Source organism: Phoenix dactylifera, chromosome 1 (genome assembly GCF_051530095.1).
Source record: "Phoenix dactylifera cultivar Ajwa chromosome 1, Ajwa_hap1_PhDact_Kaust_v1.1, whole genome shotgun sequence".
Classification (NCBI taxonomy): Eukaryota; Viridiplantae; Streptophyta; class Magnoliopsida; order Arecales; family Arecaceae; genus Phoenix; species Phoenix dactylifera.
The window spans coordinates 14,478,282-14,531,811 of record NC_143190.1 but is presented as its reverse complement, the minus strand read 5'-3'; the positions used below and the strand labels follow the sequence as shown (position 1 = coordinate 14,531,811).

General features: G+C 40.2%; 1 protein-coding gene and 1 long non-coding RNA gene across 3 annotated transcripts; one reads left to right on the top strand and one right to left on the bottom strand.

The window, feature by feature from the left end:
* Positions 1–10,763: 10,763 nt before the first annotated feature.
* LOC103717630 (protochlorophyllide-dependent translocon component 52, chloroplastic-like) lies at positions 10,764–19,807 on the bottom strand. The gene is made up of 7 exons (XM_039116213.3): positions 19,183–19,807; positions 18,348–18,535; positions 13,863–13,957; positions 13,485–13,657; positions 13,185–13,388; positions 11,666–11,853; positions 10,764–11,127 (listed from the first exon to the last, which is right to left on the bottom strand). Exons 1-7 carry the CDS (start codon positions 19,702–19,704, stop codon positions 10,872–10,874), a joined length of 1,626 nt encoding a protein of 541 aa, XP_038972141.3. The 5' UTR covers positions 19,705–19,807; the 3' UTR covers positions 10,764–10,871.
* Positions 19,808–23,131: 3,324 nt separating this feature from the next.
* Positions 23,132–25,774, top strand: LOC149768504 (uncharacterized). 2 transcript variants are annotated; one of them, XR_016404409.1, is made up of 2 exons: positions 23,132–23,829; positions 24,384–25,774. It is a non-coding gene; the product is annotated as an uncharacterized LOC149768504 (long non-coding RNA). The 2 variants fall into 2 exon arrangements; XR_016404403.1 differs by having other exon boundaries at positions 24,355–25,774.
* The last annotated feature ends 27,756 nt before the right edge of the window (positions 25,775–53,530 follow it).

The following is a 53,530-nucleotide window of genomic DNA, read 5'->3' as shown; positions in this document are numbered from 1 at the left end:
TTGGAGTTACCTTCGGGAGAGCTCCTACAATTAGAAGATTGTTATTATATGCCCAAAATTATTAGAAATGTAATTTCCATTCCTTTGTTGTTAAAGAAAGGATTTGAAATTAATGGAAAGGGCAATGGTTGCTCTATTTATTTTTCTAATAAGCATCTTTGCAATGGCATTATGGAAAATGGTCTTCTTGTTTTATTACTTAATGACAATGTCTTTCATATTAATAAAAGCAATAAAAGAAAGAGAGAGGAAGTAAATAACACCCTTCTTTGGCATTGCCGACTTGGTCACATAAGTGAATCAAGAATCAACAAGTTATACAAAGAAGAGTTCTTTGATCCTTATGATTATAAATCATTAGGAACTTGTGAATCTTGTCTTATGGGTAAAATGACTAAGTCTCCATTCACTGGACATGGAGAAAGGGCAAGTGAGTTATTAGGACTTATACACACAGATGTATGTGGTCCTATGACAACTCCAGCTAGAGGTGGATACTCTTACTTCATCACATTCACTGATGATTTATCAAGGTTCGGATATGTGTATCTTATGAAACATAAATCCGAAGCTTTTGATAAGTTTAAAGAGTATCAAAGTATGGTTGAAAAACAAACCAGAAAGTGTATTAAAATTCTTCGATCTGATCGAGGAGGTGAATACCTTTCTAGTGAGTTTTTAAATCATCTTAAAGAAAAGGGCATTCTCTCTGAATGGACACCTCCGTATACGCCACAATTAAATGGTGTAGCTGAACGGAGGAATCGTACTTTATTAGATATGGTACGGTCCATGATGTGCTTTACTGATCTTCCTATTTCCTTCTGGGGTTTTGCCCTAGAGACTGCTGCACTAATATTAAACAGGGTACCTTCTAAGTCTGTACCTAGCACTCCATATGAGATATGGAGAGAAAAGAAGCCTAATCTTAAGTATCTTAAGATATGGGGTTGTCAAGCTTATGTCAAAAGAAATTTTGGACACAAGCTAAGTGCTAGATCAGATAAATATATTTTTGTAGGTTATCCTAAAGATAGTATAGGATACATCTTCTATCATCCTACCGAACAAAAAGTTTTTGTAGGTAGGCATGCCATTTTCTTAGAAAAGGAGTTTATCTTAGAAAAGGGCAAGGATAGGAAAATAGAACTTGAAGAAGTTCAAGACCTACAAATAGAAACACAAGAAATTCTTCAACCAGATGTACCCATTGATGAGGTACAACCACAACACACATCTCCTCTCCGAAGGTCAGATAGAGTGCGAAGAGCACCTGAGAGGTATGGGTTCATCATTGAGAATGATGAAGCCCACATTGTTCAGAATAATGATCCTCTGACCTATTCGGAAGCTGTCATGAGTAGTGACTCTGACAAATGGCTAGAAGCCATGAAATCCGAAATAGATTCTATGTATACCAACCAAGTATGGACTTTGGTTGATGCACCAGAGGGTGTAAACCCTATAGGTTGCAAATGGGTCTATAAGAAAAAGATTGGAGCAGATGGCCAAGTAGAAACCTACAAAGCTAGATTAGTGGCAAAAGGTTTCAGGCAAAAGCAAGGAATTGACTATGATGAAACTTTTTCGCCAGTAGCTATGCTCAAATCTATTCGGATTTTGCTTGCAATAGCTGCATACTATGATTATAAAATCTGGCAGATGGATGTCAAAACCGCCTTCCTTAATGGTTATCTTGAGGAAGAGGTTTACATGACACAGCCAGAAGGATTTGTCTCAAGTAAGAGAGCAAATCAAGTATGCAAGCTTAAGAGATCCATTTATGGATTAAAGCAAGCATCGAGGAGTTGGAACATCCGTTTTGATACAACAGTCAAAGAGTTTGGTTTTATCAAAAATGTGGATGAACCATGTGTGTACAAGAAGACTAGTGGGAGTGCCATTGTCTTCTTAATATTGTATGTAGATGACATACTGATCATTGGAAATGATATTCTAATGTTACAATCGGTCAAGACTTGGCTGTCAAAAAGCTTTTCCATGAAAGACTTGGGAGAAACATCCTATATACTTGGTATAAAGATCTATAGGGATAGATCTAAAAGGATGCTAGGCTTGTCCCAGTCTAGGTACATAGATAATGTGCTGAAAAGATTCAGCATGGAAGGAAGTAAAAGAGGTTACTTGCCTATGAGTCATGGCATACGTCTCTCTAAGAAGATGTCTCCTAAGACATCTGAAGAGAGGAATAGACTGAATTCTATTCCCTATGCTTCGGCAGTAGGATCGATTATGTATGCTATGCTATGTACTAGGCCTGATGTTGCTTATGCCTTAGGCATAACAAGTAGATTCCAGGCTGATCCATGAGAGGATCATTGGATAGCTGTGAAAAATATTCTTAAGTACTTGAGAAGGACTAAAGATATTTTTCTAATTTATGGAGGATCTGAGTTGAAACTAGAAGGATTTTCTGATTCTAGTTTTCAATCAGACCCAGATGATAGCAAGTCCACTTCAGGGTATGTCTTTACCCTAAATGGTGGTGCAGTGAGCTGGAAGAGTTCCAAAGAGCAAACTGTAGCTGACTCAACTACTGAGGCAGAATACATTGCTGTATGTGAAGCCGCTAAGGAAGCTGTCTGGATGAAGAAGTTCATCTCTGAGTTAGGAGTAGTTTCCGAGATTGCTGGACCAGTCCCAGTTTATTGTGATAACACTGGAGCTGTTGCTCAAGCGAAGGAACCAAGGTCTCATCACAAATCCAAGCACATTCTAAGACGCTTCCATCTTGTTCGAGAGATTGTCGAAAGACAAGACATAGTCATTGAACGAGTAGACACAAAGAACAACTTAGCAGACCCGTTCACTAAAGCTCTACCACAACAGCAGTTCGATCGCCACCTCGATTGTATGGGGATAAAATATAAGAGCGATTGGCTTTAGTGCAAGTGGGAGATTGAAAGAGTAGATGCCCTACAAGCCAATCACAATATGTATTGCGAAGGGTTTTTCTTTTGATTTGTCCAAATCATGTACATGACATTTAAATATGAATAAAGGCGTTATGTTTTATCATATGCTGTTGATTATATTTATGATAAACTCCTTAGATTAGGGCAATGGTTTTAAGACTATGATGAGATCATACTAGTGAGACTTAAAATCCTAAAATCCTAATCTTAAATATTTCCAGTCATTGGTACATTGAGTCGGGGATCAATGATTACCGGAAAGACTGGCATGTCTTATGTATGCTCGATGCAGAGGATGATTGATCTCACAATCATTTGTGTGGAGACACTAATACAAAGATATGGGTGCTCATTAGAAGAATGAGTTCACTGAATTGACCTACAAAGAGAAATCTTATGAAGTCTTACTTACATGTCAAAAGATGATTCTCTTAGTGGGAGTTGTGCAACTGATCCTTTGACCTGAGATCACCATGGTATCTTGTGCACATGAACCTATGTTTTGGTTTACACTCATTCATGACAATAAGTTATGTACGAGGTCTTCTGGATATGGTGGATTGTGTACAAAGATTATGAGTAGATCAACAAGGAATTAATCACTTCTAGTAAGAGAAGATAGCATCCTATTTATTCTAATCATATGATAATTCAGGAAGCCTTTGATCAAAGCAGAATGAAAATTAGAAAGAGTTTCTAATGTTTCATTATTTGAATTATCATTAAAAGATTGAAAAAAATATGAATATGAAATTGAGTTTGACATATATTCATACTCATATACATATTTGGGATGCAGTTTGATTAAAGGATTGAATTGCATGGTAACTTGCCACTGAAGGGTATTTTTGGTATTTCCACCAAATTCTATATTTTCCGGGTAGACATGACACGTTGCTAGACGTCAATCTTGTCTTATAGGTTTGATCGAATTAAAGAGTTTAATTCGATCACCAATTAGAAAGGATTCTAATTGTTAAGTTCGGGTTCGCGCAGTTTGGACTTAAATCGATTAGAAGAGTTCTAATCAAGTTGGGTCAACTCGCACTCACACCTATTGCTGGCTAAGTATGGAACCCAATGGGTCACACACAAGAAAACTTATCAAGGGTCTAATTGGATTAGATCATGTTTGCAAGATAAACATCCTAGCAGGTGTTGCAAACCTTAGCTCCTGATTCGAACTGGATTCGAATCTGATTCGAATTGGATTCGAATCTGATTCTTAATTGATCTAATTTGATTAGATCATATTCTAATATGGGTTAGCCAAGAGTTGGCTCCTAATTGGCTTGGTTTGAGTCTAATTGGATTAGATTTGATAAATCATTCATTTTTGACCGTTGGATCAACATTTGGATGAAGAGATGGATCAAATGGATGGCACCATGAATTGGAGCCATTGGATTTTCATCATAGGATGATGGGAGATCATGATGACGTGATGGATATCATTGGGAGGCGTGGAGATGAAAAATAGGTGAAGGAAAGAGAGAGAATACGTGAAGATTAAATGGATAAGGATGAACCATTTATTTGATCTTATCCATTCTCTCTCTTCTCTCTTCATCACGCCTAAGGGATATATGGCGCCTTCTTTCATGGCCTTTGGATCATCATCAACCCTTGATGAATGGATAAGGTTGGTTCCTATTTTTCTTGCGTGAGAAGAAGTGAAAAAAGGGAAGAGCACGGCGCATTTTCATGAAGAGGTGCTTAGGGAATCAAGCGCCACATCATAAGCGCTTGATCTTATCATAACCACTTTTGATACGCCTCTCCCTATTTTTGTGGCGCCTTCTCTCCTCTTATCACGCCCCATCTGAAGGATGTGTGGATGGGATGCATCCTTTGGTGATGCATCCCCACGCCATCTATAAATAGGAATGCTCCCGGTGTTTTCTAATCATCGGAAATCAATCCAACTCTCTCTCTCTCATATCCCTTCTTTCTTACATTAGTTTCTTTCTTTCTAACATTGCTTCTAGTGTGTCCTAAGCCAAGACAAGGTGGTCTTCCTTAGGACAAAAGGATTAGAAGTGATTTTAGAAGGCTAAAGAAAAATAGAAAGGAAGGAAAGCAAGCCATTAGAGTTCTTTAAAAGAATTCTGCATTAAAGGATCAAAAGTCTTTGGAGCTAAAGTCTTGATCAAGTTTTCGTGTGGATCACCATTGGAGGGCGGACACTTGGACGCCTCGTGGAGATTGTACACTTTGGATTAGCGTTTGAGGTATTCTACTAATTCTGCATTTATTTTATATTATTTGATTGTAATCATTAAGGTGATCTAGGCTTAAAAGGGTTTCATGCAAAGGGACTTTATTAAGAAAATTTTTAAAATTCCTAGCTTCCGCTGCCCATTATAACATGCTAGAACCCTTCAGGGGGCACCCAAGAAGCAAACACAAACTTGGGCGCTAAAACAGCACAATGAGTACCCCAGATGTCCCTGGCCATCCCAAGAGAACACAAGTCGAGACCGGAAGAAACCTCCCCAGCCTAAAGCACAGCTCTGTCCACCACCATCCTCGTCGGGAACCTCCTGCCCTCAAACAAACGTGCATTCCGATCCAACCAAATGTGGTAGGCCAGATATGCTCTAAGTATCCCCACCTGGGCAAACCTAGGGCTCCGCATGGAAGCTCTCAGCAAATGTAACAAATCCTGTGCCGACTCCACTGAACAAGGAAGAGGAACAGGTGACCTCCTCCATATCTCCCTAGCCCTGGGACACTGCAATAGGACATGCTCGATGGTCTCCACGGCGTCTGTGCACATCTCGCAAAACTGAGGGATCCGCACTCCCCGCCTGACTAGCACTCTTCTGGTAGGTAGGCATCCCCAGGCCACCTTCCAGATGAAAAGTGCCACCCGCGGATGGATACGCATCCTCCAAATCCATCCTCCCTCAATCTGCCTGACTGGCTCCCCACTGAAGAGAGCCATAAGATCCCTAGCCCGCACCTACGACCGTCCCGATGGCACCCAGATCAGCCTGTCAGACTCCCCTTTGGTGGGCACCGGAATAGCCAGGATCATCTCTGCCAGCTGCTCCCCGAACACCTCTCGGACCAGCCCCACCCTCCACCTGCCCTCATCTGGGATCATCAGATCGCTAACCCTACATCCAGCTAAGCGTCCCGAGTCCACCATGGTGGGCAAGCGGCTGATCGGCTGCGTGGTCACCCAACAGTCCTGCAACACATCGATCGAGCATCCATCGCCAACAGCCCATCTGATCTCCGGCAATACCGCCCCCGCTCTGGCACACATCTCCCTCCACACTGGAGAGTGGTGACGGGCTGCTCTCCCTCCGGGAATCAAAACTCCATACTTAGCCCTCAACAACGAGGACCACATGCAATCGGGCTCCATAACAAATCTAGCAACATGTCGCACCGCTAAAGCCTCCCGTTTTACCAATAAGGACTGTACCCCTAAACCTCCCCATCTGGTCGGCTGACACACCACCTCCCATGCCAACAAATGAATGCCATCTCTACCACCCTGCCTCCCCTAGATAAAACTTCTGAGAAGCTGCTCAATGGTCCTCAGAACCGCCACCGGGATGAAGGAGGTGGCTGCAAGTGTGGCTGCAAGCAAACCCAGGTGTTTGGGCGTCCAGGGCCGGGTCTCGGGTCAAGTTGTTTGCGTGGACGATACAGGAAGTGATGTGAAATAATTACCAGAGATCAATAAGGCCATTTCATTTGTGTAACTGCGTGGGATGCGAAATAATTGAGGGAGGAGCGGAAGGATTCTGTAACCCAATACATTGTATAAATTGAACCCTCCACTCATTGTACCCTCCTATGTTACTAATATCTGGTTCCAAGAATGGGATGGTTGAGAACATTCTCGCTAAAAAGTCAATCAAATGAACAAAAAGTAGTGTTTTAATCCTCAAAAATAATCACTATTGATATCTATCTCCATGTTGCTCACAAGAATTGGAAGGCAAGGGCTTTCAAGTCCACCGTCACTGATCCCTTGGGAAATAGAGAAACCGTATATGTCGAGGATGATGCCACAGTGAAAATTTTTAATTTGTCCTCCGGTTAAAGAATTTTCTCAGCTGCCACCGGCAAATGGAGGAAGCACATCTTTACCCACTATATGATTTCATATTAGATGCAGTGCCTTTTCATACTATTTGGGTGGAAGAATAGAGAAAAAATAGTTTTTAATTTCTAAAAATCTTGCTATTAACCCCCCTCCTCCCCCACTGTTGAGATTCGCTGCCAAGTTCAATCTTGCTAGGATTTTTTTTTAGTTGGTTATTAGTTGCAATAACATTAGGATTTAGGTCCATATTAAGTTGGGTTGAGTATCAAACTCCATATATATGGTAGTGATGTTTTCGTCTTCTAGTTGGAGATGGTGACATTTTTTTTTTTAGTGGGGAAGATAGTGTGTGATTTTACCTGAATTGAGATGGGGAGAGATTTGGGGAGACGTCCTTGTAGTATGGTGAGTTTTTGTTATACCTTTTTATGAGAGAAGCTGGACTCATTGTTTCAGGCTCTATTTTCTTTTGAATGAAATATTTTTCTCTCCCAACTTTTTACCACCATTGCATGATTTAATTAGTGTTTGTTTTGAATCCTTAGCCGGCATGTTTGATCTATACAGAATAGTGTCTCATTCCATATAGCATCGAGCAAGGTTAAGATATGATCAAGTGTAATTTCAATTAGATTTTTTGGAGCACAGTTTTGGAGAAGTGATTTGATTATTGATGTTTTCGAAGATAATTGTTTGATATGGCATCATGGCCATATATTTTGAGATTAGTAGTACATGTGTTTGTGACTCTATATGGTATTAGAGCCATAGGCTTTAATGTTGGTCATTCATGTATTCTTAGCTTAGTATAGTTGAGGAACTTCTAATAACTTGTTTTAGTGGTACAAGCGTGTGGACTCTTATTTTAATGATTCAAAAAGTGAATCATTATGGTTCATACTACTACCATCTCTCTCATTAGGATCAACAAGCCCGACTCACCAATATCAACATAGCTACATTTGCTACTACCACTTGTCTCCTAAATTGAATAATACTTATTATCCAATTTAAAAGTCTATTGCCAAATAATATTTAATAGAACAAGATTTGTGGAATATCTTAGAATAATCAGAGATGATGGTAATAGATACTCTTAACGATGAGGTTGTAAGAAGAAAATGAAATCTAAAATCTAGAAAGATGATATGGATTATCTTTACTTCAGTCAATCAAGAGAGTTATCTCTATATCTAGGATATAGAAAAGGCAAAAAAAGTATGGTATATTTTTGCAACCAACAACTCAATATCCAGAAAGATGAAACATCTCAAACAAAGTTATCTGAAGAGTGGGTTTTAGTTCTAAGCTTCCCCAAAAATCTAAAAGAAGAGCATAATTGGTTTAAATATGAAGATTTAAAATAGGAGAAGCTTAATTAATTAGAGAATGGATCAAGTTCAGAAGCATGGCAAGATTAATCATCTCAACAATCAATCACGTTGGAAAAAAATCTAGAGCAAGAGGAGCCCTATCAGATGGATGCTCTATCGCGTTCAAAAAAATCATGATTGAAGAATTGGTTGATTTTGAAGTCGCTTATTAAGAGTTAAATGATGCTATAGTTGATCTAGTCATATCGATCTTATTGAAAAGTCAAATCATACGGAAGAGTTTTGTATTGAATCTATCCAAGATATAGATGCTCTGTGTGGAGATTTAGTCAGCTATAACAATGAAGAACGGGCTAATTTTGAAGTAGCTTCAGAGATCAAGCAACAAGAAAATTTGCTTAGTGTGGATGACCCATGTTGTGTCTTAGTTTGAGACAAGACTTTTGATGCAACAGTTAATTTTGAAGCTACTCTAGAGTTTGAACACTTAGAAAACTCTATGCATAAAGATTTGATTTTATGTGTAGGTGTCGGTGGTATGTAGATATATAGAACTACTCAACTAGAAATATGTGAATGTGGTCAAAGTTCTTTTGTTGATTTTTCTTATTTGCAGTCGATCGATATTCACAGTGATTGTAATTGGCAACTTGATATTCAATAGTGTTAGCTAGATGCTCGATGAATCTCAGCATCGTGATCGTAAAGTCAATGCTAAGAAAAAGTGTTTGTGGACATCGTCAATTTCGACACATGCATCGAAATGGATGAGCCGATAAAGATGTTATTGTTTGTGCTAATAAAGGAGCTCCACTGTTTAATTATTTATTCATCAAGTCATACCGTAGTAATAGTGACAATGGCTATTATAACGTTTCACGACATTGACAAATTCAACATTGTCGGCATGAACTTTGCAATGAAGGGAGAATTGAGATTCATTGTCAAGTCCTAATCTTGTTAGAATTTCTTTTTAGTTGATTATTAATTCTAATAACTTTTAGAATTTGGGTCCATGTTAAGTTAGGTTGAGTATTAGACTTAATATACTTGAGATTATTTTTTAGTTGAAGTGGGATAAGGATGTTTTCGTCTTCTGGTGGGAGATTGTGATGTTTTTGCCCTGTAGTGGAGAAGAGGTGTGATTTTGTTAAGAGGAGGAAAGAGTTACATGAATTGAAGTTTGGAGAGTTTTGGTGAAACGTCTTTGTAGTAGGTAAGAGTTTTTGTGAGGCCTTCTCGTGAGAGAGGCTGAACTCAACATTTCAGCTTTTATTTTATTTTGAATAAAATCTATTTTTTCTTTCAAATTTTTATTACTGTTGGATGATTTACTTGATGTCTGTTCTGGATCCTAAGCCGGGATATTTGATTAACACTGGCACATTTGATTTACACCAAGTGGCATACCGTTCTACAACCTTTATTCGTTTCTCGATGCATTGAACGGGTCTTTTACCTGTGGTCTCCTAATAAAATATATGCACCAAACTAGAGGCAGAAAATGAAACCAAAATGGAATTAGTAGTACCATAGACCTGGACCTTTCTTGCACACGTCATCGCATGCCTGGCCCAAGAGCTAGGCCAACCAAATAAGGATGTTCGACTTGATCAAGTAAAAGCTTGAATGCCACGATCATTTCATCTATGATACCATCATCATGAGGGGTTCAATAACTGTGTAATGTAACTTGACATGTCACAGCTCAGAACTTCACTCAAAATGGCTCGTCGGAAGATATTATTTAGGTTCTTTAATTCTGTATAAGTATCCAAAATCTACCCAGCAAATAACCGATGTGAGTTCTGACATCCTCGTCAGGCTAAAAGTTCAAATCCATTCAAATCTAATCACAAACACCATGATCGGCCCGTGGTCAGCCCTAATGGATCCGTGCTGCAATATCTCCTAGTTCACATAGGTTATGGGCCGGACCTGTTCTGGTACCATTTGTCACAACTCAGGACCTCACCCAAAATGGTTAGCCAGAAGATATTATTTGGGTTCCTTGATCTTGTATAAGTATCCAAGATCTACCTCGTGAATAACCGATGTGAGACTAAACGTACGCCCGCACGGATTTTCACATGACATATCTCTTGTAGTCACAAACCTAGAATACATATTATTAGAAGTTAATTTATAGTTAAAAGGTTCATTTAGTTTAAGAAACTTCCAGTCACCCCTGTGCAAACACATTCCCATATACCCATCACTTAAGATGCCAAAAAAAAACATCTGTTAAATAGTGTCTTCAACGTCAAGAACTCAAGAATGACCATTTTCAATCAATAAGAGAAAGAAAAGGGGAGAAAAAAAAAAAAAGAAAGATACCAACTACAAAAAAAGGAAGATACTTTCAAAATCTTCTCGTTTTTCCTCACAATGAAACCAAAGTAAAGGCTTAGCCAGAAATGACAAATATTAGTCATGGTAAATCCCATAGATACTAAATATTATAAGCCAAGATTTATATGTACATTTATGTACAGAAGCATTTCATCTGTTTACAGAGGACAAAATCCAGAACAATCATTTGAAAGCATGGTTGTAGTCATGGAAATAGAAATTCTTGTAGATGAAGTGAGACAGCCACCTGGATGCGAAGAAGCAAAATACCGCTGTTGAGACGACAGCAGTCCTGGTGATGGTTGACATCAAACCCTGCTTGGAAGCTGCAACAATTCCAATGAAGGTTATTGAAATAACTTGCAGAAAAACCTCGAGTGTTCTCAGGCCTTGTAAAGCCTCACGACAGCTGCTGCACTGCACAACATGGGACCGGTATCTGAAAGAAAACAGATGAATAAGTCTGAGTTCAGTTCTCCCGATAATGTCAAATAAGATATATAAATCCCAGATGCCTAATTAGATTAGTTGAAAGTAATTCTATCTCATGAAGCAAATGAATATATCTCTGTGTTTAATACAAGCCATCATCAATATACGGCAGAATTGGATCTCTAATATTTGCATCTCTGCATATGACGTGCACTTGACAACAGAATGAAAGTCAGAGGGTGGAACTCTCATCAAGACAATAACTCTGCACCTTTATTTTAAAGAAAGTTTAACTTATACATTCCACCAACAGAGAGCTTTCTTTTATTCTTTGACATCATCAGGCCTAGATCTTCGTTCTATAATATTGGCTATTCAGCTATTGCAATGGAACATTTAACAGTCAGCATATTTTTGTATTTAGGCATGCGAGTGTGAGAACATTCACCTGCGCATCTGTGCATGTGTATTAGGACTTACATGCATCCAGTCAGCAACCACTGTAACTTCATTAAAGAATGATATTGCTCTTTCTCACAACTTACCTGTCCATAAGCTGTTCTTTGGGAGGGGTTGGTGGAAGGTATCCAATAGTTTGAGTTCCCCAGTCAACCTGATTGTTTGAATATTTCCTTAGCCAATTCCTGAAGGCAACCACCAAGGCATCTGACTTAGTTGGCACGAAACAAGCTTTTTGCCAATTAGAAGGGCCAACCTCGGCAATCTTATGCTCCTGTAAAGAATTACTCAGTCAAGAGTAATACAAAATGAAAATGCAACTTCCATCAACATCAAAATTAGACGAACTGGTTGGCAATAAGACATCAATCATATTAAATTCAAATGATGTCAATGGTATTATGACCATAAAGCAGCAGCATGCAGATGCTTAGAGAGAGAGAGAGAGAGAGAGAGAGAGAGAGAGAGAGAGAGACTGATTTGATCTCTAAAAAACCAAGAAAATGCAATAAAAAGAAAACCAAGGAAATAAGGAAAACCAACCATATAAAAACCATGAAAACATCTTATTCACACATGAATTTACTAATGCACCCCTTATGATGGTGAAGAATGACATACTGTGCCAACATGGCTTTGGTTGGGGAAGAAGAAAGAAAGGAAGAATAGTATACTGCAGAGACTAGGATAACAAGCTCTTCTTAATAGTAGTTATCACATAGGGGTATAGAATGGGAATAAGGAAGATTAAAAAAAATAGCCTAACTTTACTGCAGGTTCAGTACAATCTATTGCTTTATAGAATTTCTAAAGTTCTAACAAAGGCAAAAGATGGAAATCCGATGTTATATTTTCAAAATGCAATAGCTCGGCTCAGAGAATAAGTTTACTGTACCAGATAACTAAGAGGGCGAACTACATGAATTCTGTAACAGTGAAAGAAGCTGTCTTTCCATTTCCATCAGTATAGCTCAGATATGACCTGACGGATGTGGGAGGCTTCCGAAAACTATCTTTTAATTTTAAAAAGGATGGTATCAGAAATTATGAAGAAACAATCCAAATACTTCCCCTATGTCCCATGTATAACTTTGGGAAATGTTATGTTAGCAGGTGGTTCAAGTTCATTGGGTTGGGAACATGAATCCACAACTTATTAGGGTACAAAGCCACCTTGACTATCTCAAAATTCAAAAAATAAAACCACCTTTAACCTTCATTTTTGTCTTTTACCTAACAAGGAAGGTTATAGAAAGAGTGGAGAGAATCTAGCATTCTTTTTCATATATAGTGTGATTGCATAAATAAAATATATATACTTATAAAGATGTTGCCAATATCTTGCATCATCACTTGAAAACACAAGCATGTAATCTTTGAATCGACTGGAAGCTGGGCTACTTTGGCTCTATAAGTCCATTATGAAGAGTTCAGGACAACCAAGACTAAAGATTAGTGCCATCCTAATAAGATGGCATTTGTCTTAATATTAGGTGAAAGATGCATTGTGCCAATAAAGCATCTGAAGCTTCCATATTTTTTTCCCAGATAGTTGAGAAGGATGAGACAAAGCAGCTTAAGCAACTGAAAAGGATAACATATTACCTCAACATGAAGAAGGTATAGATCTGAATCTAGAATAAGATTCATTTGCACATGATTCATCCACCGAGGAAGAAGTTGGTCTACCAAAAAATCGAAATTTCTTGGGAAGACCCAAATCAATCTGCTTCTTCCACGACTAACTGGAATGCACATAAAAATAAGCAGGCTCCTAGGTTGCTTCTGCTGTGACTTTGTTGAAGATACCTGAATCAACCCAATGTAAAAAATGAAAACCTGAAAGCAAACAAATAAAGTTCCCTTTTTTATAAGAAATTTAATTAAATAGATGTAAATGATTACCTCTTGGATATTCGAAGACGTAACAGAACCATCATCTGTGGGAAGCATAGAATAAAAGACACATGGTGCTACAAACTTGGGATAGCCAAGGCCCTGCTTTGCAATGAAGCCAGTTATATTTAATGTCTCAATCGTTATCTTTATGGGCACCCCTCCTTCACGATCAGCCTTAGCTGTGTAAGAATTTTACCAGTCAGTGGTGTTAACCAAAATAGACTGAACTAGGCTAACTCTAAAAATGAAGGGAAAATATGATATAGCTCAGTGATGTTTGCATGACCCGTCTGCTCTGATAAACAACAAACTAAGAAATTTTACCCTCATGAGTCTGTGTGATGAAAAAAAACAATGAGAAGTTATCAATAAGTACATATCTACCAGGCACTTCACGTTTTGGAAGTCTCATATTTATTCCACGGTGTGCATATGGAACATGGGCAGGGTCCATGAGGTTTTCTATCATAACTTCATACCTGAAATGTCAATTTGGTGATAATTAATGCCTACTTTCAATAGAAGAGTAAATGCAATTGGATAATATAAACCAAAATAGAAAAAAACAGCAGATAGCATGAACAAATGCAATCCACTTTCATCAGGTATCAACAACTTCTCAACTGTAAACCCTTTTAAAAAGTGATCACTATGGCACAACCTCGTCTAAAATGCAATGCAGCGCCTCATTGCACAAAGAGTTGCTAGGATCTTTAGTTCTCATCATCCTCCATTTGAAGATTTAGGTGATTCTTCCTAACTAAATCTTCAAACAAATGATTCATAAGTAAGTTTTCTGCGCATCACTGGCTGATTAGTAATTATGTGTCAGTTTCAACAACTTCAACTGAAAATCATCAAACTAATGATCCAGAAGTGAGTTTGCTTTGAATCACTGGCTGATCATTGAAATAATTACGTGTCAAATGTCAACGACTTCAACTAAAAGTCTTTGAAGAAAAGTGATAAATGATGTTATTAGAAGAACAAGCACCAATATATCAGTGCACAACAATTTCTAAGACCTGACCCCTTTAAGTTTTCATGCATCCTCAATCTCCTAACCTAGGTAGCTTATAATAACCATGCCTCTAAACAACCAATTAACAAGTGAGTCTATTAAGCATCACAGTCCAATATATTGTTAATGTTGTACTGGTCTAGAGATGCATGAAAAGTAGTTTTTTTTTATTTTGTTGAGGAAAATAACCGGATGGCTCTTCTTGAGCTGCTTTGTTGAATCCTGACATGAAAATTCAAAGACAAATGTACATATAGAAAAAAATTAAACTTATGTTAGATAAAAAAACTGCCATAATACTTAAAGAGGATGTCCAAAAGGTCGTCAAAATATATCTTCATTTCACGCAAGACTGAGACAAAATAAAATATGCAAATGGTTGTTCAAAAACGATAACATTAAGCCTTATGCCAACTACTTAAGGTTGGTAAATTAAATCCTACATTAATTTCTGTCCAGTTCGGCATAATATCTTCAAGTCCTTGGCCATTGATTCCACAACTTACCTACTCCTAGATTTTTTTCGTTGCAGCATATGTAGGCCCTATCATCAAGATGCACCAAGAAGATTTGACAATTGGGACAACGGATGAGTCAGTAGAGTCCAAGCATCCAAATTAGCATAAGAGCCCTTATGATAATATCTATATAAATGAAAAACTAGAAATTACTAGAAGAAAAATGAGGCAGAAAATTTAGAATAACAAGTCTCTACTGACTTTACAGGGCCTTTAAGTATTTTCATGGAGCCGAAGGTGCATTTGATCAGGGATCTCAGCAAAATATACCTACAGGTGTTTCCTTGAATATCTGGAAGGAGCATTATTTCTTTCTACTTGTGGTGAAAAAAGATAGATGGACGGCTGTTCTAAAGAGTATTGAAGTACGATTGACTCAGAATGAGAAGTTGAAGCCAGCTGCTTAGGAATTTATGAGAGAAAGTTTCAATCCTTCAAATCATTGTGACATCAACGTACAATCAAGCAATCAAGGGCATTCTTTTAATGTAATCAAGGACATCAAACTAATGTCCTTCTTATTCACCTAATACAAGATGAGAAATTGATTCTCTTGGAATCTTGTAGAGAGATTAGCAAGATGGATTGAGACCTTGGAGCCAACATGACCACTGACTAATCTAATTCAGGTCCCACTTCTATGTTTAAATGCTCTTGATGATTTCGACAATTAGGAATATCTCACAAAGCTCACAGAAGTATCATTAAAAATACCAAGGATTACAAATTGACAATTGATATCTCTTCCAATATTATAAAGAAATCAGATCAAACTTACATTGTAGTGAGGATTTTGAGATGCATGGAGTTTTTAGGTGATGAGAAGGTCAAAGTTGGCATCGTAAAGATATAGATCTATGTCTTTGCATGGCAGGAATAACTTTGAAAGCAACAAAATTGAGAATGCAACCAAAAGATCCATTTCTAGCTCAAGATGTTTTAGTTTCTAAAGAAATATGACCAAGATGTTATCTCTATGAACCTTGCATCAACACGAAGCAAAAACTATGCAAAGTCAAGGATTATGCAAATAAATCCAACCATTTACTAGAAGTAATTCATTCAAAGACAAATATAGATGTTCACAAGGTACATTTGGAGGCTAAAGCAACACATCTAAGGACAGACATCTCTCTTTGCAGTATAGAGTTTCAGGTTGGTCGCCAAGGCCAAATATCAATTTCATCAGTATGAAGGAAGCACTAAAGCCTTGCATACACTGTTAACCCCTTCTCTCACATCTTAAGCTTTTGAGTTCCAGAGGTTAGTTAACATAGTATCAGAGCCAAAGGTCGTGGATCCAAATCACGATCAAGCCAATTTTATATGTTTATTTTTTTTGAATATTTTCTTCTCTTGACTCACTCCCTATTGAGTTGTAGCTCATTCTTACCTTGAGTCATTCTTGACTCTTTCATGCCTTCATGTGCATGATCCGGACTTCACATGAGATCGGGTGTTAAGGCCTGACATACATTATTAACCGGTTCCCTCAAAGCATAAGATAACATTTAGCATGTGAGGGGGAGGGTTAAGACCTAATATACGTTGTTGACCCCTTGATTCGTTCATGCCTTCACATGCATGGTCTGGGCTGCGTAGGGTGTTAGGGACTGATATACATTTGTTGATCCCTTCCTTCGAAGCTTAAACTTTTGGGATCTAATGTTTAGTTAACAGGAAGTCTAATATTTGAAGCAACTGCATCTACCAGGAATATCTAGAAGCCAAAACAGAAGAGAAAAAATGTGGGAAATCCAATATGACTATGACCATGGAGTACTAAAACTTGTGGGCAGTAAGTCTGTGGACACATAACCCCTCCAGTATACTCCTGATCACATGCGTAACAGTAACATTGGAGACTCATTAAACTGTATGAGTAGCAATGCTTACTGCAGCAAAAAATCAAGTGTCTCAAGTACAGATTGATAGGAATTCTTTTCTTTGATTACACATAAAGAAAATGTGTCAATATAACAGAAAAGAAGAATAGGGAGGCAAAGGAGTCAACGGTACAAGGCAATAAGATGATGATTTGAAAGACAATGATGATAAACAAGGTAATTGACTAATGTCAGCTGAATCTCAAAACATACCAATGGAGTACGTGATATGTTGAACCAGCAGCTTGAGTCCTTCAAAAAGATCAGCAAGCTAGGACTGTTAACAACAGATTTTGACAGTCTAGCTAAAAATTAAACAGACAAGGTTCAGAAGCATATGGACTGTTTCTATAAGGTTGACTGAGTATCAAAATGTAAAACAGAGATAACAACATAAAGGGCAACAGGTGATTTTTAATTAGAGGGATTAGGAATCCTTTGAGGGGTCAAAATGACTACTGACCTGGCTGACATCTACATAGCACTTACCAGACTAAAATTTAATTTCCAAAGAGGGGCTTCTAAGCCAAGTTCAGCAGCCTGGTTTTTGGATGTTGCTTAATTATTACTTGAGATTTTTACATGCATTAAGGTCAGAGCCAATAGTCTAAGCTGGAAAAAAAAAAAAACCAAAAAGACCCCCTAATGCAAGTCTACCCTGAGTTTCTCCATTTGGAAACATCAGTTTATTTATGGGCCTTCATATTTCTAGCTAGTGTTAATTTATCTTTGGTGATTTATCTTTATAATTGTCTTTTAAAATAATACGACCATCCTTCTGCTGACTAGAATCTGTAACAATACAAATTGTTCACCTAACAATTTAACTTCAGGTCTACGATGTGATGATAAATGTTGAATTTGATCTTGTTCGAGCCATTTTAAAAGGGTTTCACTGCATTAAGCAGTTATATGTACATACGTACGTACGTACGTACATGCATGTACATAACATACATACACAAAATTATACAGAAAGAGAGTGAAAACCTGCAAATATTTCAAGCTTCTAAAGACATTGAATTGTCAACCATGGACTATAGAGCTAAAGTTAATATCGAGAACGGCATTTACCCATATGGAAGATCTCTAAAACCTGCTAACATTGTCAAGCTTCTAAAGACATTGAATTGTCAACAATGGACTACAGTGCTAAAGTTAATCCAGAGAACGACATTTACCCATATAGAAGACCTCTCGTTCCCATACATACATACGTACCTATCAAATTACACAGAAGGAGAAGGAAAACCTGCTAATATTTTCAAGCTTCTAAACATATTGAATTGACAATGATGGACTGCAGAGCTAAAGTTAACACAGAGAACGACATTTGCCCATACAGAAGATGTCTAAAACCCGCTAATATTTTCAAGCTTCTAAAGACATCGAATTGTCATCTATGGACCACAGAGCTAAAGTTGATGCAGAGAATGACATTTACCCATATGGAAGATCTCTCATCCCCAAGACAGTCATGTACGATGGGTCATCCACCTCTGGAATGTAGGGAGGTCTTTTCTTCATCAAAATATCCTTGTGTTCGGGATTGGTGCTAGGCCAAAACCACACAATCTTATTCTGCTCAACACTGGGATAAACAGCTGCACATGCCTTTTTGAATGTTTGAACCTGCAGAGTTGTACAAACTCGATAAAACTAAAGCAAACATCTTATGCACAATTCTTTTTTTAAAACAAAAAACTTCGATAAAAAATGTGATTATTTCTGCATCGAGCATTTCATTCTATTCAAATTGTTCACTAACAAATTGGATAACTAGATAAGTAAAGAAAGAAAAGATTTGTGTGAGGATCGTGCGGGCATGTGTTTAGTCCCACATTGGTTATTTGCTGGGTAGATTTTGGGTACTTATATAGGATCAAGAAACCCAAATAATATCTTTCAGCTAGCCATTTTGGGTGAGGTCCTGAGTTGTTACAAATAGTCTTAGAGCGGATCCAGCCTATAATCTACGTGGACTAGGAGACACTGTAGCATGGATCCATTATGGCCGATCATGGATGGAGGAATATGTGAGAATCCGGGCGGGCGTGTGTTTAGTCCCACATCGGTTATTTGCTGAGTAGATTTTGGATACTTATACAGGATCAAGGAACCCAAATAATACCTTTCGGCTAGCCATTTTGAGTGAGGTCCTGAGTTGTTACAATTTGATACAGATATTGTTAGAAAAATTAATTTTCCAGCGCGCCCTCGCTGGCGCCAGCGAAATAAGTAAATAAAATTATAATAACAGATATTATGGGAAGCGTTACCGGAGGGCCGTTTGGCGGCGCCTGGGGGATGTGCTTGCAGCTTCCGGTGCCGTCAAAGCACCATCCATGGTAGACGCACTGGAGGCGGCCCCAGGGGTCGACGCGGCCCTCGGAGAGCGGGGCGAGGCGGTGGGGGCACCGGTCGTCGAACACCTGCCACCGGCCTTCGTGCCGGTCCCACCAGATCACCACGTCGAGGCCCATCACCGTCTTGGCGTTGGGGGCCCGCTTGTCGAGGTCGCAGACCGGGGCGAGCGGGTACCAGTGGGCGAACCAGTCGAATTTCTCGTCGCCGGCGAAGGGCTCGGCGCCGGAGAGATCGGTGGTGGTTGTGGCCGGGGAGGAGGAGAGATCGGCGTTGAGTCTGGTGGTTTTGATTGGAGAGAAGATGTTGTGATGAGTTTTTGTGGAGTGGTGGTGGTGGTGGCGGAAAGCAAGAGAAGGGAGGAGGTGTGGGCGTTTGGAGGGGAGGGGTGAGAGGTGGAAGGGATGGGAGGAAGAAAGGGAGATGAGAGCTTCCATGGGAATGATGTGGGTATGCAATGGAAGAAGGGAGAAGGAAGGAGGTGTGATGGTAGTAATGAAGTGGGAGGGAAGGAGGGATTTTCTGATTGCTGGGTACGTGGTAGTTGGCATTGCAGTTGCACCATCTACATCAAAAAAAAAAAAAAAAAATGGTGGGGCTGCCGCCGTAGTCTTTAATATTTTTATTAAAAAGTTTAGTCCAATTATTGGTAGTGTGGTTGGTGGTGGGCGTCGGTGGGTGGAAATTAGAGGCAGCAATGGGCCCGGTTGGATACGGATTACATCAAAATTTATCGGCCCAAATTTTATTTATTTATTAAATAAATTAAAATTTTAAATTTGAACTTAATTTATTTACTTGTTTTTATCCGTGTAAGATTAAATAGATTAATAGATTAGGCGAATTTTAAACTAAACAGTTTAAACAATTAAGCAAATCGAATTAAATAGATCAAAAATAAATTAAGTAAGTTTTAAACTGATTAAATATGTTAAACGGATTGAATTATAAGCGGGTCAGGCAACATGACTTAATTATTAAATGAGATAAAATGTGTTAAATAGGTCGAACGTCCAAATTTGGATCCAATTTATTTAATAAATAGATTTAAATGAGTTGATTTATTTACTATTTAAATTAGTTTATGTTAAATTTAAATTTACTTAAATGAGTCTCGTGTCGTGTCAGATTGACGATGTCGTGTCAGATTGACCGGCCTGACCATAAATTACTGTTTCTAGTAAAAATTAGGAAGTGTCTTGGCCACTCCCCAACTGGGTGCCTGTTAATATATATATATATTTTAAAATCTACGCGACGCTGATTCCGTGCGACTCCCGCTCTCGCTGCCTCCCCTCTCTCCATCTCCCACCTTCTCTCTTTTATATTTTTTAATAAATGGACTCCATATTCTTAATTTGGCTTTTGGAGTAACACGCACCAAGAATTTATGCTGTCCTACAATCAGATCTTTTCACTGAGAAATTTAACTGCAGGAGAGCCATCTCTCTGCAGTGTGCGAGAAAATACTTAATTGACGGGTGATTGGCACCGAGAACGGCTGGTGGAGAGAGATGCGATAACAAGACCATGATTTAGGTGCAGTTTAAAAGGCCAATAAACTCCAATGGTGCCAGCTCTGAGCAATCAACATAAACCTAGCCAGAGCCTTAGATCAACTAAGTCATTCGCCAACCCAAATTGGAAGCTTTCTTGCTGGGCCTAATTTACCACTGCCAGGGAATGAGCTTCTGGTTTCATATCAAGAGGACTTTTGTATGTAGGCATCAGTAGAAATGGAGTGCCAGTGATCATCATGATTTAGTAAAATGGGCACTGCTCATGCGGAATAGAAGTGTTTGAGAAAGGGATGATTTTAATAAAAATGTACATATATGGGATCATTGACATGCTTCTTGGGTGCCGGCATATTGTTTGTTCTTGTTGTGATTTGGTGTCGTTTCGTAGATTGGCTCAAACTGTCATCCAATCCATGATAACAGAAATTTATTACTGCATGAATTTATATGCATTGGTGCCACAAGTTAAGAGGAAAGGATGAAGGCAAAGAGGGGGAGGCGACGTCGGCGTAGAGGCGGTCGGAGAAACCATAGGGTGTTTCGGGGACTTTGCATTCGTTTCTCACGAGAACGAATGCTGTTTCAGTGGGAAGCGGCATCAATCAACTACATTGGGTCGAACTCTCTTCTATCCCAATGGCCATTGTTGTTCCATCTACTACCCTGCCAGCACTGCTACTTGCTTTGAAATTTAAAGAACCATCTCTTCTGCAAAGCCAGCCCTTCTTCTCATATTAGAAATTCTCATCTTAACAATATCATCAACATCCCATTCTTCTTAGCCCATAGAGGCTAGGCTTATCCTAGCCTCCGACAGTGCCTGCGGTGGAGGACTCTTCCTCCTCCTTTGCATGGTTGAACAGAGCTCCGCCCTGCTCTGAATGGGAAGAGGGTCTTTGGGCCATCTCTTGGTGTTAGGCTGGGCAAACGGGCCGGCCCAGTGAGGGTGGGCCTTACAAGTACATTGGGCCAATTCATTTCCTCTCACTACTTATTGAGGGGATGCCTGGGTGTTTTTTTTTTGTTGCTCGCCTTCTTTCGTTCGCTGCCTCCCTCCAATCACAACTTTCCCTAACACCTCTCGCTCAAAACCCTAACCCAAGTCTGCCCTGGTCAACCTCATCTTCCTCCTCTGCTTTTGTGCCCTATGCTATTGAAGTGATGGCACCCCCATCCATGCTGACTTCGTTGCCACCTTCACTGCTAAATCTTTCTTTGACGACCCCCACTGCTTCACCGGCCCCTACTTTGCTTGTTGTGACCATCAGATCCACAGCCTCACAGCCCTTATTGTCACCATCTCCCTCCTCTCCTTCAGCTAGGAGTGCATCGACTACTTTTCTTTATCCTTCACCCCTCCTCCCATTGAGAGATGGGCTCGGGTTGCCCCTATGATGCTCTCTTTCATTGTGGGCTTCCTTGCATACCACGAGCGAGCAACCACCTACTAGGTCCGCATAGGCAATTGGCTAGAGAAGGATTCTGCTCTTCACTCTCAACCTCACCATTGCTATCCTCTTCCTTTTGGCATTGGTTATCTTTCGAGAGAGGGAAAGAGGGTCGAGTGGCCGGAGCAACGCTCGTGATAGGGCAGAGAGTGGAGCGACACTTGGGAGGCAAAGAACGCATGCAAAAGTTTTGGAAAAGGGCTGAGAAGCGGCGCTAGGGAGGTAGAGGATAACTAGGAGAAAGTTGAAATTAGGATGCTGGTGACACTAGTTTGGCGGAGGGTTTCATTCACTTAGGAGAGTGGGGCAGAGTGCTTGGATAGGGTTTAATTTGCTCGGAAGAGCGGGCAGAGCGCTCACTTCTTTTTTTTTCCTTATGGTAAAGTAGCTAGAATGTCTACATGGTGGAAATAAATTGGCCTGGTGTATAGCTGAGCTGGTATACTAGGCATAGGATATAATTTTTCAGGAGAGGGGGAATAGAGGTAGATAGAAGTGAAGGATAGTAGGAATAAGTTCGAGTCATGTCAGAATTTGAAATTAGCTATTTAAGCATAATGTGGTTCTAAATCGGGCTAGATTTCGAGTTCAAGTTTTCAACGTAGTATCCAGTTTGGACTTTGAGTCAAGCTCGAACTAGGCCAACTACTGTCACGCCCCCGCCTGCGCGAGGCACGTGAGGCACCCAGTGCCCACGTGGGGGCCACATGAGGAGGGACCGCGAGGCTCCCCTGCCAGATATTATCCGGTTCCGGGGCTTCACGCAAGCGTCCTTCACCCCTCCCCGGTTTTGTTTTCCACCCAAAACGCGTCTGCAGGATTAGGAGACACCCGCCTCATATGCCCAGGCTCTGGAACGAGTCTTTCCGATGTGGGACTATTGGGCCTCACACCTACTAACCCGAGCCTAACCCAAGATCTAATCAGGCTATATTTTTAGGCTGAAGTTCAACATTAATAACCTTAAGTTAGCCCAAAGCCCAATTTAAAGTTCACTTGGCTCGACGAGAGCTGAGCCTATTTCCAACTTTGATGGTAGAAGTTCATTCATAGCTAAGATTTTCCATAGGCGGTGGTTACGAGAACTTGATGTTGATCATTATCAATCTATTGCTTAGATGCAAGCATTCCCCAACTTTAGTAAATCCCTCTCTTATCTCTTTATCACTTTATCTCTCTCTCTCACACATACGTAACTACATAAATTTGTTGAGGGCAATTCACAAGCATTCTCAATATTTCGATCTCGAGTGTGGCCAAGACTTTTCTCCTCCTACCCCCAGCTGGCAATGATGCCAGATGGCCTAGGGCACCTCACTGCACTCCAACACCTAGGGATCTCCTCCTGCCCTCAGCTGGCAATGCTGTCAGATGGCCTGCAAAACCTCACTGCACTGCAACAGCTGTATATCTACCGCTGCCCCCAGCTGGCGAGGCGTTGCAAGAGGGAGACAGGCGAGAACCAGCACAAGATTGCTCACATCCCACACATCACCACCTGGCCAAAAAAAGATGGAGAAGAAAGCAGCAAGCCATCATCTACCTTCGCAATGAAATTTCTAGATTAATTTGGTTGTGCACACTGCATTTATTGGTGCGTCACCTTCCCTTTTTGGTTCTCCTTTCTTTGTTTTATTTTATTTTATTTATTTTATTGCATTCAATGTTTGTTCTCAAACACCTGTATCTGGTATAAAGAAGACAACGTTAGGATTTGTCACTTAATAAATTATTATTGACTTAATAATTTATTAAATTTCTCTCTCTATCCTTAGATTCTCATAAACCACTTTTAGTCACTCAGCATGCAGAATCTTTTCATAGTCAGAAATAACTAAATTCAGTCGTACCTTATTTGTTACTTCTCACTCTTTATTTTTTTATTTTTTTATGTGCCAATTTAATTTAAAATGCATATTTTAAGTTTCAATATGACTGTTGGCATGCTACTGAAAAATTGTTAGATTCATCCAAATATACATGAGCTGGATTGCTTTCTTATCCTCATATGCTTTACCATTCTATACGAAATCTATGTGAGTGATTACAAAAATTCATATACTTTTACTATATTATGGAATTTCTAATTTGGTCTTCTCCTTTATTTGTCAATGGACAGATCTTCCTACACTGTTGCTTTGGTTCAAGGAACTCAGCTGTCATCAACTTAAGGACCTTGGGGATCACGCCAATCCATCTTTAAAGCCTCACAGATCTCCAGAGCCTGCAAATCTCTTATTGCCTCTGGAGAGATATTGTTAAAAGGGTGGAGTCAGAAATTAGTATCAGAGTGCTTGCTTTCCATTCCTAAACAAAAGATATCTATGTTTGCTTCTGTTTCTATTTATTTGGCCTTCTGTCTTGTGCTGCTTACTGTCATTACTATGAATAATGTCACATTTTCTTTTTTTTCCTCTACATTTTATTTTTAAATACGACAGGGTTCTATTTGTATATATCCTTGTTTTTTGCTTCCTTGTTTATCATTTTCTCAAACGGGAATTCCCGCTGTTCCTTTGGATTGTATTCCAAGAACAAGGAAATTCTAAAGATTGTTGATCGTTTACTATTATTGGTGTTCAATTTGCTTTTGTATATATTTATTGCATAACATCCGCATTATACTGTATCCCCTTCAAACCATGTTGCATTATTAGTTGGTATCATTTTCAGAAAAGAACATTTAAAGTTATTTCATTTTCATACTCAGTCACATCTCTTTCAACTTAGGTCCTCTACCTTGCACATTTGCCTTCTTTTCTCGGTGTACAGTCTTTATGAATTATTAGTTCATTTGTGCTAATCATATACAACTTGATCTTGTTACAAAAGTCCAACCACTTCAGTGAATCTAAGACAATTTCTGCGAACAATGGATTCTCTGGAGATTTTTCTCTGCTAGATTTGTGCAGTTTTTATTTCCTAAACAAAACCTCAACTTGAATGCTGTTTAGCATGCTCCTTTCCAAATATTCAAAATCATTAGCTACAAGCTGATGCCCTTCTATTTCTCTCGGAAAGTATGTTTCTTGTAGTCAGCATCCTGCTGAAAGACTGACAAATTTCTTAGAATCTGCATGAATGTTTTTAGAATCACTAAATTGTCTTATTCTTTCTCTGCAGACATTCTAAGACTAAATTCACTTTGCAACATGCCACCCGCGGTGTTCGAAAGGACTTGCCAACCACGCTTAAAAGCCTCGCATAACTCTGAAATCTGTCAGATTTCCAATTTCTCTTTTCTTCCGAAAAACAATACCAAAAAGGAGAGATGCAATTGTCAGCCATAGAAAACTCACTTCCATTTCCGCTGATAAAACATCAGTTTATTTTTCTCAATTAGTATTTATGGTTTTCTGAATTATGTTGCGAAGATGTTCCTATGTAAATCATTTAAGTTATACCCGGACAAATCATTCTGAAGATTTTCCCTTTTTCTTGGAATCAGCACCATTTGTGATGATTAGTTACATTTTACTTATGCTTACATGTTCCTCCAAAAGAAAGTTAATCTACTATGGATGCTTGAAAATGATAAAGCTTAATCAGCTTCTATTTGTATGTTATTATTTCACGTGTTGCTCTCATTTTTTGTATGTGAGCTTTATGAGTGTATTGATATTTATAATGAACAATATTCCATGTCTAAAAAAGAATGAATAATGTTGTAATGCCCGGCCCTTTAGTGAACTAGGGGAAAGAATTTTTCAGATTCGGACATGCCACACACGTGTAAGGAGAGAAGAGGACTCCCGATGAGAATCTTCTTTCTCTCAAGTTCGTCGAATGGAATCCAACTCTAGGTCGGATACCAGTCGCGACCGAGCTCTATTAAGAACTCCTCATGTTGCCCGTCTATACCACAGGAGATCCAATCTCGATCGATGCTCACCTTTGATGTATTTCTTCGGTTTTTCTCTCTGAACGCCTACCACTACTAGTGTCGTTGTGGCTACAAATTGTCACCGAAAGCTAGGTAAAAACATGGCAATCTTTGATTAACTCTTCCATTCCTCTTTCATGACTCTTAGAAGTTCAATTTCAGCCGATGATTGTCGGATTTTTAGCAAAAAAGGGTATGCATTGTATCTCCTATTTTGGCGGACCGGTCGCTTTTTTTTTCTTGATTCAGGCATGTTTCACCGCCGACGCTCATTGCCGGGATGGCGTATCCCTCCGGTTCCCTATGGAGGCTTATGGCCCTTACCAAAGTTCCAACCGTCATGATGCTTTGGTTCTATGATTTAAGATGTCGGAACCCTTATTTTTGATCAGTTTTAGTGTCCCCCACTGCCTGTTGCCGCCGGCCGCCTGTTGGTCGGCCGTGGGTCCTCTGACCTCATGCACCAACTGCAACCATCCCTTTCCTTCCTCTTTCTTGGTTAGAGAGAGAAGCTTGTTCTCTCTCTTCTCCATTCTTTCTCTCTCTTATTTTTGTCTCCATCTGGACTTCTCTCTCTACTCTCTCTAGGGTTATTTGGATCCAACAAAGGGCCCTTTTTTATGATTTTGGATTGACTGTGGTTAAAGCAATCCTGGACCATGACCATTAGGTGGCGTACCCGTCCCCACCTTAACCCTCGCCAGAAATAGTTAGGTGGTGAACCATGACAAGCATGGCGAAAATATTTAGTAAAACAACTGAAGAACAATCTAAAAAAGAAAAAAAATCTTGACACGAAGAGATCTCAAAGTCCAAACAAGAGATAACCTTGATATGAACAAGACATAGCCTTGATATTGCTTAGTCCTTGGGTAAGTCGAGATCAGTCGTTTAATATTTCAGTCATATCATCCAATGTAGAAATTAGAATAAGAGTGACAAGTTAAATAAGAGCTGGAAGAGGAAAATAGATAATATTTAGCCTAGCTAAGAAAACACCTAGTTAAAGATAATATCTTGAAACGAAAGTGTTAAAAGCGGTCTTAGATCCCCTCCAGCAAACTTATTAGAGCACGGAAACAAAAGAACAAATATCAGTTAGACCGACAGTGAGCCTTGGAAATGCCTCCCACTTGATCCATATTGATATTGAATCCAAGAAAACAAGCAGGCCTTGGCAATAATACATCCTCCTTGATCCATATCAATATTGAAGCCAAGAAAACAACCTAATTGCTGATAACATCTCCACTTCAAGCCATATCAAATTCGAAATCTAAGAAGTTAGAAACACAAGCAGGCCTTGGCAATTATACATCCTCCTTGATCCATATCAATATTGAAGCCAAGAAAACAACCGAATTGCTGATAACATCTCTTCAAACCATATCAAATTCGAAATCTAACTGTCAATCACCTTATGTTCCTATACATATAATTATCAGCCAGGAAGTTGACATTTTAGTCACACAGACAAGGGAAAATTAACTAAGAATTAACAAAGAGAGAGCAAGAGAAATTAATAAAATGATACTCTCAAGTCTAAACCGGCAGAAGTTAAGCTCCAAACATCATGATCACACAATGCTCTAATTCCTGCAGCTATCATTAAAGATTAAATCACGGGAAAAATCAAGTAGCCTGGCCGGAAAGAGCTTTTGCACACCTTCTTTGCAATAGGGAAGGTGATCAGTGCTTTAACAGCTTCATATTGACGAGGCCTCTTTTTTGCATACATCGAACTTTCCTTTGAAGGAGACTTTTCGCCTATCAGAACGGTCAATCCACAGCTCTTGGTGTCTTTCCACTTTGTTGAATGAATTTTGATCTATCGATCCGACAGAGCGATTTCTGCCAAAGCAAAAGGAGTTACAGCCCAGCCAGCCCCTGGGGATAAAGAGAGTGCAAACTTCTCGCACAACTCTTAGTTCAAAAAGTTCAAGATCAAAGGTCTCCGACTTCGGCAAACAGGATATTGACCATAACTGAGAAGAAATTATTTTGATGCAAATATGTAATTTTTTCAGAAGCATGCTTCCAAGAAAAGATCAAACAACAGATGAAACTTAGAACCTAAAAATCTAATCTTTTAACAGTTTGCAGCCTTCAATGTCATGGCAAGGCAGCGAATGTTTATGTGTGCAGGTACAATAATAAAATAACAGAATAATGAAATGATCATAACACCAATAACCAACCTCAGAACGAAAAACACCAAATAAACATTTTTGTAGCAACATCCTGGCTCCTACCTATCAGAAAAAGCAAATACTGTGTGCCAGAATTCTTCCACAAACTACATTACATTTAATAGCATGAACAAAAAGGATATTCTGAGAGCAAAAAACTTTGATTGGGGGGGGAAATCAGAACAAGATCACCTCAGTTACGAATTCCACGTTTACAATCTACCCAAATTAACATCCAAGATACCTATTCAGATGGCTAATTAACATAAAGGAACTTGTAACCCCTCAGGATTTTCTGAACTAACTGAAATGCAAAAGTCAGCCTCAGTTATTCTTCATAATCTACCCTATTCAGATGGCTAAGAAAAAGGAATTTGTGGATTCTACAGAAGTCAAATTGGAAGAACCCCCTAAACAGTGCCTTCACTATTACAAGATCGCAAGAGGCTGCAAAGAAACAAGAAACAACAATAACTTTTGGCAAGAAGATTACTAAATAAATGTCATTTAACAAAATATGTATAAGAAACTTTAAGGTAAAAGCCCCTTCATGAGAATTATGTCTTGAGCCAACCCATTCATAAATAAAACTGCTTAAGTTGATATTGTCGCTGCAGAAATTTGCTGATTGAGTCAGGGCACTGATTGAAGAGGATCACTTAGCAATAAAACATGGGCGTATTAACCACAGTACATGATGAAAATAATGAAACTGATTATGAAATCTCAGTGGCTGATAACTTCAGATAAATTTAACTTCGAAAAATTTAAAGAAAGGAAAACCCTGACTATAGGGGAAGACAATGAAGCTCTTTGCAAGTATCCAAATATAGAATTTCCAGAAAAATGACATTTCTAATAGTGTTCTTTTCATTACAGCCCAAGGTGTGCATAAGGAGACAGATCTGTTCATTGATCAAAAAACAACATAAATCACCAAAATCATTTAGACCACCAAATCATTGACATGACAAATAATAGCAGCATCCAGTAGCAAAAGCTTCCTCCAATGAAAAGATCTGTGAAATTCGACCAAAACAAGGATAATAAATTCCCTGCCATAGAAACTGAGGAATGTATTTTGATTGATCTGCATCAACAAAGATAAGAAATACCCTTTGTCTTTTATTGTTTTTGACTGAAAAAAGAGGAAGTAACAAGAAACACCCTCAGTCAGAACATGAAACCTGACATGAGCCAAGAAGGAAAAGAAAGGAAAATGGAAGAAGATGAATTGAGATGCCCAACGAGTTAATAGAAAGTGCCACTTACAAAACACTTCTGTCCATCAACTTCCATGACACTTGCGAGAGGCAGCCATTGATCTGGTACAACATACTCTGAAAGCACACAGCCAGAAAAGACAATACCAGTGCCCAGATCCCTGGCAACTAGCATCCACATTGCCAAGATAACTAAGAAGTGAAAGCTCAAATAAATAAGAGAGGAAATAACCTAAAGATACTTCAAATACAGTCAAAAACTCCAATAGGCAACAAATGTAATACAAGAAGTCCATGTTTGTGACGTCCAAGATGCTCGGACAAGGCAACCATTGTTCTGGTATAATATACTCTGAAAGCACACTGCCAGAAAAGACTTTACCGATGTCCAAATATCTGGAAACTGACATCTAGCTTGCCAAGATAGATAACTCTTTCTGTGCTCCACAGGTAAGATAACCAATAAGTGAAAGCATAAAGAAATGAGACAGAGAATACCTAAAGACACTTTAAGCACAGTCAATTGCTCCAATATTGCATGATATTCAATAGGCAAGAAAAAAGCAATCCAAAAAGTCACTGTTCTCTTTTCCATTCCATCTTGACCAGCTACATATTTCTAACAATGAATGACTTTCCCGTGAAGCCTTGTCCTTACCCTTCCATTTGTCTCCTATATTAGTCCCCATCCTTTTGGCTACATTCAGATACAAAGGATACATTTCCAAACTCTCCATCAAGATCAAGTACTGTTCATAAAAATGTGGGACTCCTTTCAGACAAAAGGAGCCTGGAGGTTGAGAAGACAACGAGGGAGGATGCCCCAGATAAAAAGGTATAGTCCCTTTAACTAATACGCACAAAATCAATAGCTTTGCAGTATACAATTGGAGGTCTAAAGATACTAGTCAATAGTATTCAGATGAATCAGAGGACCATCCAGCAGTCAAACCCAAAGGTATCATGCATGAGTACCAGTTAGTAACTAAACCCAAGAGACTATGCATGAGAATGATAAAACTAATGAATGATGAACCTTGGCAGTAGATGATTCCTTGGACTCCAATTTACTTCTCGAAATATCAGAGACAATTTGAACCATCAAATCATCAGGACAATATAGGTCAGCAAACAACAGCCGCGATAAAATGATGGACAGAAACTACATTCCAACAAAAGAATCCCTTCAGCAAAATTTGCAGAACTGCTACCAAAGTAGAGATGAATTTTATCCACAAAAAAATAAAAAAGCTAACCCAGTCTCTTAATTGTAGATGACATCTTAATTGTACCACTCTGGAAAGTCATAAACAAATCAAGCTTGCTGAGGAGGCAGAAGGCTTGACTACCATAAATTGATAAGATGTGTTGCAAAAAAGTATACTACTTTAATGACAAAGAAATGAATCATAACCTAGAAGAAATCATACTGCCAGTCAATGAACATACCTAACTTAACTGATTAGATCCAAATCACATATCTAACACCATAATGTGAACGCCCATCTTATGTACAAAATAAACATTCAATGTTACCACAAAATAGAGTTTACCTATCACAATCACATGATGCTCCTGCACCAAACAGACATTCAATCACAACCTTGCTGCTGTGCCCCTCCAAAAGCACACTGACCAACCAAAAGAACAATTAAAAGCATGTCAAAACTCCCATGCTTATTGCACCATACAATGGCATAACTCATAAACCAACTTGAATGCCAAAAGAAATTCTTCAAGAACCTAAAAGCGGACGACCATAAATGAGATCCATGAAAGTTTGACAAGGTCCAAGTTCTTGGGAACCGCCCGCTACAAAAAATGTTGCCATCACTACAAGCTCTTGCAGGACTGGAACTGAAGAAACAGTGATCACTATTTGTCCTTAGTAAGCAACCTGGGAAATATATCATTTCATATCTTCCCTACAGAATGAAAAATGTCGCCCCTGAGAACCATATATGAAGCCAATCCATCCACTGTAGCCATATCATTTCATACCTTCACTACAAGATGAAAAACCTCACTCATGACAACCATATATGAAGCCAACCCAATCACAGTAGCATTATCACTAAGGAAAACTGATGACTGGATAAGCATACTGATGAAAGAAACAGAAGGAAAAGAGAACCTCACATACAAGGAAAGGAAATGAAGCACATTGCAACCAACCAAACCCAGAGGTCTTGAGAATTCCCACCATCTGTAGCCTAGCATGCAAACTAAGAGCACAAATCCACTTAGCAATCATAAATAAAACATATCAGACAATAAAGACTAGAAGACAGTAGGTATAACATACACGATACCGAGGGTCGCCTATAAAGAAAGAATATTCGTTGGCAAAACCTCCCTAAAACTGCAACAAAAGCAGAGACTGTAGTTTAGGCTTGCTGATTGGACTGGAAAAACAGATTATTTGATCCACATCAGTATCAAAGATAGGAGACCCCCTGAATTGAGAGGGTTATCTCAAGTCCATGATGAGGAATTCAATGATATAGAAAATAAATAGACCATACCGTACGAGAAATGGCCTACTAACCAAGCCTAAAACTTAACATGCCAAACCTTGAAAGTACACGACTAGTAAGAGTGATACTTAGAAAATCATCAAGTTAAACATACTTCCGGATCAAGTTAAACATACTCCTGCAGTGCTGCAACAGCCACTAGGGAAAAAAATTAATAGAGACAATCCATAGAAGATTAGAAATATTGCTGGAATTTGGACCTGGGGGCGACCGTCGGCTGAGGAGGAGGGAGCTCTGGTGAGAATCGACGAACGACGGTCTGGCTGGCGCGCGACGTCTTCCGGGAAATCTGCAAGAAGCCGGTAGCCGGGGTTTCTGGCACCGGCCCTCCGATGCTTAAGTTAGAGGGGGCAAGTGTATGAACGGGAGTAGTCAATATTCAGGATTTTTTTCTCCTTCCTCTTTCTTTAAAATGGGGAAGTTCCCCTTTCATAGAGGGGGCTGGGTTACCTGTGATGTGACGGGGCAAACGGTCTGTAGTACGATTGGGCATGCAGTAGAAATCAATGCTCGATCATGTGAATCAATGCTGTTACTGTAGGAGATTAGGCCGAAGCTCTCAAGTCATCATGGAGTCATACCATCATTCATAGCCAATCAGATTTTCCGTAAGAGGCTTGATGTCCGTGGACAACAGAAGCCATACGCTTTAATTGTTGAGTAAGCTGAGTGCCTGATGGAGCCATGCGCTTTGATTGTTGAGTAAACTGGACGTCTGCAGGAGCCATACGCTTTGATTGTTGACGAAAGCAAGGCGTGGTTTTTCGGTCGCGCTGCGGGGGATGTGACAACAGCGTGAGTCGGGCGTCTCTAGGTCAGTAGGGCTGTTCGGGCGCTTCTGGGTCGGGGGGTCTGCTCGGCGCCTTCAGGTCGGAGGATCCGGTCGGCGCCTCCAGGTCTCCAGGTCGGAGGGTCTGCTCGGCGCCTCCAGGTCTCCAGGTCGGAGGATCTCGCAGTCGTGACGACTTATGTTTTTCCCCTAACAAGAAACACCCTCTGTAAAACCTTCGCTCAATTGCAACCCTTCCATATTGCATTTTAGTATATGATGCCACATTAGTCAAAGATGAAACCATGATACTGTTAGATAAACAAAAGAATCACCAGGCAGTAAAGCCTAAAACAATACATGGGAGCATGCGAATTATAAATGAATAAACAAAACGTATTGACAAAACAAGCCATCCAAGATACTCCCAATTCCTACAAGATCATTGACAGACTGCCTATGATAAGGATTCAACTAGAATAAAGATTGGCAAAAAGTGAGTATGCAAGACTCCCCTAAATCGCTAGGAAGAAGAAAAAGACCCCCACCACCATAGAATTTTGCAAGGCTGAAAAAACTATATGGGCAAATAGTCACTTCACATAGTCCATGTAAGGTCATATCTCCCCTTGTACAACCACATCTTAGCTCCAGCCATATCTTTGTTCTGGAATGTGATGCCACCTTAGTCAATAATCAAATCAAGATATTTATGAAACAAATAAAAAACTTCACCAAGAAATATAGCCCAAAAGAATAACCAGAGCGCACAAAAAGCTAAAATTACTAGCCCAAGAAAATATCTGGACAAAAAGAACCAACTACTCAGTAGTTTCCCCTCTTATAATAACATCTGCAGGAATCTCTAGAACTATCATGAAATCAAACGGACATCATAAAATTTAGAACCTTTTTTATTTTAACCTTTGTGAAGTACCCTTTAGACCAAGTGTTAAGGAAAAACCCAAATCATCCGAAAGATGCTTGATCAGGAGGCGCCCGACATAAGGAAGCCAGCTCGGCCCAACGCCCGACCAGAAGACGCCGACCAAGCGACGCCCGGACCGGAAGATAAGGGCAACCAGCTCGGCTCGGCATCCGACGAGATGCCGGATTCCGAAACGTCCCACCCACCAGTGTTGGGGAAAAACCCAAATCATCCGGAAGATGCTTGATCAGGAGGCGCCCGACATAAGGAAGCCAGCTCGGCCCGGCGCCCGACCAGAAGACGCCGACCAAGCGACGCCCGGACCGGAAAATAAGGGCAACCAGCTCGGCTCGGCATCCGACCAGATGCCGGATTTCGAAACGCCCCACCCACCAGTGTTGGGGAAAAACCCAAATCATCCAGAAGATGCTTGATCAGGAGGCGCCCGACTCAAGGAAGCCAGCTCGGCCCAGCGCCCGACCAGAAGGCGCCGACCAAGCGACGCCCGGGCCGGAGGCACCCGACTTAACGGCAACCAGCTCAGCCCAGCGCCCGGTTACGAGGCGCCCGACTTAGGGCAGCCGGCTCGGGTCGGCGCCCGACCAGAAGGCGCCGACCAAGCGACGCCCAGACCGGAGGATAAGGGCAACCAGCTCGGCTCGGCATCCGACCAGATGCCGGATTTCGAAACATCCCACCCAAGTATTCGGCCTCGGCCTAACCCCTTTCAGGAGCCTAACTCCAGACACTCAAGTCTCCATATCGTACTACCGCCAAACCATTAATGCGCATGGCCTCTGCAGGCCTCCGGCGCACTCAACCTTTAATGTGCATGGCCTCTGCAGGCCTCCGACGCACTCAACCTTTAACGCGCGTGGCCTTAGTAGGCCTCCGGCGTGCTCAACCATTAATGAGCATGGCTTAAGATGATCTCCGGACCACTCGACTATCAAAGCGTATGACCTCTTCTGATCTCCGGTTCACTCAACAATCAATGCGCTTGTTATCTATGGACCGCAAGCCCTCCACGGCAGGCAGTTGAACCACTCCACCACGTTTGATCTCCCACGACGCTATTAATGCACATGATTGTACTCAATTATAACAAAGAGGACAATCTGCCCCGTCACTTCACAGGTAATACAATACCCCTCTATAAAAGGAGAACTCCTCCATCCTGGGGGGGTTGGACACTGAAACCCGAAAAAAAACATCTTTCTCTTTTCTTCCCATATTTGCCCCCTCTGACTTAAGCATCGGAGGGCCGGGGCCGGAAACCCCGGTCACCGACTTTTTGCAGACCCCCCACGGAGGACGCCGCCCGCCAGTGTCCGCCAGAGCTCCTCCTTCTCAGCTAAGTGGTCGCCCCCGGGTCTAATTTCCAGCAACAGTTGGTGCTAGAGAAAGGGCCCGTGTTGCAACTATGAAGTTGAGAAGTAAAGGAGCTTCCAATACCTCCCGGCGTCTCCCGCCAAGTTCTGGACACTCTGTCCAGAATTCACCGTCCCCGGCTGATCCAGTTCCTCAAGTTCAGCCGAAGCAGTTCAACACCCTTGTGCAGCAGGTCCAAGCCTTGGCCGTGGCTGTCCAAGGCCTGCAGCGCGAGGGAGCCCTACCTGCGCCGCTCCCGCATGCCCAGGTCCAGTCAGTACTCCCTCCGAACGGACCAGTGCCTCAGAGCCAGAGTCCCCGTGGCTCTTCAAGGGCCAATAATGAAGAGCAGTGCTATCGCCAAGACTCGGTCCGAGCGTCTCCCCGGAGGGAGTTCCCAAGGAGAAGCATAGACCGAAGGCCACAACCCTCGGAGGCCGAGTCGGCCCCGGACCGCCGCGAGCCGGAACAGACTACCGTGGCAATCCCCCGGGCGGGGGAGCTCGACAAGAAAGTCGAGAATCTCGAGCGCCAGATTGAGGCGCTTCACAGCAGGAAGGCGAGGCACGAAGGGGACTTTGAATTTACCACCAAGTTCCCCTTCTCCCACCAGATCGAGGATGAGCCGGTCCCACCGAGGTTCAAGATGCCTCAAGTGGAGCCCTACAACGGAACTACCGACCCCCTCGACCATTTGGAGAGTTACCGAGCTCTCATAGCACTGCAAGGGTCCTCGGAGGCTGTGCTTTGCAAGGCCTTCCCAGCGACTCTCTAGGGCACAGCTCGGCTCTGGTTTTCCGGACTGAAGCCGAACACAGTACCCTCTTTCGAGCAGCTCGATAGGCAGTTCGCCACCAATTTCGCTGCCGGCCAGCACCAGCGGCAAACATCGGACTCTCTCCTGGATATCAAGCAGAAGGAGGGGAAATCTCTCAGGGAGTATCTCGACCACTTCACCGCCGCAACATGGGAGATCCGCGAGCTCGACCAGTCAATAGCCATGTCGGCACTAAAGACTGGGGCTCGCTCCTACAGATTTCTCTTTTCTATTGAAAGAAGCTTCCCCGCTGACTTCACCGAAATGTTGGCCCGAGCTCAGAAATATGCAAAGGCTGAGGAAGCTATCGCCTCCAGGCGGGGTGCAACCGAGCTGGCTTCAAAGAAGCAGAAGAAGCGCCGCGAGGAGCGCGGCCGCCAGAGAAGCCGATCCCCCCGCCGTGAGAAGAATCTTCCTCGATTGAGGAGCTCGCCTCGACAGCGGGGACAGCTTCGACCGAGGTCCCCGCTACGACCTCGGATGCATTCGGGGAAGTACGAAAACTACACCCCCATCAACGCACCCCGGACCGAGATTCTGATGGAGATTGAAGGTCGGGACTTTTTCCGACCTCCGCCTCCTATGCGGGATACAGAAGTCCCGCGCAACCCCAGGAAGTATTGTCGCTTCCACCGAGACCACGGGTACGACACGGAGGACTGTTTCTAGCTCCAAGATGAGATCGAGGCGCTTATTCGCCACGGGGTACTCAATCAGTTTGTAAGGAACCGATGTGAGGAAAGGAGGCCAGTGAAAAATGCCGTGCTGCCCGAAAATCCGAATGACAACAGGCTCATCGTCGGCATCATCAATGTCATTGGAGGAGGAAGCCCGGCTGAAGACTTAGCCGAGGGAAGGACCTCTACGAAGCGCCCGCGCACCTCCGAAGCTATCTCATTCTCGGAGGAGGACTTAGAAGGAGTTGAGACTCCTCACGACGACGCTGTGGTCATATCCATGTTGTAAATAAGTTTCATGTAAAGCGGGTCTTAGTTGATAATGGAAGCTCAGCAAATATTTTGTATTACCAAGCCTACCAAAGAATGGGTTTGGCGGAAAGCCAGCTTCGAAGAGTAAATGCCCCGCTGGTCGGGTTTACCGGGGATTCGGTCCCGGTTGAAGGTGAGGTCAGCCTTCTAGTAACGGTTGGTCTCGCCCCCCGAGAAAACACTGTGAGGACGGACTTTCTCGTGGTCCGCTTGCCTTCGGCTTACAATGTTATCCTTGGACGACCGGGGCTAAATGCCCTCCGAGCTATAGTCTCGACCTACCACTTGCTCCTGCGGTTCCCTACTAACCAAGGAGTGGGCGAGGTCCGCGGAGATCAGACGGTGGCCAAGCGGTGCTACGTGGCGACCCACGAAGCAAAGCGATCAGCCGAAGCACCAAGCCAGCCAGAGCTACTGGCCGAGGCATCGACCCAAGCAGCGGGTCACATGCTGCCCATCGAAATCTTGGACGTGCGGGACGACCCTTGGAAAAAATGGGTAGAGCCTGGTGAGCTTCTTACCCAAATCCCTTTACTAGAAAGTTCCCCGGAACTAACCGTACAGGTCGGCTCCGGCTTAAGTTCCTGCGAAAGAGAGCGTCTGATCGAATTCCTTCGAGCCAACATGGACGTCTTTGCCTGGTCGCCCGCTGACATGCCGGAAATCAACCCCGAGGTTATGATCCACCAGCTTCAGGTGAAACCAACCAGCAGACCCGTAAGGCAAAAGAAGCGGGGATCCGCCCCGGAACGACAGCGAGCAGCGGCCGAGGAAGTGGACAAACTCCTCGAGGCCGGCTTCATCCGGGAGGTCTCCTATCCGGACTGGCTCACCAACGTGGTCCTTGTGAAGAAAGCCAATGGAAAATGGCGTATGTGCGTGGACTACACCGACTTGAACAAGGCCTGCCCGAAGGATAGCTTCTCCCTTCCGAGCATCGATCAGCTCGTGGATTCTACTTCAGGGCATCAACTCTTGACCTTCATGGACGCCTTTTCGGGATACAATCAAATCCGAATGGCGCTAGAAGATGAGGAGAAGACAGCTTTCATCACCGACAATGGCATCTATTGCTACAAGGTGATGCCGTTCGGGTTGAAGAATGCAGGAGCCACATACCAAAGGTTGGTCAGCCAAATCTTCAAGGACCAGATAGGCCGAAACATGGAAGTCTATGTGGATGACATGCTGGTAAAAGGCCGGACAGCCGAGTACCACGTGGCTGACCTCAATGAAACATTCTTCAAGCTCAAAAAGTACCAAATGAAGCTCAACCCGGCTAAGTGTGCGTTCGGAGTCACCTCGAGTAAATTTCTGGGCTTCATAGTGACCCAGCATGGAGTCGAAGCTAACACCGAGAAGATCCGGGCGCTGCAGGAGATGGTACTACCAAAGACGGTCAAGGAGGTACAGCGACTCACCGGACGGATCGCAGCCCTGGGGAGATTTGTCTCCAGGTCGGCCGAGCGATGCCTCCCATTCTTCAGGATTCTCAAGCGACCGAAGGACTTCTTGTGGTCGGAGGAGTGCCCACAAGCTTTTGAAGAGCTTAGATGCCTTCTCGCCTCTCCGCCGCTGCTCACCAAACCTCAGCAGGGCGAGCTTCTCTACCTGTACTTAGCCGTCTCCCCGGTTGCAGTGAGCTCAGTCCTAGTCCGGGAGGAGAACAAGCTTCAAAAGCCTGTCTACTATGCCAACCGGGTCCTCAGAGATGCTGAGATCCGATATTCTAAACTAGAGAAAACAATTTTCACCCTAATCATCTCAGCTTGGAGACTCCGACCCTACTTCCAAACCCACACAGCAGCCATACTGACCGACCAACCAATGAAGCAGATTCTACAGTGGTCAGACCGTGCCGGGAGAATTGCTAAATGGGCAGTTGAGCTCGGAGAGTTCGATCTCGAATACCGCCTAAGGCCGGCAATCAAAGCTCAGGCGCTCGCTGATTTTATCGTGGAGTGCACTTTGCCAGACGACCCCGAGTACCCACTCATATCAACGGAGGAAACCCCGAAGCCACCCTGGGTCCTATATGTGGACGGCTCCTCGACCTCGGGGGATAGCGGAGCGGGACTGTTGACCCCCTAATGGATTTTGATGAATACAAAACACTAGAGTATAATTCCATTTATCTTAACAATTTAATTGAGAAATTCATGTGTTTTATTAAGAATATTGTTAAGAAATGTCTAGGCAAGTTTCCATAATTTTTATGAATTTATTGAAGAATTTTTTGAGATGAAAAAAAAAGTTCAGGGACAGCCGAGACGTCTCCTGATAGTCTCAGAGACGTCTCTGGCACAAACAGGAAGAACTGGCACGTCTGGAGACGTTCCCGGCACCTGCCGAGTCGTCCCCGCGATAGCGGAGTCGACTCTCTCAGTAGCGGAGTCGACTCTCTCAGTGGCGGCAGAAAGGCAGTTTTCAAGAGATATGCGCGAGACGTCCCCACCATACGCGGAGTCGTCCCCGCAAGTAAAAAGCAGATCTCCGGAGTCGTCCCCTAGATAGCGGAGACGGCTCTCTCAGGGTTTTCCAGAGAATGATTTTTTCGGTGATAAGGCAGCGGAGACGTCCCCTGAAAGAGCGGAGTCGACTCTCTCAGGAAATTCCAGAAGACATGTTTTTCGGAGTTATAACGGCGGAGTCGTCCCCGAAGCAGCGGAGTCGTCCCCATGCAAAAAGCGCAGACAAGCCGAGACGTCCCCGTAAAGTGCAGAGACGACTCTCTCAGAAAAACAGAAAAACAAGGATTCAAACCATTCATCATCGGAGTCGCCCCCGTAAAGCGCCGAGTCGACCCCAAACAACGTCAAAAGTAAAATCTTGTAGCCGAGACGTCTCGCGTTGAAGCGGAGACGTCTCCGGAGCACCTGGGACGCGACTGACAACTTTTTCAGGTTTGGTTTGAATTTCAAATCTCCTTTACTTTATCTCTAACGGCTATATTTGCTTTTTGGGCTATAAAAGGGAGCTCTTAAGTGCTTCTCTACAACTCTTCACCAACCCAAAGCAAAATCATTCAAGAGAGAAGAAAGAAAAAGAGGTTCAAGGGAGTTAGTGCATTCAAGTGAAGAAATCAAGTGCTTCCAAGCTTCTCAAGTGATTTCAAGCTCAACTACTCTCTTCCGCTCGTGCATTCAAAGCTCACACTCAAACCTACGCGATCCACATCGGAAGAATCACCATTTCCCACGCTTCCAACGGCAAAAGGATTCTTCCGGGTTCTATGGTTTATCATTGTCATATTTGCTTATTTAGAGCTTTCCAATTGTTTGTAAAACTCTTCTAACATTGTGTTTGTTCCAGTCAAGGGACTTGGAACAAGGGAAAGGCGTCCCAAGCCTAGGTTAAATTGGGGGTTTTAGGGTTTGTTGTGAGCCCGGTGTAAAACAACGAGTTGGGTAGTGAACTCGCAAAACTACCGTACTGTAATCGTAGATTATAGTGGAAATTCCCAAAGGTGCTTTGGGGAGTGGATGTAGGAGCAGTGGAGGCTCCGAACCACTATAAAAGCCTGTGTTTGCGATTGGTTGTCTTCATAGCTTTTGTTGCCCAGTAGATACAACCCAAGAGGGGGGGTGAATTGGGTCTTTTAAAACTTTTAAACTACTTCTAGTACTTTTTGATTAATTATGCTAAGTTGTATATATGCGCAATGAAAGTTAAACTTAGCAACAGTTTGATGTATAGAATGTGACTTGATTAAATATGCTTGCAACTAAAGGATGTCCAGATAAGAGTTAAGCAAGCAGTTTATCTAAGTAAGTGAGTGTGTTAGTTAGACAATAAGCAGAAGCATTACAAACACAACAAACATATAGTGGTTCGGTGCACCCCAGCACCTATATCCACTCCCCAAGACTTCTTGGGAATTTCACTATAATCCTATAGATTACAGCCGGTTGTTTTACAAGCTCACAACCCAACTTGTTGTTTTACGAGGTCACAACGAACTCGGTCGGTTTTCCCAGGCTCACCGACTAGAACCTCCCCGATTGTTTTCCCGGGATCACAATCAAACCCTTACACGTTGGTTTTACCCTCGGCTCACCAACAAACCTATCACCGTTGGTTTTTCCCTTTGGCTCACCAACAAACCTTAACACCGTTGGTTTTTCTTTGGCTCACCAACAAACCTTAACCCCTTGATTCAATCCCTTGATTGAATCAAGTTACAAGATATTAAAACAAAGTATAAAACAAAACAAAGCTTCTTAAACAAGCAAATATGACAATATAAACAAATAGAGTAAAGAGAAGCCCTCAAACGAGTTTTGAAGATGGAGGAGCTCGGCTTCTTCTTTACTTGATCCTCCTCTGATTTGGCATGAAGTAGAGGATCCCCGAGGCAGCACACGGATGGAGAGGAAGCTTTCGGATTCACTTGGATGCTCTTCTTCTCTCTATTTCGTTTTGGATGGCCCTTTTGTGCTTATGGGAGATTTCCTTTGTAATCTCTTTGAGATCTCTTTCCTAGATGATCTCTCCCACTTCCATGAGTTCTCCCCTAGCTCTCTTCTTGTTTTTTTAGCTTTAGATGGCGTGGAAACAAGAATATAGCCATTAGAGACAAGAAAAAGAGCCGTTGGACACAGTCTGCATTTTCTGACAATGTTACCGTTGGGATCGGAGTCGACTCGCGCGATCAGGAGTCGGCTCGCCTGTTGCAGGAGTCAGCTCGTGTTTTACTGGAGACGACTCGGCCACTGTTCCAAATTTGAATTAATGTGCTTGCCTCGACTGGGAGTCGACTCGTCTTAACCTGGAGTCGACTCGCCAACTTCTGGAGCTGACTTGGCAATTTCGGAGTCGGCTCATCCACTGAAGTCCGTGGATCCAATTTTGAATTTTGTCCTCTCGAGTCGACTCGACTGTCCTGGGAGTCGACTCGAATCTCAGAGCCCGAACTCCCGATCCTCTGTCTTTTGGCTCGTCCAGTCTTGGAGTCGACTCGAACTTCCTTGGAGTCGACTCGGCTCTCAGTTTGCGAAACACAGCCTTCTGCCATCTTGGTGTAGCGCTGCCTTGGAGTCGACTCGAGCTGTCTGGGAGTCGACTCGAATCTCAGAGGCAGTAACTTGGTTTTCTGTCTGTTGATGGTCGCGGAGTCTCGGAGTCGACTCGTGCAATGCGGGAGTCGACTCGAATCTCAGAGTCCCAAAAATGCTCTCTGACTTTTTCTTTGTGTTCCGCTGAGAGTCGACTCTTGCTTTCTTTGGAGTCAACCTACCAACCATCGGAGTCGACTCGCGTTCCACTGGAGTCGACTCGAATCTCAGACCCGAAAACTGCTCTCTGACTTTTCTGCCTGTGACTCCTAGGAGTCGACTCATACTTCCCCGGAGTCGACTCGGTAAACATTGGAGTCGACTCGAATTCCTCAGGAGTCGACTCGAAGACTATTCTTTTGAATTTTTTCTTTGATTTTACTCCTCCAATTTGAATCCTTTGAACTTTAAGCTTGGGCCAATAAATTGTAGCTTTCTTCCAACTTGAGAGCTTTGGAGGCCTTCTTGTGTTCTCCCAACTTGCTATGTTCCTTGCAAAATAAACATCTTTCTCCTTGCAACATAAACATTAGTATCTATACTTCAAGGTTTTGTGATCATCAAAATCAATCTTTGGGTCATCAATCTCCCCCTTTTTGATGATGACAAAACTTGGAGTATATGCAATATAAAAGATATTGTTTTCTAGAAGTAATACATAGCTAAGTTGCATGAAGTAGAAGACATGTATATTTAAAACATACTTCATGATAATGCTTTTAGATTTAATCAGCTTAACACAATCAACATATTTAAATTTTAAGCTGATTTGTATTCAATTCAAAGTAATAAAGCATTCTGAGGTATATAGCATATACTTAGATATTTCTCCCCCTTTTTGACAACATCAAAAAGATAGTGAAACATTAAGCACAAAGATCAGAGCAGAACACATCGAGTGTGAATTCAAGAGGTTTTCTAATTTGATACCACAGATAGTTTTCTAATCAAGTGTAGGTGGAATCTTCCTTAGGTTAATTCAAGAAGTACTACAAATGATATTCAAGGAAAAACATGAGTGGAAATCTAACCTCTCTTCACTGAGTATGAAAGCTTGTTCATTTAAGACCTTTTGCCCAATCTATTAAGTATTTTATCAACCATGAGAGCAATTTAATTAATTTTCTTAATGACTTCAAAGTTCTTTTATGATAATAGGAGCATTGGGGCACAAATATCAAAATATACATTCATGCAATTTTTGATACATCTTAGAGCTCTTTTAAAGACTTTCTTTTATTTCTTTAGAAAATAAGCACAATTTGATACATAAAATAATGAATTTGCACAAAATTGAAGTTCCAAAAAGCAAGCCAATTAGAGCTCATTAGTGAAGTTCCAAAAATAGATTTTCTAAGAGATACTCAAGAAAATTTAACACATTATTCTCCCCCATTTTCATTAAATTAGAGGCTCTTAAGATTTGCAATTTGGTTCAAGAGTGATGCATGAGATATACTAACCAAATAACACGCCTCAAGGTGTATCATACAGATTTTCAGATTTAAATTTCAGATGATACATATTGGAGAGTATTAGAATCACTTTTCATTTAGTGTTCTTTCTCTCTCCTTTAGTTATAGATTTATGCGATTAAGTTCCATAAGACCTCTCCTTCTGAAATTTTCTTTCTCCCCCTCAATTGATCATTCCATTTAAGAGTTTAGAATCCTAAGATAATGTTCAATAAGATTGTCAATCTCAAAAATATATTTCAGCTTATTTTCATAAGACTCAAGGTTTGAGATAAGACAACCTTTATAGAACTCATCTCAAGGAAATTAAAGCATGTCTTGCAATATAAGGAGGTTCATCAAAATCAATCCATAAAATTCAAAGTATGCATCAAAATAAAGTGTCTTTGGGATAGGATACTGAATATCTAAAGCTCCCCCTCAAAAGATGCATTCTTCTTTAATCATTTTAAATTGTTGAATTTCAGATTTTAATGATAAACGTGAATAGAGCTGAAACTTTATGATATCAAGAATGTAGAGTGATCTAGAAATATTCACAATTTATAGTAATCACTCTTTTTAATCTTTTAAGAACAAGTTATGCTTTCTCCTAATCTTAGAGAAAATGTATGAAAATATTAATCAAAAGTAATTCATTTGAAGCTTAGTTTCTTTCAAAAGCATTTACATTTTCTTTCTTTTAGATCATTCACTCTATTGATGAAAGTCTTTAATGATATAGGAGAGAAAAAACATATAGATGATCATGGAAGTATATGTATTTATAGAACTCAATTTCTTAATCACAATTTTTCAGCAATGTATACATGAAACTCAATAAATTTTTAAATATTAAAATAAAGTCATATATTTTAAAAATATTTACTTGCAATCAAGATCATTGAAAGACACATCATTTAGACCAATATTGGTACATTTTAATGATAAGAAAAGATATGTTTCGGATGCGTATCGGAGCAATCAAAATAAATTCTGTTTTTCTTACATTAACATTTTATTTAGTAATCATATGGAGTTTAAGCTTTTATACAAAATCAAATTCTGAATTTCATAAAGATTTTCAATAGAGGCCTTTTAAGTCATAATTTGAGATATGTATCTTTCACATTGTGGCTCATCTTAAATTATTATGATTGAAAAATACATATTTCAATACCATTAAAGCACTTTCAGAATCTTTGTGTTTAATTTTGAGTTTCGATACAAAATAAAGGATATTTTAACAAGTATTAGGACATTATGTATCAAAGTTAGGCGAGTAGAAAGATAGATCAAAATCAATTTATTTTTCCTAAATAGAGATATTCTTCTCTTCTCCTTTCTACAATTTTATTTAGCTTTCAGATTTTAACAATGATTGTGAATGACAAATCTGAAATTTCTTTTCAATAAAACTAAAAAAAATTTATATAGTATTCCAAATATTCAATCAAATTATCCAAGCATGAAGCATTGTAAAACATTGAGAACCCATAAATCAAGACATCATACCATATGCACACTATATTAAGTGTTAAGTCATACATTAAAATAATAAGAACAAGCATGTCAAGGATCAAAATCAATTCTTTTCAAATAAACTCCTCCTATTTAAATATTATCTTGCATTGATTTCATCCTTAAATTATGTTTTCAAGTGAAAAAAAAAAAAAAAACTTGATTCTTCTTATATACTTTCATTTACTTTGTCTTTCATTTTTACTTTCTTATGCTCTATACTCTATTTGCTCCCTATCCGGTGGAGTTGGGAAGGGGCACGAGGTACTACCACTAGCCTCCCTCTTGTGCCGTCCCTAATATGCCCTACACCGAATAGTTGGGTCAAATAGTGCCGGGTACTACCACTAGCCTCCCCATTGGCACCATCCCTATGATGAGCAATATAGAAAGGTTAAAATGTTTACTTCAAACTCTCCCTGTTTGAGTGTAATTAATTATAGATTTTATCCCTTCCAAATGTGCCGAATATATTATGCTTGTTTTGCTTTTCCTTAAGATTGAAGTACTTGCCTTTGCTCAGATTTTTCATCTCTTGAACGATGTCCATTTTCTTTTCTTTATCTCTCTCTCTTTTTGTTATTCTCAAGTAATCTACATGAAAGAGCAGAATAAAGAAATAATGAAATGTATCGTATAGAGGTATATCATGCAAACACTATTTTCATTATGCCCAAGAATTCGTAGCTTCTCACAAGTCATTCTAAATCAGAGTTTTAATCATATACTTGTGTATTTCATGGTTATGATACAGCCATAGAAATATTTTAGATTGAGCAAACCATGAAACAATTTCTAAACGTATAAGTCAGTCAATACACATATAGACATGATATCAAAAATTAATAATTAAAGAATTTAATCATGCCATAATAAGATTTAAGTTATTGCCTTTGCTCAATTAATTTGTGAGAAAGGTATCTAAAATTACCTATTCATTATATGTTCTTCAAGCCAAACTAGATTTCTTATGTGTGAACTTTTGGCTGAAGAAGATCCTCTCTCTTGTTTGCATGTGAATGTTTAGTGTATCTTACATGAAGGTCATTAGTTTCTTTAAGATACAAAGCATTCATCCAACATATATATATTTTTTAATTAGATGACTCAATATGAGATATGACAATAGTTGCATGTTGAGTCACTTTATTCAAGAGATTGCCTAAATATAAGCAAGCACATATCACTTGAACTAAAGAGATAGATTCATTAACCAAGATAGTTCAAGGACAAGCATGTGAGGCAATAGACAGATTTATCAAGGTCAAATCAATTTAGTTTAGATTCTATTTGCTTAAGATAATTATCAATAAGATGTGTTAACTAAGTTTTAATCAACTTATCTTAAACGTTTGTTTCTATCGAAATTCAGATTATGACGTATTTGTTATCGATAAAATATGATTAATTAAAGTTAGATTGAAGTCTTGCACAAGGTCACATAATGAGCATACAATCTGGTCTACTAGCTGTATGATAAAATAATTATTCTATCATGCTTCAATACAGCTTTAAACAATAGATCTACTTTGCTCATCCTTTACAATTTCTACAAGATGGGGTCATAGATATACCTTCTTCACGCCAATCTTCTATAAGAGTTTTCTTGTGGACTAACGTTGGTCAATGAAGATCCCCTTTCCTGTTTGTCTTAATTTGGAGTTTGAGAGAAGATGTTAATTCATTCATCATATTTCAAACTCACTTTGCAATATAACTCTTCATTAGTAGAACCAAAAATGATGTCATCAATGTGTGCTATGAGCAAGCAAGATATCATAGATTCTTCTTTTTGATGCATAGATTTATCACTATCTGTCGAAAAGGTTGCTTAAGCTTTTATAACACGCTTTTGATGCTTGTTTCAAATCATATATTGCTTTATCATATTTGTAATGAGTGTTTTCAAATATGGTGGTTATTTAACATATATCTTCTTTTTAATGAAATAACCACATAGGAGTGCATTCTACACATTCATTTGATAGAGAATAAAGCTCATTAAGCAAACAAATGATAATGGTGATTTTTACTTTTAATTATGCAAGAAACTTATCAAGATCTATTTCATTTTTTCTTGATTTAGTCTTTTAACAGTCATCACTTTTTCTTCATTAAGAGTATATCTGAAAAATCCAAGTTGGTTCTAATTATTAACAAGTTTTTCAGATTGTTATATGTAAAAGATTAACCATATACATACATAATTTAATTTTAGTATCTTGATAATAAATCATTAGTCTCATAAAGAATAAAATACCTTGATATTTTTGCAACTAAAAACTTTTCATTGAATACTCTATATGCATTGCTTGATGAATGATATCCAAGGATAGACATATCTCTATCAGATTTGGCATTATTTTCATAAGAGCATATCAAGCATAACATGTACGACTGAAAAATATGAAAGATATGCAATGGTTCATTTTTCATTTTTTTTTTCAGAAGATCAAAATTTTCATCAGAAATAGATCTAATAGAAATCATATGTATGACAAGCAGTGATGATAGTCTTTTAAAAATTATTTAAGTAGATGACTATCATACATAATTGTCTTTTTCATTTCTTCAAGAATTCTATTAACCCCTTTTTACTTATGATGTCCATGGAGCTGAAATAATTGAATTTAATACTATTTTCTGTATAACCTTAATCTGGATTTTGGTTTTCAACACTGTGCCATGATCTTCACAGTTTGGAAACCTTTTTCATTTGAAACGCTTCTACAAGATTTAGTAAATATAGAAAAATACTTCAGTTTTATTCTCCAAGAACAAGTCCAATGTAAGCTTTTGAAGACTTAGAGATGGAAACAACATCTTTAGATTTAGAAATGATTTTTGTTTGTTTCCTTAGTTAGCATGCATAGCAAAACTTTGACCTTTAAGTAGTAATCTAAGCAAGCCTATGGCAAGGTCTTTTGAGATTAAGTACATACTAGCATGAGTTGATTCTATGTGCCAAGGATGGTTTCTTTAATCTTGGTATTCATAGTGCATATATTCAAAAGCATACCAAGTACACATTATCATATTGATGATCAATAAAAATAATGTCATGGATAAAAATTCTTAATCAAGCATATAGAGGGTTCATAGAGTTATTTTTAATAAATTGTTTAATCATTTAGCAACTTATCCAATAGTGAGTAAAGTATACTATAAAATGAAATGATTTGATTATATTTCCAAAAGTATTTTCTATATCACAAAATTGATCAATACTAGCAATTCATATCAAATATTAAAGCAAAAATAATGATGAGATGCAAGGATTACTGATTTCATTATTATTATTATTTCATTTAAAATTACTTTTCATAAGTATATTTTAAGTTTCATTTTTGATGTGTGTCTAGAGCACCCATTTGTATGAAGGTTCTATTTGTTCCATGGGTATCTTGGCACATCTATGTCTACATCCTCATATTTTCATTTTGGGTACCCAAGCTTGCTTGGGTCCTTGAGAGTTAGGACATATGGTTCCTTTTGGAACCCATATCTGTTTAATAGTAATAACCTTACCATTTGATTTAATTATACTAGAACGATAGGTAAAGTTGTTATTCCCACCCTTTTCATTTTTGAAATAAGTTATCTTATTTAATGGTTTGTTTGGTGAATTAATAACCTTTTTCTCTAGAGATTTATTGTTAAGTAAAGAAGTCAAGCCAAGTTTTGATTTATCATAAGTAACATATTGGCTTTCAAACATCATTTTTAATCGTTCTGAACTTACGGTGAATTTGTTAATAAAAGATTTTAATTGGTTAATTTCTTTACTTAAGTTTTGATTTTCTTTAATTAAGCTATGATTTTTCTGAATCAATTCTTCTGAAAATAACCTTAAGCTTTCTTTTTCAGAATTTAGTTTCTTAAGATTTTTATTCTTTACAGTTAATTTTCTACATTCACTATACAAATCATGAAAAGCATTTAATAATTCATCATAAGAGAATTCTTCTTGAAAATCATTTGAGGTAAGAGTAGATTCAGATTTTACCTTGTCTTCTTGTGCCATAAAGCACAAGTTGGTAACCTCTTGTAGTTCCTTGGAGCTGATATCATCATTGTTGCTCCTAACTTCTATTTTCTTGCTAGACTCTTTCTTGGTCAAGGCTCTCTTCCTTTTTACCTCTTTCTTCCTTTCTTCTTGCTTCCTCTTCTTCTTTGTCTTTAGGAAGCTGATTTGCCTCGGAGTCGACTCGGACCTTATTGGAGTCGACTCGGTGAACTTGAGAGTCGATTCTGAGATACTTGGAGTCGACTCGACTGAGGGAGATTCAACACCCTTTTCTGCAGTCTCATTGTTAGTATATAATTGAAGCACATGTGAGCTAGTCTGAGATTTATCATAAACATTTTCTAAAGTATCCCAGATCTCCTTAGCAGATAAGCATGCAGAAATTTCATTAAAATTTGTTTCTTTAATAGCACAGTATAATATGTTCATAGCATTAGCATTCAACTGTGCTAAGTCCTTTTCATTAAAAGTTTGAGAGAGTGTGTGAAGGTCATTTATTATGATTTTCCATAAGTAATAGTTTTGTGATTGAATAAAAACGCGCATGCGTATTTTCCAATGTGTATAGTTTAAGCCATTAAATAGTGGAGGTGTATCAATTGATTGTCCTTCTCCTAGAAAACTATCTATTTGAGTTGTCATGATCTTTGGCTCTAGTCGGTTAAGACTACAAATAATATTTGAGCACCTGCTCTGATACCACTTGTTGCCCAGTAGATACAACCCAAGAGGGGGGGTGAATTGGGTCTTTTAAAACTTTTAAACTACTTCTAGTACTTTTTGATTAATTATGCTAAGTTGTATATATGCGCAATGAAAGTTAAACTTAGCAACAGTTTGATGTATAGAATGTGACTTGATTAAATATGCTTGCAACTAAAGGATGTCCAGATAAGAGTTAAGCAAGCAGTTTATCTAAGTAAGTGAGTGTGTTAGTTAGACAATAAGCAGAAGCATTACAAACACAACAAACATATAGTGGTTCGGTGCACCCCAGCACCTACATCTACTCCCCAAGACTTCTTGGGAATTTCACTATAATCCTACAGATTACAGCCGGTTGTTTTACAAGCTCACAACCCAACTTGTTGTTTTACGAGGTCACAACGAACTCGGTCGGTTTTCCCAGGCTCACCGACTAGAACCTCCCCGATTGTTTTCCCGGGATCACAATCAAACCCTTACACGTTGGTTTTACCCTCGGCTCACCAACAAACCTATCACCGTTGGTTTTTCCCTTTGGCTCACCAACAAACCTTAACACCGTTGGTTTTTCTTTGGCTCACCAACAAACCTTAACCCCTTGATTCAATCCCTTGATTGAATCAAGTTACAAGATATTAAAACAAAATATAAAACAAAACAAAGCTTCTTAAACAAGCAAATATGACAATATAAACAAATAGAGTAAAGAGAAGCCCTCAAACGAGTTTTGAAGATGGAGGAGCTCGGCTTCTTCTTTACTTGATCCTCCTCTGATTTGGCATGAAGTAGAGGATCCCCGAGGCAGCACACGGATGGAGAGGAAGCTTTCGGATTCACTTGGATGCTCTTCTTCTCTCTATTTCGTTTTGGAAGGCCCTTTTGTGCTTATGGGAGATTTCCTTTGTAATCTCTTTGAGATCTCTTTCCTAGATGATCTCTCCCACTTCCATGAGTTCTTCCCTAGCTCTCTTCTTGTTTTTATAGCTTTAGATGGCGTGGAAACAAGAATATAGCCGTTAGAGACAAGAAAAAGAGCCGTTGGACACAGTCTGCATTTCCTGACAATGTTACCGTTGGGATCGGAGTCGACTCGCGCGATCAGGAGTCGGCTCGCCTGTTGCAGGAGTCGGCTCGTGTTTTACCGGAGACGACTCGGCCACTGTTCCAAATTTGAATTAATGTGCTTGCCTCGACTGGGAGTCGACTCGTCTTAACCTGGAGTCGACTCGCCAACTTCTGGAGCTGACTTGGCAATTTCGGAGTCGGCTCATCCACTGAAGTCCGTGGATCCAATTTTGAATTTTGTCCTCTCGAGTCGACTCGACTGTCCTGGGAGTCGACTCGAATCTCAGAGCCCGAACTCCCGATCCTCTATCTTTTGGCTCGTCCAGTCTTGGAGTCGACTCGAACTTCCTTGGAGTCGACTCGGCTCTCAGTTTGCGAAACACAGCCTTCTGCCATCTTGGTGTAGCGCTGCCTTGGAGTCGACTCGAGCTGTCTGGGAGTCGACTCGAATCTCAGAGGCAGTAACTTGGTTTTCTGTCTGTTGATGGTCGCGGAGTCTCGGAGTCGACTCGTGCAATGCGGGAGTCGACTCGAATCTCAGAGTCCCAAAAATGCTCTCTGACTTTTTCCTTGTATTCCGCTGAGAGTCGACTCTTGCTTTCTTTGGAGTCGACCTACCAACCATCGGAGTCGACTCGCGTTCCACTGGAGTCGACTCGAATCTCAGACCCGAAAACTGCTCTCTGACTTTTCTGCCTGTGACTCCTAGGAGTCGACTCATACTTCCCCGGAGTCGACTCGGTAAACATTGGAGTCGACTCGAATTCCTCAGGAGTCGACTCGAAGACTATTCTTTTGAATTTTTTCTTTGATTTTACTCCTCCAATTTGAATCCTTTGAACTTTAAGCTTGGGCCAATAAATTGTAGCTTTCTTCCAACTTGAGAGCTTTGGAGGCCTTCTTGTGTTCTCCCAACTTGCTATGTTCCTTGCAAAATAAATATCTTTCTCCTTGCAACATAAACATTAGTATCTATACTTCAAGGTTTTGTGATCATCAAAATCAATCTTTGGGTCATCAGCTTTATTCTTGCTTTAGCTCTTATATTTGTGTGTTTTACTTTTAAATAGTCAAAAAGTTTTTAAGACACCCAATTCACCCCCCTCTTGGGTGACCATCTCTGGGCAACAAGTGGTATCAGAGCAGGTGCTCTGTGTATTTCTTGAAAGACCTAACCGTCTTAGCCAAAGATCTAGATGGCAACACCCTTTAACAATGTTCCTGCCGAGGGGCAAGCAACCAATAGACCTCCACTCTTCAATGGGACAAATTATACCTATTGGAAGACTAGAATGAGAATCTTCATTCAAGCACAAGACTATGCCTTGTGGAGGGTTATAGTCAAGGGACCACAAGAACCATCACACATGGTTAATGGCATTCGAGTTCCCAAACCTGAGGAGGATTGGGATGAGAATGATGATAGGATGGCTCAACTCAATTCTAGAGCCATGAACTCATTATTTTGTTCTTTAGATGCAAATGAGTTTAATAGAGTCTCCACATGTAGTTCCGCTAAGGAAATATGGGATAGGCTTGAAGTTACCCACGAGGGTACAAATCAAGTCAAGGAGTCCAAAGTGAACATTCTAGTTCACAAATATGAGTTGTTTAAGATGGAACCCAATGAAACCATCACATGCATGTTTACACGCTTTACCGATATAATTAATGGTCTAAAAAGTTTGGGTAAATCTTATACTAACCCAGAACTTGTGAGTAAAATTCTCAGGTCTTTGCCAAAAGCATGGGAAGCAAAGGTCACGGCGATCGTAGAAGCCAAAGACCTCAACACCTTGTGGCTAGAACAACTTTTGGGCTCATTAATGACGCATGAGCTCACGATGAAGCAACATGAAGATGATTTGCCAAAGAAGAAGACAATTGCACTCAAGGCTACTTCGAGTGTGTGTGAAGAAGAAAGTAGTGAGAGTGAGGAAGAAAGTGAGGACGAGGACTTGGGTTTGATAGTTAGGAAGTTTAAAAAATTCATGAGGAAAAAGAAACCCTTCCCTAGGAAAAAGTTTGGAGGGAGAAATGATTGGAAAAAGGAAAAAGAAAAAGAAAGAGACCCAATCATATGCTATGATTGCAAGAGACCGGGACACATTCGTTCCGAATGCCCTCAACAAAAGAAGTACTTAGGAAAGAAGAAGAAGAAGGCATTGAAGGCAACATGGGATGATAGTGACACATCATCCTCCGAGGAAGAGAAGGAAAAGACCGCCAATTTATGCTTCATGGCGTTCGAAGACGACGAGGTATGTCAAAACCCAACTATAAATTTTACTTTAGAAGAATTGTATGAAGCTTTTCAAGAACTTATGGGTGATTGTAGTTTGTTAGGAGCAAAGAATAAAGAATTAAAAGTCTCCAATCAAAAACTGAAGGAAGATATTGAGAACCTATTGATTGAAAAAGAGAGCATTAAAAATATTAACACTATTGACCTAGAAATCAAAAATTCAAAACTTAGCATTGAAAATGAAAAGGCAAAAACACTAAATAAGGAATTAAATCTAAAAATAAAATCCCTACTCAATAATAATACCTCACTTGCACAAAATGTTGAATCTCTTAAACAGGATAAGGAAGAACTAGTTAAAGAAAATTTGAATCTTAAGAACGAGGTACATAAGTACAAACCAATTGTTAAAAAATTTACACAAAGCTCTGAAAAACTAAATCTTATTCTTTCAAATCAAAGAGTTGTTTTCAATAAAGCCGGATTAGGATATAAAACTAACAAACAACAAAAGTATC

Coding starts and splice junctions, on each gene's coding strand:
- LOC103717630 (XM_039116213.3), bottom strand. CDS start 19,704: ATGGAAGCTCTCATCTCCCTTTCTTCCTCCCATCCCTTCCACCTCTCA. Junction 18,536..19,182: donor CGCCGCCAAACGGCCCTCCG/GTAACGCTTCCC, acceptor ACAACTCTGCAG/GTTCAAACATTCAAAAAGGC. Junction 13,658..13,862: donor TCCAAAACGTGAAGTGCCTG/GTAGATATGTAC, acceptor ATTCTTACACAG/CTAAGGCTGATCGTGAAGGA.